Genomic DNA, 58,075 nt, shown 5'->3' with positions numbered 1-58,075 from the left:
AGGATTGTCAGCTAGTTCCTTAAAGGGACAGATTTCTGCGCTGTCTATTCTTTTGCACAAGCGTCTGGCGGATTTTCCAGACGTTCAGGCATTTTGTCAGGCTTTAGTTAGAATCAAGCCTGTGTTTAAACCTGTTGCTCCACCTTGGAACTTAAATTTGGTTCTTAAAGTTCTTCAGGGGGTTCCGTTTGAACCTCTTCATTCCATAGATATCAAACTTTTATCTTGGAAAGTTCTTTTTTTGGTAGCTATTTCCTCGGCTCGTAAAGTTTCCGAGTTATCTGCCTTACAATGTGATTCTCCTTATCTGATCTTCCATGCAGATAAGGTAGTTCTGCGTACCAAACCTGGGTTTTTACCTAAGGTGGTATCTACTAAGAATATCAATCAGGAGATTGTTGTTCCATCATTGTGTCCTAATCCTTCAAAGAAGGAACGTCTATTACACAATCTTGACGTGGTTCGTGCTTTAAAGTATTATTTACAAGCTACTAAGGATTTTCGTCAAACATCTGCTTTGTTTGTTGTCTACTCTGGACAGAGGAGAGGCCAAAGGGCTTCGGTAACCTCTCTTTCGTTTTGGCTAAGAAGTATAATCCGCTTAGCTTATGAGACTGCTGGCCAGCAGCCTCCTGAAAGGATTACAGCTCATTCTACTAGAGCTGTGGCTTCCACATGGGCCTTTAAAAATGAGGCTTCTGTTGAACAGATTTGCAAGGCGGCGACTTGGTCTTCGCTTCATACTTTTTCAAAATTCTATAAATTTGATACTTTCGCTTCTTCGTAGGCTATTTTTGGGAGAAAAATTTTACAGGCAGTGGTACCTTCCGTTTAAGTACCTGCCTTGTCCCTCCCTTCATCCGTGTACTTTAGCTTTGGTATTGGTATCCCACAAGTAATGGATGATCCGTGGACTGAATACACCTTACAAGATAAAACATAATTTATGCTTACCTGATAAATTTATTTCTCTTGTGGTGTATCCAGTCCATGGCCCGCCCTGTCATTTTAAGGCAGGTATTTTTTAAATTCTAAACTTCAGTCACCACTGCACCCTATGGTTTCTCCTTTCTCTGCTTGTCTTCGGTCGAATGACTGGATATGGCAGTTAGGGGAGGAGCTATATAGCAGCTCTGCTGTGGGTGATCCTCTTGCAACTTCCTGTTGGGAAGGAGAATATCCCACAAGTAATGGATGATCCGTGGACTGGATACACCACAAGAGAAATAAATTTATCAGATAAGCATAAATTATGTTTTTGAAAACCTAGGTTAGAGAATTTGCTTTTTGACCTTTATAGAGACTGTTTGTTTTACACAAAATTAAAATTTGTTTACATTGATATGAAACCCAACATTTTTCTTTCCTGATTCAGATAGCGCATGCGATTTTTAATAACTTTATTTACTTCTCTTATCAATTTTTCTTTCTTTTCTTTGTATCTTGTTGAAAATCAGGGAAGTATGTGTGAGAGCTGGCCCATTTTTGGAGCACTATATGGCAGCAGTTTTGCAAAAATGTAATCAATTGCAAGAGCACTAGATGGCAGCACTATTTCCTGCCATGTAGTTTTCCACATGCCTTCCTAGGTATCTGTTCAACACAGAATATCATGGGAATCAAGTAAATTGGAAACTTTTTTTTATTTTTATTTCAATGGTATACTCTGTTTGAATCACCAAAGAATATCACAAAAGAAAATCTTTGGGTTTTATATCAGTTTAATATCCATCAGTAAATTTACTTGTTGTTATTATAGAGGGGAATATTTTGCAAAATGATACTTGCTTTTGCAATGTGCTATAAAAGAAACATTTTACAAAGTGCAACAGTTAAAACAAATATGCTGTCCATTTTATCACTTTTTAACATGTAGGACATTGGTGGATGCTTTAAGAAAATGCTTTCTTGCAAATCGATTCATCCTACGTTAGTGTTTTTTAATTGTTTGTCTATAAATAGAATTTCTTTCTAGTTACACGGTGAGTCCACAGATCATCATCAGTTACTGTTGGGAATATCACTCCTGGCCAGCAGGAGGAGGCAAAGAGCACCACAGCAAAGCTGTTAAGTATCACTTCCCTTCCCACAACCCACAGTCATTCTCTCTCTCTTTGCCTTCAGTACAAGGAAGAGGTGAAGTTTTTGGTGTCTGAAGAAGATTGGATTTTTTTTTTTTATTATCTTGAAAGTCAGAGTAGGTTTGCTCTGATCTTTCCTTTCAAGTTTGGGTATAGCCGTACTCCACGTCAGAGTCTTCAGTAGGGCAGTGGTGGCTTTAAAAGGAACTTTTAAGGGGGGCCTTGCTGCGTTTTCCTAACATTGTTGCTCCCCATGGCATAGAAAGCCTGAGTAGGTTTACTCCGTCTTTTTCTCGACAGATCTCTGTGAGGAGTGGCATCCTCTCATATCAGCTAGACTGCAGGTAAGTTCCTTTTCGTCTTCAGGGTGGGAGACTGGCACTAAAAGGGTTAATTCTTCTCTGCAACATTGTGGGACAAACATATCCCTTATGGTGACTGGAGACTAGGGGTTAATATGGAATCCCCTGATTTTATGGGCTCATGTGTATGTTTAGATCAATGAATCTCTCTGTATTCAATCATGGATATGAGATGTCCCAGATAGGCTGTGGGCATAGTATCTCAGGGTTACTACATGATAGTCATTATTTCTTGTCTTCATAAATGGAAATAGTCCACACCTGCATTCATTACTTTTGGGAATTCAGAACCTGGCCACCAGGAGGAGGCAAAGACACGCCAGCCAAAGGCTTAAATACCTCCCCCACTTCCCTCATCCCCCAGTCATTCTTTGCCATTCGTCCCAGGAGGTTGGCAGAGAAGTGTCAGAAGTTTTCGATAGTCTCTTATGGAGGGTAGTACTCTTCGGCATGGGACTGGAGTTTTAAGTAGTCCCGTCAGCCTCTCAGTGAGAGCAGAGAGAGTCCGGAGATGCAGGCAGAGTCTTTCTGCGAAACCATCCCGACTCAGTTTAACAGCTCCATTAGCAATTAGCATTGACGAGTTTTGCTGCCTGCTTTTCTTCTCTCAAGTCCATGTCGGGAGCGATGCTACTACCCTGCCACACTTGAAGGGCCGTGTTCCTGTATCATGGCGTAGATTCCGGTAAGATCATTTCATTTTATTTTCATCATGGATGTATTGTAATTACAACTGTTTATTCGAGAGGGGCTACAACCTTTCGGGGATAACTTTAACATAGGGTCTCAGTGAGGCTCCTCTGGGAGCGGTTTTTGGACAGGGGGGGATTTATAATAATGTTTGTTATGTGATTCTGTCTGCTACTGTGTAGTGTTGCTTCGGCTCATGGCTATTTTGGAACATAAAGGCTTATGTCTAGTGACGCAGCCTGTACGGTCGGACGCTCTTTTGCATGGACTGCACGGTTTACCTTGTTACTGGGTGTGGCCACATTTTGGCTTTCCATTTCCGCATTCCTGACCGTGTGACGACGTAGAAATCCTTGTCTGCTGCTGTCTTGTTCCCTAGAGGTGTTGAGTGCCCCAGCCATTGGGGGTGTAAGGTGCCGTTTAGATTTTTCTTATTGGTCCATTATTCTGATTTTTTTTGTAGACGGGTGTCTCTGAACAGACTCTACTTCTTGAGAAGAATATCAATTGGCCCGGGTGATACATGCCCATCAGTTATGTTCCGAATGCGGTTTTAGAGTGCTCTGTTCCTTGGGATCGGGGAATCGGGTGCCCACTGAGCCATCTGCCTCTGGGGATTCTATTTCCCATGAGGCGAGTTCCCTACCATCAACTCTTACTACGCATGCAGGTAACCCAAACGCTACTAATCCTTCTACGGAGTGTATCCTGTTCCCACCGGAGGTACCAACACGATTCCGCATGGCCATATCTTTGGCGCTGGTGCATCCGCATTTACCGGGAGTGTGCTTACGATATTGTCCATGTTTCGTTATCCAGGACTCGTCAGGCATGAGATCGCCTGGTCCTGTTCAGCCCTCTGGGGTAGCAACTGTCCCTGAGACCTCAGGGGGACAACCTTTGGGGCCGTTGTTTTCTTTTGTCCCGGCGGAGGTATGTTGCGGCTTTCGTTATAGATTCCGCGCCTTCGTGTTCTACTGAGGCACGTTTTTGATGTTGCTTGAGGATCCCACTCTTAATGGGTCTAGGGATTCTCAGTCTTAATCTTCAACTGGCTTGCATGCATAGACATAAGGGGATGAAGTAATTTTCTTATAGTCTTTGTTATTTGTGTATCCTTTTCCAGTTCTGAGCTTGGAAGTCTCGGACCCCTGTTGGCCTGGTCCTGCGGGTCTGTCCGTTCTTCCTGGGTGCTAAAATACGGGTTGCCTTATCTTTTACTTTTAATCTGGTGGGGATGCTTTTTATTTGGTCTAAAGCTCATGTTGTTGTAAAGTTTCCTTCGGGAACCTTCTTCTCTGGAATAGATGCTCGCGATTTTGTGGTCGCACTGTTCACTTTTACAAAGGTTTGTTTAAGAGTGAAGACATACTAGTCCTATGTTCTGTCCTTTTGTCTTTGAGGCCTAGTTCAGACACGTAGCGCCTTTTTATTTCCGACTGGTCCGGTGAGGTCGCCTAGTGATCACAATATGATTTGTGTTGTTTACATTCTGAGAGGACTTGATGGTCCGTTGTTGCTTAGGTGCATGGGGGATTGGTTCAGTCCTCATTTATTTTTCAATCTAGTGGGCCGGGACTCCGTTGAAATCCGCGGTGATATGCTCAGTAGTTTCCGATTTTTCGGGAACTAGAGTGTTCCTTCCCATGGGGGTTGGAGGTTTTAAGGATTTAGGTCCTTCATACCGCCGTTCTTACAGTTTTGCCTTTTCTGGCGGCTTTGCCCGCTTAATTAGGAAGTGAAGGCCGTGAGGCTCTGTCTTCCTTTGGGAGTTAGTCGTCTCCATGTCAGGGGCATTAGGAGGTGTTGTCTCTTTTTCCAAGCTTTTTGCTTCGGGGATGTTTTTCTGCCTGGGTCCAGGAGACTTTGCATTCTTCTCCCTTAGGTGTGGTCCTCTGGAACATTAATCTGAAAGGATTATGGAGACTAGCCTTTCTTTTCTACTCTCTCCTTCGGGTGACTCTGTTATCGTTCTCATTTCCCTTAGTGTTGCCCTTGGGCTCTTGAGAATTTGGGGGGTGTTGACCTCCAGCTAAGGGTGTTCTCTTCCCTTTGGGCTGGGAATTACGAGCGAGTCCTGTACCTGTTCTTCGGGTTCCCCGGTTTTCATCCCCTGTGAGGTCTGATTGCTTCAGACTGGGTATCTTGTGTTCCCTGGGGGGTGGGGGGGGTGTTTGTTCTAGAACGATTCTGGGTCCCGGGTTCTTGTCTTGGATCCTTCTGGATTTCTGGAGACTTATGATCCTGTGGAATGGTTCAGGACGACCCAGTTTTTTCAGGGACCCTATGTTGCGACATAGGGGCTAGCTCATTGGGCTTGCAAGCAGGAAGGCCAGAGTTTACATCCACCTTCGGGTACTGGCTATAAACTTTAAGGCCTGACTTGTTCTTCGGACGGAGTGTACTCCTCTTTGTCGGAAGTTTTTTCTCTGTTGGGTCAACAGTGGTGTCTGGATGATTTTTTTCATTCGGTCCGTGTTTTGATCATACTATGGCTTCATGTCTTGTGGACATTTACGCTGTTCTTATCTGTGCCCTTCCCTAGTTTGTCTTCCTTATGAGCTTGGGTTTCCTCTCTCCGGAGGTTCATTGTCCTGCCCTATGTGTAGGAGGTTGGATCAGGTGGCTTATTTCTGTAAGGGGCAGCATCTGCTTACAAGACATGGCCACAGTTATGAATAAAACCATCACAGAGGCTTTTTCTTAACTGCCTGGTTTACAAGGAAAGCGTGACAGCTCTGGGTTAAGTAAAGCTGAGCAGTCTGATGTTTTAGTAGCCGTATCTGATATACCCTCACAATGTTCTGAAGTAGGGGTAAGGGATTTGTTATCTCAGGGAGAAATTTCTGATTAAGGACAGATTCCCTCACACAGATTCTGACATGACGGCCTTTAAATTTAAGCTTGAACACCTCCGCTTATTGCTCAGGGAGGTATTAGCAACTCTATAGATGATTGTGACCCCATAGTGGTTCCAGGGAAATTGTGTAAAATGGACAAATACTTAGAGGTTCCTGTTTACACTGATGTTTTTCCAGTCCCTAAGAGGATTGTGAATATTGTTACTAAGGAGTGGGATAAACCAGGTATTCCGTTTGCTCCCCCTCCTGTTTTTAAGAAAATGTTTCCCATATCTGACACCATGCGGGACTCGTGGCAGACGGTTCATAAGGTGGAGGGAGCTATTTCTACTCTATCTAAACGTACAACTATACCTATCAAAGACAGTTGTGCTTTCAAAGATCCTATGGATAACATTAGAGGGTCTCCTGAAGAATTTTTTTATTCAGCAAGGTTTTCTTCTCCAACCTATTGCGTGCATAGTTCCTGTAACTACTGCAGCTGCTTTCTGGTTCGAAGCTCTAGAAGAGGCTCTTCAGATGGAGACTCCATTAGAGGATATTATGGATAGAATTAAGGCTCTTAAGTTGGCTAATTCTTTCATTACAGATGCTGCTTTCCAACTGGCTAAGTTAGCGGCAAAGAATTCAGGTTTTGCCATTTTAACACGCAGGGCATTATGGCTTAAGTCCTGGTCTGCTGATGTATCATCAAAATCTAAACTTTTGAACATCCCTTTCAAAGGAAAGACCCTATTCGGGCCTGAACTGAAAGAGATTATTTCAGACATTACTGGAGGGAAAGGCCATGCTCTCCCTCAGGATAAGACAAATAAATTGAGGACCAAACAAAATAATTTTCGTTCCTTTCGGAATTTCAAGGGTGGTCCCGCTTCAGCTTCCCCTGCTGCAAAGCAAGAGGGGAATTTTGCCCAATCCAAGTCAGTTTGGAGACCTAACCAGGCTTGGAACAAGGGCAAACAGGCCAAGAAGCCTGCAGCTGCCTCTAAGACAGCATGAAGGGGTAGCCCCCGATCCGGGACCGATTCTAGTAGGGGGCAGACTCTCTTCGCTCAGGCTTGGGCAAGAGATGTCCACGATTCCTGGGCTTTAGAAATTGTGTCCCAGGGATATCTTCTGGACTTCAAAGACTCTCCCCCAATGGGGAGGTTTCACACTTCTCAATTGTCTGCAAACCAGAGACGCTGTGTAGAAGACCTACATACCATGGGAGTGATCCGCCCAGTTCCAAAAGCGGAACAAGGGCTAGGGTTTTACTCAAACCTGTTTGTGGTTCCCAAATAAGAGGGAACTTGAAGACCAATCTTGGATCTCAAAATTCTAAACAAGTTCCTCAGAGTACCATCATTTAAGATGGAGACTATTCGGACTATTCTACCTCTGATCCAGGAGGGTCAATATATGACTACCGTGGACTTAAAGGATGCGTAGCTACACATCCCTATTCACAGAGATCATCATCAATTCCTCGCCTTTCTGGACAGGCATTACCAGTTTGTGGCCCTTACCTTCGGGTTGGCTACGGCTCCCAGAATTTTCACAAAGGAGATAGGGTCCCTTTTGGCGGTTCTAAGGCCGCGGGGCATATCAGTGGCGCCTTATCTAGATGACATCTTAATTCAGGCGTCGACTTTCCAACTAGCCAAGTCTCACACGGACATCGTGTTGGCTTTTCTGAGATCTCACGGGTGGAAGGTGAACATAAACAAGAGTTCTCTCTTCCCTCTCACAAGAGTTTCCTTCCTAGGGACTCTGATAGACTCGGTAGAAATGAAAATATTTCTGACGGAGGTCAGAAAATCAAAACTCTTAACCACTTGTCGAGCTCTTCATTCCATTCCTCGGCCATCAGTGGCTCAGTGCATGGAGGTAATCGGACTCATGGTAGCGGCAATGGACATAGTCCCTTTTGCCCGCCTTTTCCTCAGACCACTGCAACTATGCATGCTCAAACAGTGGAATGGGGATTATGCAGATTTATCTCCTCAACTGCATCTGGACCAGGAGACCAGAGATTCTCTTCTCTGGTGGTTGTCTCAGGACCACCTGTCTCAGGGAATGTGTTTCCGCAGGCCAGAGTGGCTCATAGTAACGACAGATGCCAGTCTGTTAGGCTGGGGTGCATTCTGGAACGCCCTGAAAGCACCGTGCTTATGGTCCTCAGGAGGAAACTCTCCTCCCGATAAACATTTTAGAACTGAGAGTGATATTCAATGCGCTTCAGGCGTGGCCCCAGCTTGCTGTGGCCAAATTCATCAGATTTCAGTCGGACAACATCACGACTGTAGCTTATATCAATCATCAAGGAGGAACACAGAGTTCTCTAGCGATGATGGAGGTAACCAAAATAATCTGATGGGCGGAGGATCACTCTTGCCATCTCTCAGCAATCCATATCCCAGGAGTAGAGAACTGGGAGGCGGATTTCCTAAGTCGTCAGAGTTTTCATCAGGGGGAGTGGGAGCTCCATCCAGAGGTATTTGCCCAGCTGACTCGGCTATGGGGCACACCAGAATTGGATCTGATGGCGTCCCGTCAGAATGCCAAACTTCCTCGTTACGGGTCCAGGTCCCGGGATCCCCAGGCGGTACTGATAGATGCTCTAGCAGTGCCCTGGTCCTTCAATCTGGCCTATGTATTTCCACCGTTTCCTCTCCTCCCACATCTGGTTGCCAGAATCAAGCAGGAGAGAGCTTTGGTGATTCTAATAGCACCTGCGTGGCCACGCAGGGCTTGGTATGCAGACCTAGTGGACATGTCATCGGTTTCACCGTGGACTCTGCCAATGAGGCAGGACCTTTTAATCCAAGGTCCATTCACGCATCCAAATCTAATTTCTCTGCGTCTGACTGCTTGGAGTTTGAACGCCTGATTCTATCAAAGCGTGGTTTCTCTGAGTCGGTCACTGATACCCTGATTCAAGCTAGAAAGCCTGTCACCAGGAAGATTTATTATAAGATTTGGCGCAAATATTTCTTTCATGTAATTAGCAAGAGTCCATGAGCTAGTGACGTATGGGATATACATTCCTACCAGGAGGGACAAAGTTTCCCAAACCTCAAAATGCCTATAAATACACCCCTCACCACACCCACAAATCAGTTTTACAAACTTTGCCTCCTATGGAGGTGGTGAAGTAAGTTTGTGCTAGATTCTACGTTGATATGCGCTCCGCAGCAGGTTGGAGCCCGGTTTTCCTCTCAGCGTGCAGTGAATGTCAGAGGGATGTGAGGAGAGTATTGCCTGTTTGAATTCAATGATCTCCTTCTACGGGGTCTATTTCATGGGTTCTCTGTTATCGGTCGTAGAGATTCATCTCTTACCTCCCTTTTCAGATCGACGATATACTTATATTTATACCATTACCTCTGCTGATTTTCGTTTCAGTACTGGTTTGGCTTTCTACAACATGTAGATGAGTGTCCTGGGGTAAGTAAGTCTTATTTTCTGTGACACTCTAAAGCTATGGTTGGGCACTTTTTTATAAAGTTCTAAATATATGTATTCAAACATTTATTTGCCTTGACTCAGGATGTTCAACATTTCCTTATTTCAGACAGTCAGTTTCATATTTGGGATAATGCATTTGAGTATATCATTTTTATCTTACCTAAAAATTGACTTTTTCCCTGTGGGCTGTTAGGCTCGCGGGGGCTGAAAATGCTTCATTTTATTACGTCATTCTTGGCGCGGACTTTCTTGGCGCGAAATTTTTTTTCTATTTCCGGTGTCATACGTGTCGCCGGAAGTTGCGTCATTTTTGACGTTTTTCGCGCCAAAAGTGTCGGCGTTCCGGATGTGGCGTCATTTTTGGCGCTAATAGCATTTAGGCGCCAAATAATGTGGGCGTCAATTTTGTCTCCACTTTATTTAAGTCTCATCATTTGTTGCTTCTGGTTGCTAGAAGCTTGTTCACTGGCATTTTTTCCCATTCCTGAAACTGTCATTTAAGGAATTTGATCAATTTTGCTTTATATGTTGTTTTTTCTATTACATATTGCAAGATGTCCCACGTTGCAACTGAGTCAGAAGATACTATTGGAAAATCGCTGCCTGGTGCTGGAACTACCAAAGCTAAGTGTATCTGCTGTAAACTTTTGGTAGCTGTTCCTCCAGCTGTTGTTTGTATTAAATGTCATGACAAACTTGTTAATGCAGAAAATATTTCCTTTAGTAAAGTACCATTACCTGTTGCAGTTCCATCAACATCTAATGTTCAGAGTGTTCCTGATAACATAAGAGATTTTGTTTCTGAATCCATTAAGAAGGCTATGTCTGTTATTCCTCCTTCTGGTAAACATAAAAAGTCTTTTAAAACTTCTCTTTATACAGATGAATTTTTAAATGAACATCATCATTCTGATTCTAATGATTCTTCTGATACAGAGGATTCTGTCTCAGAGGTTGATGCTGATAAATCGTCATATTTATTTAAAATGGAATTTATCCGTTCTTTACTTAAAGAAGTCCTAATTGCATTAGAAATTGAGGATTCTGGTCCTCTTGATACTAAATCTAAACGTTTAGACAAGGTCTTTAGATCTCCTGTGGTTATTCCAGAAGTTTTTCCTGTTCCTGGTGCTATTTCTGAAGTAATTTCCAGAGAATGGAATAATTTGGGTAATTCATTTACTCCTTCTAAACGTTTTAAGCAATTATATCCTGTACCGTCTGACAGATTAGAGTTTTGGGACAAAATCCCTAAAGTTGATGGGGCTATTTCTACCCTTGCTAAACGTACTACTATTCCTACGGCAGATGGTACTTCGTTTAAGGATCCTTTAGATAGGAAAATTGAATCCTTTCTAAGAAAAGCTTATCTGTGTTCAGGTAATCTTCTTAGACCTGCTATATCATTGGCTGATGTTGCTGCAGCTTCAACTTTTTGGTTGGAAACTTTAGCGCAACAAGTAACAGATCATGATTCTCATAATATTATTATTCTTCTTCAACATGCTAATAATTTTATCTGTGATGCCATTTTTGATATTATCAGAGTTGATGTCAGGTTTATGTCTCTAGCTATTTTAGCTAGAAGAGCTTTATGGCTTAAAACTTGGAATGCTGATATGTCTTCTAAATCGACTCTACTTTCCCTTTCTTTCCAGGGTAATAAATTTTTGGTTCTCAGTTGGATTCTATTATCTCAACTGTTACTGGTGGGAAAGGAACTTTTTTACCACAGGATAGAAAATCTAAAGGTAAAAACAGGGCTAATAATCGTTTTCGTTCCTTTCGTTTCAACAAAGAACAAAAGCCTGATCCTTCATCCTCAGGAGCAGTGTCAGTTTGGAAACCATCTCCAGTCTGGAATAAATCCAAGCCTTCTAGAAAAGCAAAGCCAGCTTCTAAGTCCACATGAAGATGCGGCCCTCATTCCAGCTCAGCTGGTAGGGGGCAAATTACGTTTTTTCAAAGAAATTTGGATCAATCCTGTTCACAATCTTTGGATTCAGAACATTGTTTCAGAAGGGTACAGAATTGGTTTCAAGATAAGACCTCCTGCAAAGAGATTTTTTCTTTCCCGTGTCCCAGTAAACCCAGTGAAAGCTCAAGCATTTCTGAAATGTGTTCCAGATCTAGAGTTGGCTGGAGTAATTATGCCAGTTCCAGTTTTGGAACAGGGGCTGGGGTTTTATTCGAATCTCTTCATTGTACTGAAGAAGGAGAATTCCTTCAGACCAGTTCTGGATCTAAAAATATTGAATCGTTATGTAAGGATACCAACATTCAAAATGGTAACTGTAAGGACTATCTTGCCTTTTGTTCAGCAAGGGCATTATATGTCTACAATAGATTTACAGGATGCATATCTGCATATTCCGATTCATCCAGCTCACTATCAGTTCCTGAGATTCTCTTTCCTGGACAAGCATTACCAGTTTGTGGCTCTGCCGTTTGGCCTAGCTACAGCTCCAAGAATTTTTACAAAGGTTCTCGGTGCCCTTCTGTCTGTAATCAGAGAACAGGGTATTGTGGTATTTCCTTATTTGGACGATATCTTGGTACTTGCTCAGTCTTCACATTTAGCAGAATCTCATACGAATCGACTTGTGTTGTTTCTTCAAGATCATGGTTGGAGGATCAATTCACTAAAAAGTTCATTGATTCCTCGGACAAGGGTAACCTTTTTAGGTTTCCAGATAGATTCAGTGTCCATGACTCTATCTTTGACAGACAAGAGACGTCTAAAATTGATTTCAGCTTGTCGAAACCTTCAGTCACAATCATTCCCTTCGGTAGCCTTATGCATGGAAATTCTAGGTCTTATGACTGCTGCATCGGACGCGATCCCCTTTGCTCGTTTTCACATGCGACCTCTTCAGCTCTGTATGCTGAACCAATGGTGCAGGGATTACACAAAGATATCTCAATTAATATCTTTAAAACCGATTGTCCGACATTCTCTGACGTGGTGGACAGATCACCATCGTTTAATTCAGGGGGCTTCTTTTGTTCTTCCGACCTGGACTATAATCTCAACAGATGCAAGTCTTACAGCTTGGGGAGCTGTGTGGGGGTCTCTGACGGCACAAGGGGTTTGGGAATCTCAGGAGGTGAGATTACCGATCAATATTTTGGAACTCCGTGCAATTTTCAGAGCTCTTCAGTCTTGGCCTCTTCTGAAGAGAGAGTCGTTCATTTGTTTTCAGACAGACAATGTCACAACTGTGGCATACATCAATCATCAAGGAGGGACTCGCAGTCCTCTGGCTATGAAAGAAGTATCTCGAATTCTGGTTTGGGCGGAATCCAGCTCCTGTCTAATCTCTGCTGTTCATATCCCAGGTATAGACAATTGGGAAGCGGATTATCTCAGTCGCCAAACGTTGCATCCGGGCGAATGGTCTCTTCACCCAGAGGTATTTCTTCAGATTGTTCAAATGTGGGAACTCCCAGAAATAGATCTGATGGCTTCTCATCTAAACAAGAAACTTCCCAGGTATCTGTCCAGATCCCGGGATCCTCAGGCGGAGGCAGTGGATGCATTATCACTTCCTTGGAAGTATCATCCTGCCTATATCTTTCCGCCTCTAGTTCTTCTTCCAAGAGTAATCTCCAAGATTCCGAAGGAATGCTCGTTTGTTCTGCTGGTAGCTCCAGCATGGCCTCACAGGTTTTGGTATGCGGATCTTGTCCGGATGGCCTCTTGCCAGCCGTGGACTCTTCCGTTAAGACCAGACCTTCTGTCGCAAGGTCCTTTCTTCCATCAGGATCTCAAATCCTTAAATTTAAAGGTATGGAGATTGAACGCTTGATTCTTGGTCAAAGAGTTTTCTCTGACTCTGTGATTAATACTATGTTACAGGCTCGTAAATCTGTATCTAGAGAGATATATTATAGAGTCTGGAAGACTTATATTTCTTGGTGTCTTTCTCATCATTTTTCCTGGCATTTTTTTAGAATTCCGAGAATTTTACAGTTTCTTCAGGATGGTTTAGATAAAGGTTTGTCCGCAAGTTCCTTGAAAGGACAAATCTCTGCTCTTTCTGTTTTTTCACAGAAAGATTGCTAATCTTCCTGATATTCATTGTTTTGTACAAGATTTGGTTCGTATAAAACCTGTCATTAAGTCTATTTCTCCTCCTTGGAGTTTGAATTTGGTTCTGAGGGCTCTTCAAGCTCCTCCTTTTGAACCCATGCATTCATTGGACATTAAATTACTTTCTTGGAAAGTTTTGTTCCTTTTGGCCATCTCTTCTGCCAGTAGAGTCTCTGAATTATCTGCTCTTTCTTGTGAGTCTCCTTTTCTGATTTTTCATCAGGATAAGGCGGTGTTGCAAACTTCTTTTGAATTTTTACCTAAGGTTGTGAATTCCAACAACATTAGTAGAGAAATTGTGGTTCCTTCATTATGTCCTAATCCTAAGAATTCTAAGGAGAAATCGTTGCATTCTTTGGATGTTGTTAGAGCTTTGAAATATTATGTTGAGGCTACTAAGTCTTTCCGAAAGACTTCTAGTCTATTTGTCATCTTTTCCGGTTCTAGAAAAGGTCTGAAAGCTTCTGCCATTTCTTTGGCATCTTGGTTGAAATCCTTAATTCACCATGCTTATGTCGAGTCGGGTAAAACTCCACCTCAAAGGATTACAGCTCATTCTACTAGGTCAGTTTCTACTTCCTGGGCGTTTAGGAATGAGGCTTCGGTTGATCAGATTTGCAAAGCAGCAACTTGGTCCTCTTTGCATACTTTTACTAAATTCTACCATTTTGATGTGTTTTCTTCTTCTGAAGCAGTTTTTGGTAGAAAAGTACTTCAGGCAGCGGTTTCAGTTTGAATCTTCTGCTTATGTTTTCATTAAACTTTATTTTGGGTGTGGATTATTTTCAGCAGGAATTGGCTGTCTTTATTTTATCCCTCCCTCTCTAGTGACTCTTGCGTGGAAAGATCCACATCTTGGGTAGTCATTATCCCATACGTCACTAGCTCATGGACTCTTGCTAATTACATGAAAGAAAACATAATTTATGTAAGAACTTACCTGATAAATTAATTTCTTTCATATTAGCAAGAGTCCATGAGGCCCACCCTTTTTGGTGGTTATGATTTTTTTGTATAAAGCACAACTATTCCAATTCCTTATTTTATATGCTTTCGCACTTTTTTTTATCACCCCACTTCTTGGCTATTCGTTAAACTGATTTGTGGGTGTGGTGAGGGGTGTATTTATAGGCATTTTGAGGTTTGGGACACTTTGCCCCTCCTGGTAGGAATGTATATCCCATACGTCACTAGCTCATGGACTCTTGCTAATATGAAAGAAATGAATTTATCAGGTAAGTTCTTACATAAATTATGTTTTTTATTGTTGTCTGAGACCGTGTTGTTTTTTTGTCCCATGGATAGTAGTAAATCTGAAATTGAGTTCCCTTATTCTAGCTACAGGGGTAGTTTTCTTATGGAGCTTATTAGTTTCCCTTCGTTTGAAAATATTTTTGTCAGCGGTCAGACTCTAATATTTGGCCCTCCAGAGGTTCAATGTATGGAGGTAATGGTCTGATGGTTGCTTCATTGGACATCATTCCTTTGATGGATTCAATCTGTGAGTCTGCTGACCGGGGATCTTTTGGCCCTGTCTTGGTATGCCTGTTTCTTCCGTTTGTTCTCCTTCCATGAATCATCTCTTGTATCACTCAGAAGAGAGCTTCGGTAATGGTAATAGTCTCTGCTGGGTTTCACAGGACCTGGTATGCAGACCTAGTGGAAATGCCATCTCCTTTACCTTGGAGACTTCCTCTGAGGAAGGACCTTCTACTTCAGGGTCCCTTCATCTAAATCTTGTTTCTCTGAAGCTGACTGCTTGGAGATTGAATGCTTAATTTGATCTAAACATGGGTTTTCAGAGTCGGTCATAGAGACCTTGATCCAGGCTCGTAAGCCTGTGACGTGTAAGATTTGGCGTAAATATTTGTATTGGTTTGACTCCAAGGGAATCTCTTTGAGTAGAGTCAGGATCCCTAAGATTTTGTCCTTTCTCCAGGATGGTGTAGAGTACGCTGAGGGGTCAGATTTCTGCATTGTCTATTTTGTTGCATAAACGTTTGGCGGAGTTGCCAGACGTGCAATTGTTTTGTCAGGCCTTGGTCAGGATCCGGCCTGTGGTTAAACTGGTTATTCCTACCTGGAGTCTTAATCTTGTTAAGGTTTTACAGCAGGCTCCGTTTGAGCCTATGCTTTCGTTATATATTAACCTTTTGAGTGCTAATGACGGCTCTGAGCCGTCACAGAGTTTCTCACTCTGTTGCTGATGACAGCTCAGAGCCGTCATGAGCACTCTCCCACCTTGAGGGAGATCTGGGGCCTCCTTACTGCTGCTACCCCTGCGATCGGGCCTGTAGAGTGACAGGTATCGTCGGGGCTTCACGTGATGCGCAATGACGTCACGCGCAATTATGTGATGACTTCACCGCGCAACTTTATTTATACTTAACAATGTTAAGTATAGGAGGAGGGGGCATGCTGCTTAGAAGCCTGTATCTCAGGCATCTAAGCAGCTACAAACCCCCAAGTCCCACTGCTGGAAAGGTAATCGCCTAACCTTTCCAACAGTGTAAGTCTTGGGGATCTGTATAAAAAAAATAAAAAAAGTAAAAAATTTTTTTTTTTAAAAATTTCAAAAATAAAAAAATCTAAAGAAAATATTAGCACCCAGGTGGGAAATGGCTTAGCAGCCAAAGGGTTGTTATCTCTGAAAGTTTTGTTTCTTGTTGCCATTTCCTCTGCTCTGAGAGTTTCGGAGCTCTCTGCGCTACAGTGTGATTTCCCTCATCTTATCTTTCATTCTGATAAGGTGGTTTTGCGTACTAAGTTGTGTTTCCTACCTAAAGTTGTTTCTTTCAAGAATATTAATCAGGAAATAGTTATTCCTTCTTTGTGTCCTAACCCTTCTCATAGGGAACGTTAGTTGCATTACCTCGATGTTGTTTGTGCGCTGAAATTCTTTCTGCAGGTGACTAAGGACTTTCGTCAGTCCTCTGCCTTATTTGTTTGTTTTTCTGGGAAACGCAAGGGTCAGAAAACTACGGCTACTTTGCTTCTTTTGAATGAAGAGTGTTATCCGTTTGGCCTATGAGACTGCTGGACAGCAAACCTCTGAGCAAATTACAGCTCATTCCACGAGGGCTGTCTCATCTTTCTGGGCTTTCAAGAATGAAGCTTCTGTGAAACAGATTTGCAAGACTGCAATTTGGTCATCTTTGCATACCTTTTCTGAATTCTATAAGTTTGATACTTTTGGCTCAGCTGAGGCTTCTTTTGGGAGAAAGGTTCTTCAAGCAGTGTGGTGCCTTCTGTTGAGGTTACCTGTCTTGTCCCTCCCTTATCATCGGTGTCCTCTAGCTTGGGTATTGATTCCTAACAGTAATTGATGATGATCCGTGGACTCACCGTATCATTAGAAAGAAAACTAAATTTATGCTTACCTGATAAATGTATTTCTTTCTTGACACGGTGAGTCCACGGCCCACCCTGTTTTTCAGACAGTTTTTTTTTTGGCATATAAACTTCAGACACCTCTTCACCTTGTGTTATTTACTTTCTCTTCTTTTCCTCCGGTCAAATAACTGGGGGTTGTGGGAAGGGAAGTGGTACTTAAAGGGACATAAAACCTATTTTTTTTCTTTCATGATTCAGATAGAGCATACAATTTTAAACAACTTTCCAATTTACTTCAAATTTTCTTGGTTTTCTTGTTATCCTTTGTTGAAAAGCTGGGATGTATGCTCATGAGTGTGCACGTGTCCACAACACTATATGGCAGCAGTTTTGCAACAATGTTATACATTAGCAGGAGCAGTAGATGGCAGCACTATTTCCTCTCATGTAGTGCTTCAGGCATGTGCACGCTACCTACCTAGGTATCCTTTCAACAAAGAATAACATGAGAACGAAACAAATTTGATAATAGAAGTAAATTGGAAACTTTTTAAAAACTCTGTTTTATATCTGAATAATAAAAGAAACATTTTGGGTTTACTGTCCCTTTAACAGCTTTGCTGTGGTGCTCTTTGCCTCCTCCTGCTGGCCAGGAGTGATATTCCCAACAGTAATTGATGGTGATCCGTGGACTCACCATGTCAAGAAATAAATACATTTATCAGGTAAGCATAAATTTTGTTTTTGTCAATTTTTAGGGACAATAAGTACATTCCACCAGGGCAACGAAATAGAGATTGTGTGTCATGGAGTAGCAATAGTGGGAGACAGAATTCCCCAAGGATGGGTCAGACTGGATCAGGACCCACCTCTTCAAGAACAGGATCCCATTCTTCTGAATTTAGCACCAATTCTAGCACTGACCAAAGGGTTGTTAATGGAGGCAAGTATTATAAAATAACTGAGCAATTATCTTTTTTGTAAAGTTCTAAATGTAAAATTAGTGATCTAGATAGGTGTAGTGGTCACAGCACATTTATTTTAACAGTCACTGTATTTGTGGCAGCAAGAACACACCTTAATATTACAGTTTGGTATGACTTACACCCAATGGTAATGTTTATGAATTATGGTAGTGGTAATGTCCCTTGCCTCTTTTATTAGCCTGTACTTCTTAATATGTATTACGCTTATATGTTCATTCTATTTAAGAGGCTTTGCCCTTACCAAAAACTCAGTAAGAGAGACCATTTCCCCTCTTGTTACTTTTATTTTCTTTTTGTTGTTTTTCCCCGCTCTTCATCCAATTATTTTCTTTAATTTTTTTTCCTTTTTATGTACACTTTCCTTCATCTCATTTGTTCTGTCAGGTGTTCCCTGGCCATCGCCTTGTCCATCTCCTTCCTCCCGCCCACCTTCTCGCTACCAGTCAGGCCCCAACTCTCTTCCACCTCGGGCAGCCACCCCTACAAGGCCTCCCTCCAGGCCCCCTTCGAGGCCATCCAGGCCCCCGTCTCACCCCTCTGCTCATGGTTCTCCAGCTCCTGTCTCTACTATGCCTAAACGCATGTCTTCAGAAGGTACAATGCCTCTGTGTGTTTTTGTAAATTCTCTGCATTATAAAATCCTTTGTATACATTAGCCCTTAGTAATAATCATTTAACTCTTGTTTTGCAACTGTCTAATGCTTCTTTGATTTCAATTAGCTTAATGCTGCTTAAAGTGATGCAGTATTTACCCCCATTCAATTCTACAAACATTATAAATGAATAATTTGCCTATTTAATTGTTTTAATAAATCTGCTTAAGTGTTTTTGATTTTGATCCTTGTGACTGTCCAGTTATGTTGAAATGCTAATTGATATCTATCACTCTCTCTCGCTCTCTCTCTCTCGCTCTCTCTCTCTATATCTCTCTCTCTCTCTAGCTATCTATCTAGCTATCTATTCTATTTTTATTTTATTTTACTGGTTAGGCCGTAATAGTCTAGTAGACAAGATGTCAAAATAGAGTATTGCATTTTGTAATGATACATTTTTATTTGGACTAACATGATAGTTCCTCGGGTCTTTGGTTGCTATTTACAACACCTCCCTCCCCCTCTCTTAAGTGTTAAACTATGTCATATTGATTAGTATTGCTTCAGACCTGAGGAAGAAAGGAAAACTCTTGAAAGCTTGTCTTTAACTATCATGTTAGTCCAATAAAGTTTCTTTGCATACTGCAATTTTGACTTCTTGGACTAATACGGCTAAACCAATATATATAGATAAAAGGACATTTATTGTAGATTTTAAATCTTAAAACAGACATTATTATGTTAAGATATTTTATTCTACAACTTTTATGATACAAAATAAACAGTACATTCGGTTGAAAAAGACTGCATTTAATATTTAGTTGTCAACCAATCAGAGGTTTTAACTTAGACCCAATTGCAGCTTTGGGTTTCTGAACTCGTACTGGTTATTTTCGAACCCTCTGTTGGTCTATATAAAGGTACACAATGTATTTACCTGGCATTTAAGATGTCAAGAAAGAATTTGTCTGTTGCCGACCATTATAACGTTGCACCTTTCTTTAAAAGGGAATTGTCCGCTTAAGCAAGTAGACGCTACTTTACGCAAATATGTTCCTGCTGCCTTAACGATTGTATTATTTTGTTTACATATTAATGTACTGTTTGATTTTTCTAAATAAACAATTTAAAAGAAAAAAAAAAGTGAATTGTCCACATTCTACTGTGTCTATGTAACCTAGTGTCATAAAGAAACAGGATCTGTCGCTCATCTTAAATGCAGAGGACACCCGCCATGTTCTTTGGAAAGAGACAAAGTGCTTAAGAGACTTTGCCACGCAAATAGGAGTCTGACATTGCCTTAGCTGGCAAGACAGTGTTCAGAGAGTCCTTCTGTGGACTTTTCTGTATCAACAGTTTATCACTGACTACTTTCCTTTGGACTCAGAGGCTGTAAAGCAAGGAGGAAGCCTCAACTGTTAAAATGCCTGTGAAACGCTTGCCTATCATGGGCTAAGCAACATAGACATTGTTCGATAGTTGACTGGGAATTTTTTTTGTTAATTAGTGATGAGTTGACTTTTTCCATTGCTGCAACTAATGGTGCCTCATAACTCAGGAGGTATCCTGGTTAAGAATCCAATCCACAGTGCACCAAAAGAACCTTCAAGTACTCAACATTTGTAATGATTTGGGTCTTGTATTGCTGCATTTGGTGTTGGGAGACTTTGCATTGTTGACAGAATAATGAATGCATAAAATGCTTCTTAGTGCTGCTGACTTATTCCCAGGTGGTGACTTTGTGTTCCAGGAAGACAACACCTCTTGCCATCGAGCAACGCAAAACTGATATAGAAATAGAGGTGTTAGACATCTGGACTGATTTGCCCAATCACCTGATTTGAACCCTATTGAGAACTTTTTGAGGACACTGAGAGCTAGATTACGAGTGGAGCACTATTTATCGCTCCTGCTTGCGCGCTAACTGTGCTCAAATTTGGCTTTTTTTAGGCATTGTATACTGCGCATATTACAAGTTGAAAGTAAAAAGTTTTCATTCCTTACTGTTGGGAAATACTGAACCAGGCCACCAGGAGGAGTCAGACACCCCAGCCAAAGGCTTAAATACCTCTCCCACGCCCCAGTAATTCTTTGCCTTTCGTCACATGTGTATGGAGGTAATTGTTCTCATGGTATACAGCATGGACATCATTCCCTTTGCCATGTTCCTTCTCAGACCGCTGCAACTGTGCATGCTGAAGCAGTGGAACAGCGATCTTTTGGATCTGTCTCAACAGATCTCTCTGGACAACAGGTCGAGAGAATCGCTCTCTTGGTGGCTCTGTCCAGATCATCTTTCCCGAGGAACATCCTTCTTAAGACCATCTTGGGAGATTGTGACTACAGATGCCAGTCTATCAGGATGGGAAGCTGGGGTGCCAAGAAGGCACACAAGGCCTGTGGCCTCAGGAGGAATGCTCCCTACCGATCAACATTCTGGAACTTCAAGCAATCGTCAATGCTCTAAAGGCTTGGCCCCTTCTGTGTTCGTCCCGGTTTATCAGATTTCAATCAGACAATATAACCTCGGTGGCTTACATCAACCATCAGGGGGGAACGAGAAGCTCCCTAGCAATGAGGGAGGTATCTTGAATTCTGGAGTGGGTGGAGGCCCACAGCTGTTCGCTGTCAGCGATCCATATTCCAGGTGTGGGAAACTGGGAAGCGGATTTTCTCAGCAGACAAACCTTTCATCCGGGGGAATGGTCTCTCTATCCCAAAGTGTTTGCGGAGATATGCAACAAGTGGGGGACGCCGAAGATGGATCTTATGGCGTCTCATCTCAATACCCAGCTACCCAGATATGGGTCGAGGTCCAGGGATCCTCAGGCGGAGCTAATAGATGCATTAGCAGTGCCTTGGAAGTTCAGTCTAATTTACCTTTTCCCGCCATTACCACTTCTTCCTCGTGTAGTGTCCCGCATCAAGCAGGAGCAGGCATCAGTGATACTGATTGCTCCATTGTGGCCGCAAAGGATGTGGTTTGCGGATCTGGTGAGGATGTCATCTTCTCCTCCGTGGAGGTTACCTTGTTGCAGAGAACTGCTGGAACACACAACCACCAGTCATTCTCTTTGGCTTGGTGCATGGAGGTGGTGAAGTTTTGGTGTCTGAAGAATTTTGGATTTTTCACTTCAAGCAAGATTTTCTCTATTACAGAAAGCCAGAGTAGGTTTACTCTGTTCTTTCCCTTTGTTCAAGGATTGGGTCTAGTCCACGTTAGTCTCTTCAGTAGGGCAGTGGTGGCTTTAAAGCAGTTAGGAACTTGTGAAGTGAGCTTTACTGTGTTTTTCCTAAGATGTTGCTGCCCTATTATAGAAAGCCAGAGTAGGTTTACATACTTTGTATGGTTAAATAAAAGTTTTTTTTTGCATCAAGAACATCTCTACGTTTTGTTCTTTATGTTATGTATTATAGCACATATTGTTGTCTATATGCAATTCTGTACTGCTTGCCTAGCTACAATTTTCTCATGTTGAGATAGGCCACTGAACCCAATGTCTCTTAGGCTGATGCTGTTCAGGCTATGCCACAGCTTTCTCCTTAAGTGTTCCATGCCTCAATGGCGTCGCATGCAGTGCCCTGCGATACTTCTCAATCTCCTGGAGGAGTTTATTTGCCAGCAGAAATTGCTGCACAGGTATCTGCAGTGGCATCTGCGGCATTATCTGCTTTTTTCCTATACTCAAGGGAATACGCAAGAGGTGAATTAGAGATTCAGATATTAAGGTTTCTGCTCCGTTTAATGCTACTCAGATAGTCTTCCTCATAAAGATATGTCGGTAGCCTCTGAGGGTGAAAGCTCAGCATCAGATGAAGGAATTATACCGTCCGAAACTGAAGTGGTAACCTTCAGGTTTTAGCTTGTACACCACCTTGTATTGTTAAAGAAGGTTTTGGCTACTGTGGACGACTCAGATACTCTTGTCGCTGTCAACCTAGGAAATCTAGTAAACTTAATCTATACTAGGATTTCTATATGGAAGTTTTGTTTTTTCCTGTTCCAGACCGTGCAAGGAGATTTTTTCTCAGGAATGAGAGTAGTCGGGGATTCCCAATTTCCCCTGTCCCCTGTCTTTAAATGTTTCCTGTCGCTGTCTCCATTTAATATCATGTTGCACGGTGGCTAAAGTAGAAGGGGCCATTTCTACTATGGCTATGACAACTAAGATCCCTATAGAGGATAGCTGCTCTTTTACGGATCTATGGACAAGCTGGAGGCTTATTTGGCGACGCCTGATCTGATTCTATTTTGAATTGAAATCCAAGAGGGTCAGTTCATGACGAACATTGACCTGAAGTATGCGTATCTTCATGTTCCTATCCACAGGAATCATCACAAGTTCCTGAGATTTGCCTTTCTAGACATACACTTTTAGTTTGTGGCTCTTCCGTTTTGGCTTTGCCACAGCTCCCAGAATTTTCTGAAAGGTTCTTGGGGCTCTCTTGGCAGTGATCAGGTCTCGGGGAATTGCAATGGTGCCCTACCTGGACGACATATTGGTTCAGGTACCATCTTTTCAACTAGCAAACTCTCATACAGAGATCTTGTTGTCTATTCTACATTCCCATGGTTGGAAAGTGAATCTGGAAAAGAGTTCCCTTGTTCCAGCTACAAGGGTGGTTTTCTTAGGGACCATAATAGATTCCTTATGGACTCGGGAGGAGTTTGCTCTCCCTATAAACATCTTGGAGTTGAGAGCGATTTACAATGCTCTGATGGCTTGGACTCAATTGTCCTTAGCCCGGTTTATCAGGTTCCAGTCGGACAATATCACCTCAGTGGCTTACATCAATCACCAGGGAGGAACTCAGAGTGCCTTAACCATGAAGGAGGTGGCACGGATTATTCAGTGGGTGGAAGCTCACAATTGTTGTCTGTCTGCCATGCACATTCCAGGAGTGGACAACTGGAAGGCAGATTTCCTGAGCAGACAGACTTTTCATCACGGGGAGTGGGCTCTCTATCTGGAGGTGTTCTCAGGTTAACGCTTAAATGTGGGGTGCCAAAGTTGGATCTGATGGCGTCTCAGCAGAACGCCAAGCTTTCAATGTAGGTTTAAAGTCAAGAGATCCGCAGGCCGCTCTGATAGATGCTCTGGCGGTTCTTTGGGATTTTGGTCTAGCATACCTGTTTCCTCCGTTTGCGCTCCTTCCACGAGTCACAGGAGAGAGTGTCAGTAATTTGAATACCTCATGCATGGCCTCACAGGATCTGGTGTGCAGACCTAGTGAAGATGTCATCTCTTCCACCTTGGAGGTTACCTCTGAGAAAGGACCGTCTAACTCGGGGTCCATTCCTCCATCCAAATGTTGTTTTTCTGAAGCTGACTGCTTGGAGACTGAACGCTTAGTTCTGGGTAAGCATGGGTTTTCTGAGTCTGTCATTGATAATATGATTTAGGCTCGCAAGCCTGTTACTCATAAAATTTACCATATGGTATGGCGTAAATACCTTGGTGTGAATTAAAGGGCTTCTCTTGGAGTAGGGTTAGGATTCCTAGAATTTTTCTCCAGGAAGGTCTGGAGAAAGGGTTGTCAGTCAGATAATGCAGAAATCTGACCTTTCAGAGAACTATTTTATGTTCAATCTTGTTCTTAAAGTTTTGCAGCAGGCTCTGTTTGAGCCAATGCATTCCATAAATATTAAACGGTTATCTTGGAAAGTTTTGTTTCTTATGGCTATCTCTTCTGCTCGGAGAGTTTCTGAACTCTCGGCTTTGCAGTGCAATTCGACTTACCTTATCATTTATGTGGATAAGGTGGATCTTCATACTAAATAAGGTTTTCTCCATAAAGTGGTTTCGGATAGAAATATTAATCAGGAAATTATTGTTCCTTCTCTATGTCCTAACATGTGCAACAGACGTTCTCATAGGAAACGTCTGTTGCACAACTTGGATGTGGTGCGTGCTCTAAAGTTCTACCTACAGGCCACTAAGGTTTTTCGCCAGTCTTCTGCCCTTTTTGTTTGTTTGTCAGGAATTACATAAGGGTCAGAAGGCCGCTTCTACTTCTCTTTCCCTCTGGTTTAGAGGTATGATTCATTTTGATTATGAGACTGCTGGACAGCAGCCTCCTGGGAGAATTACAGCTCATTCCACTAGGACTGTCTCCTCTTCTTGGGCTTTCAAAAATGAGTTTTCTGTGGAACAGATTTGCAAAGCGGCAACATGGTCCGCTCTGCATACTTTTTCCAAATTCTACAAATTTTATTCTTTTGCCTCGGCTGAGGCCTCTTTTGGGAGAAAGGTTCTTCAAGCGGTCTTGCCTTCTGTTTAGGTTTACCTGTCTTGTTCTCCCTGTTCATTCCGTGTCCTCTAGCTTGGGTATTGGTTCCCACTAGTAATTGGAATGATGTCGTGGGCTCTACATATCTTAGGAAAGAAAACTAAATTTATGCATACCTGATACATTTCTTTATTTACGGATATGGAGGGAGAGTCCACGACCCCACCCTTATTTTAGTTATTTTTTTACCAAATCTCAGGCATCTCTACACCTTTGTGTTATTTCTTTTTCCATTTCCTTTCAGTCATATGACTGGGGATTATGGGTAGGGGAGTGACACTTAACAGCTTTGCTGAGGTGCTCTTTGCCTCCTCCTGCTGGCCAGGAGTGATATTCCCACTAGTAATTGGAATGACTTTGTGGACTCTCCATATCCGGAAATAAAGAAATGTATCAGGTAAGCATACATTTTGTTTTTAGAGACTCATTCTTCTTCAGTCTTCGCAAACCCAGTCCTTCAGTTACAGCAACTGTTCAAGCTCATCAGGAAACCTCTGATTTTTCAGAGCGATTTAAGGCGCCTTTAACTGTAGCAGTTTCTGTGGCTCTGGAGTTGTTACCGCCTCCAAGAAAGCACAAGAGAAAAAGCACCTTAAAGGGACACTGAACCCAAATTTTTTCTTTCGTGATTCAGATAGAGCATGACATTTTAAGCAACTTTCCAATTTACTCCTATTACATTTTCTTTATTCTCTTGGTATCTTTATTTGAAATGCGAGAATGTAAGTTTAGATGCTGGCCCATTTTTGGTGAACAACCTGGGTTGTTCTTGCTTATTGGTGGATAAATTGATCCACCAATAGAAAAGTGCTGTCCAGAGTCTGAACCAAAAAAAGCTTAGTTGCCTTCTTTTTCAAATAAAGATAGCAAGAAAACGAAGAAAAATTGATAATAGGAGTAAATTAGAAAGTTGCTTAAAATTGCATGCTCTATCTGAATGAAAAAAATTAGGTTCAGTGCCCCTTTAAACATTCCCGGTTCCTTCCTCAATTACTGAAATCTTTAATAAGGAATGGGAGACACCAAGTGTTCCGTTTGCTCCAGCAGCATGTTTTAAGAATTTTAAGAAACTTTTTCCTATTGCGGAGTCCAACATTGAGTTACAAGGTACCATACTAAAGGTTGATGGTGCAGTATCTACTTTAGCTTAGAGGACGACTATTCCGCTAGAGGGTAGTACTGTACTTCATTTAAAGATCCTATGGACAGGAAACTGAAGGGTTACCTCAGGAAAGCATTCTTACAGGGTGGTTTATTTCAGTCGTCTGTAAGTAATGCTGTGGTGCTTTAAGCAGCTGTTTTTTGGTGTGATTCTTTATCAGATTTGATTTCTAAATAATCCTTTATTTAAGAGATACAAGATAAATTCAAGCTTTGAAAACTGCCAATTATTTTATATGTGATGCAATCATACAGATTGTTCACATTTATGGTAAGAATACTGCATTAACAGTTCTTTGTAGAAGAGCCCTTTGACTTAAATCGTGGTCGGCGGATATGGTTTTCAAGTCTAGATTGTGTTTGGCCTTTAAGGCAAAGAACTTATTCAGTCTAGGATTTTATTCAAATCTGTTCATTGTTCAAAAGAAAGAGAATTCTTTCAGACCAGTTCTGGATCTAAAAATTTGGAATCATTATGTAAGAATACCAACATTCAAAATGGTGACTATAATGACTATTCTGCCTTTTGTTCAGCAAGGGCATTATATGTCCACAATAGATTTACAGGATGCATATCTTCATATTCCGATTCATCCAGATCACTATCAGTTCCTGAGATTCTCTTTTCTAGACAAGCATTACCAATTTGTTGCTCTTCCTTTTGGCCTAGCAACAGCTCCTCGGATCTTTTCAAAGGTTCTCGGTGCCCTACTCTCTGTAATCAGAGAGCGGGGTATTGCGGTGCTTTCTTATTTGGACGATATCTTGGTACTTGCTCAGTCTTTACATTCTGCAGAATCTCACACGAATCAACTAGTGTTGTTTCTTCAAAGACATGGTTGGAGGATCAATTCACCAAAAAGTTCCTTGATTCCTCAGACAACCTTTTTAGGATTCCAAATAGATTCAGTGTCCATGACTTTGTCTCTAGCAGACAAGAGATGTCTGAAATTGGTTTCAGCTTGTCGGAACCTTCAGTCTAAGTCATTCCCTTCAGTAGCTATGTGTATGGAGGTTTTAGGTCTCATGACTGCAGCATCGGACGCGATCCCCTTTGCTCGTTTTCACATGAAACCTCTTCAGCTTTGTATGCTGAGCCAATGGTGCAGGGATTATACAAAGATATCACAATTAATATCCTTAAATCCCAATATTCGACGATCTCTGAATTGGTGGTTAGATCACCATTGTTTGGTTCAGGGGGCCTCTTTTGTTCGTCCAACCTGGACTGTGATTACAACAGATGCAAGTCTTTCAGGTTGGGGAGCTATCTGGGGATCTCTGACAGCGCAGGGGATTTGGAAATCTCAAGAGGCAAGATTACCAATCAATATTTTAGAACTCTGTGCGATTCTCAGAGCTCTTCAGTTTTGGCCTCTTCTGAAGAGAGAACCGTTTATTTGTTTTCAGACAGACAATGTCACAACCGTGGCGTATGTCAATCATCAAGGTGGGACTCACAGTCCTCAAGCTATGAAAGAAGTATCTCGGATACTTGCATGGGCGGAATCCAGCTCCTGTCTAATCTCTGCGGTCCATATCCCAGGTATAGACAATTGGGAAGCGGATTATCTCAGTTGCCAGACTTTACATCCGGGAGAATGGTCTCTTCACCCAGATGTGTTTCTTCAGATTGTTCAGATGTGGGGGCTTCCAGAAATAGATCTGATGGCTTCTCATCTAATCAAGAAACTTCCCAGGTATCTGTCCAGGTCCAGGGATCCCCAGGCAGAAGCAGTGGATGAGTTGTCACTTCCTTAGAATTATCAACCTGCTTATATCTTTCCGCCTCAAGTTCTTCTTCCAAGAGTAATTTCCAAAATCATAATGGAACGTTCATTTGTACTGCTGGTGGCTCCAGCATGGCCACACAGGTTTTGGTATGCGGATCTTGTTCGGATGTCCAGTTGCCAACCTTGGCCACTTCCGTTAAGGCCAGACCTTCTATCTCAAGGTCCATTTTTCCATCAGGATCTCAAATCATTAAATTTGAAGGTATGGAGATTGAGCGCCTAGTGCTTAGTCATAGAGGTTTCTCTGACTCAGTGATTAATACTATGTTGCAGGCTCGCAAATCTGTGTCTAGAAAGATTTATTACCGAGTTTGGAAGACTTGCATTTCATGGTGTTCTTCTCATAAATTCTCTTGGCATTCTTTTAGAATTCCTAGACTTTTACAGTTTTTTCAGGATGGTTTGGATAAGGGTTTGTCTGCAAATTCCTTGAAAGGACAATAAGCAATATGCATATCTATAGGGACAATCAGATGTTTACGGTGTACATAGATAAGGTCCCCTAAAATTAGGAAACCTTTCAAGGTGAACAGAAGTTATTATCGTAACTTAAATGCAAAGACTAGTACATTAAAATACCCAAAAATATTATAGAAATATTATAATGGCCTCAAAGTCAGCCGATATTTACCATTTATTAAACCTCTTTTGGTAACCCAAAGGGTTGGATGCAATGCAAGGGTAGAAGCGAGGGCAAGAACAGAAGGAAGAGTGTGGGGGGGCACGTGAGGGCCTTTAGCTGAATTTCCGTTTCGGATAGGGTTGTAAGCTAAATTGTACTGTAGGAGGTACCTAGGGACCTCGTTATGCCTACATACTTGTATGCGATCCTCTTGGTAGACAAACCAGGGCTCCCAAATCTGCCAATATAGATCCTCCTTGTCTAGGCTATAGTAAAAACTTTGTTCCATCTTGGCATATACCTGAATTATAGGGGTTACAGCTGTAATGTCTGGAGGTTGAGCCTGCTTCCACGCTCTAGCTATCGCCAATTTCATGGCTGCGAGAACAAAGACTATCATTTAGACAGGGGAGTCTGAACTCTTCGTGGGAATATACGTAGGAGGGCAATCTCAGGGGGGTTAGTAGGGCAGCCAAGCCAAGAGCGGAGCAGAGGTCAGATATTTGGTTCCATTTGGGCTGTAACTTGGGGCATTCCCACCATACATGAATATCTGAGCCCCTTTGTCCACATTCTCTCCAACAAAGGTGGGATGCTGATGGGAACATCTGTGAAAGTCTGGAAGGGGTATAGTACCATCTCAAGAACAGCTTCATGTATGATTCTAGAGTGTCTGCACAATGTACAGTCTTTTTAGTTAAAGTCATAGCTATGTGTAAGTCCTAGTCCGCAGTTGGTCTGGATAAGTCCCCCTCCCAGGCCCTAAGTTGCCAAGGTCTACCCTGGTTCGTGGACGTCTGTATTAGATTATAGTGGAATGATATGAGTTTGGGAGTCATAGCTCGAAGCTGCCAAAAAATTTTCCAGGTGGTCAGGGCTCTGTTGGAAACTTTAGAAAATCCCCAGGATAGTAAGAAGGAATATAGTCTAGAGTACTCAAATGTGGCTCACAGTGGAGGGTCCTGAACGATAGAACCTAAATTACTCGGAATAAGCAGTGCCCAAGGGATATAAATGGGATATCAGTCTCAAGTCCCACTCACCCCACTGCAGTATATGCGTATCAGTTAGGGCTGCAAGTAGTTCCGGAATAGAATGTATAGGAGATGGATGTGGGGTGATTTCTGAGGGTCTGCCATATTTTTAAATTGTCTCTGATAATTGCATTCTTAATCCCTAGAGTATCTAACCGATAATCGGGGATCCAGGGTAGGTCAGTCCTAGCCCTGTAGGGAGGTCAGATGCTTCTATAGCCTTCCACCCCATGCGGTTCCCCCTTGTCCGCCCACACCGAAATGTGGGAAAGTCTTGCAGCTTCGTAGTAGCCTTGAATGCTAGGCATAGCTACGCCTCCTTGCTCATAGCGTTTATGGAGTATTTACGGGGCTTAGACTTGCCTCATATATAACTCTGACCAAGGGATTGAAGCCTGTCAATTAGGCCGCTAGGAGCATTAAGGGGGATACAACGAAAATAGAGAATTTTGGGTAAAATCGTCATTTTACAGGATGCTATGCGGCCTAGCAGTTTTTTGTAGAAAAGTTTTTCAGGCAGCTGTTTCAGTTTGATTCTTCTGCTTATAATTTCATTTTTTTTCATTATAAAGATTAAAACTTTTGATTTGGGTTGTGGATTCTTTTGTTCAGCGGAATTGGCTATCTTTATTTTTATCCCTCCCTCTCTAGTGAAGTTCCGTGGACCCGGTACATCGCAAAAGAAAGAAATTTATCAGGTAAGCATAAATTCTGTTCCCAAATTGTTCAGATGTGGGGGCTTGCAGAAATAGATCTGATGGCATCTCATCTAAACAAAAGACTTCCCAGGTACCTGTCCAGGTCCAGGGATCCTCAGGCAGAAGCAGTGGATGCATTGACACTTCCTTGGTGCTATCAACCTGCTTATATTTTCCCGCCTCTAGTTCTTCTTCCAAGAGTGATCTCCAAGATCATCATGGAGCAATCGTTTGTGCTGCTGGTAGCTCCAGTATGGCCTAACAGGTTTTGGTATGCAGATCTTGCTCGGATGTCCAGTTGCCAACCTTGGCCACTTCCACTAAGGTCAGACCTTCTATCTCAAGGTCCGTTTTTCCATCAGGATCTCAAATCATTAAATTTGAAGGTATGGAGATTGAACTCTTAGTGCTATCCTTAAATCCCAATATTCGACGATCTCTGAATTGGTGGTTAGATCACCATTGTTTGGTTCAGGGGGCCTCTTTTGTTCGTCCAACCTGGACTGTGATTACAACAGATGCAAGTCTTTCAGGTTGGGGAGCTATCTGGGGATCTCTGACAGCGCAGGGGGTTTGGAAATCTCAAGAGGCAAGATTACCAATCAATATTTTAGAACTCTGTGCGATTCTCAGAGCTCTTCAGTTTTGGCCTCTTCTGAAGAGAGAACCGTTTATTTGTTTTCAGACAGACAATGTCACAACCGTGGCGTATGTCAATCATCAAGGTGGGACTCACAGTCCTCAAGCTATGAAAGAAGTATCTCGGATACTTGCATGGGCGGAATCCAGCTCCTGTCTAATCTCTGCGGTCCATATCCCAGGTATAGACAATTGGGAAGCGGATTATCTCAGTTGCCAGACTTTACATCCGGGAGAATGGTCTCTTCACCCAGATGTGTTTCTTCAGATTGTTCAGATGTGGGGGCTTCCAGAAATAGATCTGATGGCTTCTCATCTAATCAAGAAACTTCCCAGGTATCTGTCCAGGTCCAGGGATCCCCAGGCAGAAGCAGTGGATGAGTTGTCACTTCCTTAGAATTATCAACCTGCTTATATCTTTCCGCCTCAAGTTCTTCTTCCAAGAGTAATTTCCAAAATCATAATGGAACGTTCATTTGTACTGCTGGTGGCTCCAGCATGGCCACACAGGTTTTGGTATGCAGATCTTGCTCGGATGTCCAGTTGCCAACCTTGGCCACTTCCACTAAGGTCAGACCTTCTATCTCAAGGTCCGTTTTTCCATCAGGATCTCAAATCATTAAATTTGAAGGTATGGAGATTGAACTCTTAGTGCTTAGTCCTAGAGGTTTCTCTGACTCAGTGATTAATACTATGTTGCAGGCTCGTAAATCTGTTTCTAGAAAGATTTATTATCGAGTTTGGAAGACTTACATTTCTTTCATGTAATTGGCAAGAATCCATGAGCTAGTGACATATGGGATATACATTTCTACCAGGAGGGGCAAAGTTTCCCAAACCTCAAAATGCCTATAAATACACCACCCACCACACCCACAATTCAGTTTTTCAAACTTTGTCTCCTATGGAGGTGGTGAAGTAAGTTTGTGCTAGATTTCTACGTTGATATGCGCTTCTCAGCATGCTGAAGCCCAGTTCCTCTCAGAGTGCAGTGAATGACAGAGGGATGTGAAGGGAGTATTACCTATTGAATGCAATGGTCATCCTAACGGGGATCTATTTCAAAAGTTCTCTGTTATCGGTCGTAGAGATTCATCTCCTACCTCCCTTTTCAGATCGACGATATACTCTTATAATACCATTACCTCTGCTGATTCTCGTTTCAGTACTGGTTTGGCTATCTACTTTATGTAGATGAGTGTCTTTTGGTAAGTATGTTTTCCTTTATTTAAGAGACTCTTAGCTATGGTTTGGCACTTTAAATGTAAAGTTCTAAATATAATGTTTGTACTTATATTTGCCATGATTCAGGTTTATCAGTATATTTCCTTTTTTACAGACTGTCAGTTTCATTTTGGGAAATGCACATATAAATTTTTATTTCTTACCTGAAATGTTTCAAAATATTGACTTTTTTTCCAAATTGCGGGCTTTTAGTCTCGCGGTTGCGCAAAATGCTATAATTTATTGCGTCATTTTTGGCACGAGAATTACGTTTGTTGACTTATCTTCCGGCGTGTTACTTGGTGCCGAAAATTTTCACGTAGTTGCGTCATCTATGACACTCATGTTTGCTTGCAGACATTTTTGGCGCCAAAAAATTATTTTGTCAGTTGTGGGCGTCATACTTGGCGCCAGACTTTTGACATTATTTAAGTCTTCATATATTTTTGCTTCTGGTTTCCAGAGGCTTATTCTGTTTGCATTTTTTACCATTCCTGAAACTGTCATATAAGGAAATTGATAATTTTGCTTTATATGTTCTTTTTTCTATTACATATTGCAAGATGTCCCAATCTGACCCTGTATCATAATCTACTTCTGGAATGCTGCTGCCTGATGTCGGTTCTGCCAAAGCTAAGTGCATTTGTTATAAACTTGTGGTAACTGTTCCTCCGGCTGTAGTTTGTGTTAGTTGTCATGATAATCTTTCAAACACAGACAATATTTCCATTAGTAATAATCCATTACCTGTTGTTGTTCCTTCAACATCTAATGTTCAGGATATTCCTGTTAATGTGAGAGAATTTGTCTCTAATTCTATTCAGAAGGCCCTATCTGTTATACCACCTTCTAATAAACGTAAAAGGTCTTTTAAAACTTTTTAAATGACCGACAGCATTCTGATTTATCTATCTCTGATGAGGATCTATCTGGTTCAGAAGATTCTGCCTCAGATATTGACACTGACAAAACTTTAGACAAAACATATTTATTTAAAATGGAGTATATTTGTTCTTTATTAAGAGGTGTTGATTGCATTAGATATGGAGGAGACTAGTCCTCTTGATATTAAAACCAGTAAACGTTTAAATTCGGTTTTTAAACCTCATGTAGTTATTCCAGAGGTTTTTCCAGTTCCTGATGCTATTTCAGATGTAATTTCTAGGGAATGGAATAGTCCTCTTTTACTCCTTCTTCAAGGTTTAAGAGACTGTACCCTTTGCCGACTGATTGATTGGAGTTTTGGGAAAAGATCCCCAAAGTTGATGGGGCTATCTCTACTCTTGCTAAGCGTACTACTATTCCTACGGCAGATAGTACTTTTTTTAAAGATCCTTTAGATAGGAAGCTTGAATCTTATCTAAGGAAGGCTTATTTATGTTCAGGTCATCTTCTTAGGCCTGCTATTTCTTTGGCTGATGTTGCTGCATTTTCAACTTTTTGTTTGGAAACTTTAGCGCAACAAGTACCAGATCCTAATGTATATAATAGCATTGTTAAGCTAATTCAACATGCTAATAATTGAATTTGTGATGCCATTTTTTGATATCATTAGAATTGATTTCAGGTATATGTCTTTAGCTATTTTAGCTAGAAGAGATTTATGGCTTAAATCTTGGAATGCGGATATGACTTCTAAGTCAACATTGCTATCTCTATCTTTCCAAGGTAATAAATTATTTGGTTATCAGTTGGATTCTATAATTTCAACAGTCACTGGGGGGAAGGGAGCATTTTTGCCTCAGGATAAAAAATCTAAGGGCAAATTTAGGGTTGCTAACCATTTTCGTTCCTTTCGTCAGAATAAGGAACAGAAACCTGATCCTTCCCCTAAAGCAGGGGTCAGCAACCTTCGGCTCCCAGATGTTTTGTAACTACATTTCCCATGATGCTCAGATAGCCTAAAGAGTGTCTCAGCATCGTGGGAAATGTAGTTCCAAAACATCTGGGAGCCGAAGGTTGCTGACCCCTGCCCTAAAGGAACGGTTTCCAATTGGAAGCCTTCTCTAGTCTGGAATAAATCCAAGCCTTTTAGAAAATCTAAACCAGACCCCAAATCCACATGAAGTTGCAGCCCTCATTCCAGCGCAGCTGGTAGGGGGCAGACTTCGATTTTTCAAGGATGTTTGGGTCAATTCAATCCAAAATCATTGGATTCAAAACATTGTTTCTCAAGGGTACAGAATAGGTTTCAAGGTAAGACCGCCTTTGAGAAGTTTCTTTCTCTCACGCATTCCAGTGAACCCAGTAAAGGCTCAGGCTTTCCTGAAGTGTGTTTCAGACCTGGAGTTATCCGGGGTAATTGTGCCAGTTCCATATCTGGAACGGGGTCTGGGGTTTTATTCAAATCTGTTCATTGTTCCAAAGAAAGAGAATTCTTTCAGACCAGTTCTGGATCTAAAAACTTTGAATCGTTATGTAAGAATACCAACATTCAAAATGGTTACCATAAGGACTATTCTGCCTTTTGTTCAGCAAGGGCATTATATGTCCACAATAGACTTACAGGATGCATATCTTCATATTCCAATTCATCCAGATCATTATCAGTTCCTGAGATTCTCTTTTCTAGACAAGCATTACCAATTTGTTGCTCTTCCTTTTGGCCTAGCAACAGCTCCAAGGGTTTTTTCAAAGGTTCTCGGTGCCCTACTCTCTGTAATCAGAGAGTGGGGTATTGCAGTGTTTCCTTATTTGGACAATATCTTGGTACTTGCTCAGTCTTTACATTCTGCAGAATCTCACACAAATCAACTAGTGTTGTTTCTTCAAAGACCTGGTTGGAGGATCAATTTACCAAAAAGTTCCTTGATTCCTCAGACAAGGGTAACCTTTTTAGGATTCCAAATAGATTCAGTGTCCATGACTTTGTCTCTAACAGACAAAAGACGTCTGAAATTGGTTTCAGTTTGTCGAAACCTTCAGTCTCAGTTATTCCCTTCAGTAGCTATGTGCATGGAGGTTTTAGGTCTCATGACTGTAGAATCGACGCGATCCCCTTTGCTCGTTTTCACATGAGACCTCTTCAGCTTTGTATGCTGAACCAATGGTGTAGGGATTATACAAAGATATCACAATTAATATCCTTAAATCCCAATATTCGACTATCTCTGACTTGGTGGTTAGATCACCACCGTTTGGTCCAGGGGGCCTCTTTTGTTCGTCCAACCTGGACTGTTATTTCAACAGATGCAAGTCTTTCATGTTGGGGAGCTGTCTGGGGATATCTGACAGCGCAGGGGGTTTGGAAATCTAGAGGCGAGATTACCAATCAATATTTTGGAACTCCGTGCGATTCTCAGAGTTTTTCAGTTTTGGCCTCTTCTGAAGAGAAAACAGTTTGTTTTCAGACAGACAATGTCACAACCGTGGCATATGTCAATCATCAAGGTGGGACTCACAGTCCTCAAGCTATGAAAGAAGTATCTCGGATACTTGCATGGGCGGAATCCAGCTCTTGTCTAATCTCTGCGGTCCATATCCCAGGTATAGACAATTGCGAAGCGGATTATCTCAGTTGCCAGACTTTACATCCGGGAGAATGGTCTCTTCACCCAGATGTGTTTCTTCAGATTGTTCAGATGTGGGGGCTTCCAGAAATAGATCTGATGGCTTCTCATCTAAACAGGAAACTTCCCAAGTATCTGTCCAGGTCCAGGGATCCTCAGGCGGAAGCAGTGGATGCGTTGTCACTTCCTTGGAATTATCAACCTGCTTATATCTTTCCGCCTCTAGTTCTTTCAAGAGTGATTTCCAAAATCATAATGGAGCGTTCATTTGTACTGCTGGTGGCTCCAGCATGGCCACACAGGTTTTGGTATGCGGATCTTGTTCGGATGTCCAGTTGCCAACCTTGGCCACTTACCTTCTATCTCAAGGTCCATTTTTCCATCAGGATCTCAAATCATTAAATTTGAAGGTTTGGAGGTTGAACGTTTAGTGCTTAGTCATAGAGGTTTCTATGTCTCACTGATTAATACTATGTTGCAGGCTCGCAAATCTGTGTCTAGAAAGATTTATTACAGAGTTTGGAAGACTTACATTTCATGGTGTCCTTCTCATAAATTCTCTTGGCATTCTTTTAGAATTCCTAGGATTTACAGTTTCTTCAGGATGGTTTGGAGAAGGGTTTGTCTGCAAGTTCCTTGAATGGATAAATCTCTGCTCTTTCTGTTTTGTTTCATAGAAAAATTGCTAATCTTCCTGACATTCATTGTTTCGTACAGGCTTTGGTTCGTATCAAGCCTATCATTAAGCCAATTTCTCCACCTTGGAGTCTTAATTTGGTTTTGAGGGCTTTACAGGCTCCTCCGTTTGAGCCTATGTATTCTCTGGACATTAAATTGCTTTCTTGGAAAGTATTGTTTCTTTCTCTTGTAAGGTGTATCCAGTCCACGGGTTCATCCATTACTTGTGGGATATTCTCCTTCCCAACAGGAAGTTGCAAGAGGACACCCAGAGCAGAGCTGTCTATATAGCCCCTCCCCCCACCCCCAGTCATTCTCTTGCAACTCTCGACAAGATAGGAAGTATCAAGAGATATGTGGTGACTTAGTGTAGTGTTACCTTCAATCAAGAGTTTATTTTTAAACGGTACCGGCGTTGTACTGTTTTACTCTCAGGCAGATATTAGAGGAAGAATTCTGCATGGAGGTTGATGATCTTAGCGGTTTGTAACTAAGGTCCATTGCTGTTCTCACACATAACTGAAGAGTATGGGAAAACTTCAGTTGGGGGAACGGTCTGCAGATTACCTGCTTTGAGGTATGTTCAGTATTTTTATTTCTAGAGAGATGAATAAGTTCTAGAAAATGCTGACAGAGCCTTGTGTATTTGAGGTAAGCTAGATGCAGTGATTTAACAACGACTGGGATCATGCTTACAAAACAGGGTAATACTCATGTTTATACTCATATTACTTAGTGACAAAACGTTTTCATGTTTCATAAATAGGACGTTTTTTCTCTGAGGGAGATAAGTCTTTGTTTGGGGCCTAGTTTTCCAGATGGCTAGTCAGATACTCCTAGGAGTATTTTCTTAAGGCCCCTCTGACATCAAGTACATGGGAGGGGCCTATTTTCGCTCTCTTGATGCGTTGTTTCCTTCAGACTGTGACATCCAGCTTCCCTAGAGGAGTCCTCTGGCATCTGAGGACCATTATAAAGGGTTTATTTCTTCTCTAAATCATATTTGAGGGCAGGTAGGAGCCTCAGCAGAGCTGTGGCAAGGTGCTTAACTGTCTTTTACCGGTGGTTGACGTTTTTTAAATCCGGTTTGGGGGCTAAGTGGGTGCAATGTTGCTTTAGTCCCTTACACACACTGTAAAAATTTCGAAGACTTTACTATATTTTTACACTGTATTGCAGTTTAAGTGCTAGTTTTTTTCTCTTAAAGGCACAGTAACGTTTTTGTTTAATTGCTGTTTCACCTTTATTAAAGTGTTTTCCAAGCTTGCTTGTCTCATTACTAGTCTGTTAAACATGTCTGACATAGAGGAAACTCATTGTTCAATATGTTTGGAAGCCATTGTGGAACCCCTTCTTAGAATGTGTACCAAATGTACTGAAATTTCTATAAACTATAAAGACCATATTATGGCGCTTAAAGATTTATCTCCAGAGGATTCTCTGACTGAAAAAAGGGAGATTATGCCATCTAGCTCTCCCCATGTGTCAGAACCTATAACTCCCGCTCAAGTGACGCCAAGTACATCTAGCGCGTTTAATTCTTTTACCTTACAGGACATGCCGGCAGTTATGAATGCTACTCTCTCAGAGGTATTGTCCAAACTGCCAGGGTTACAAGGAAAGCGTGACAGCTCTGGGGCTAGAACTAATGCAGAGCTTTCTGACGCTTTAATACCTGTGTACAATATACCCTCACAATACTCAGAAGCCGAGGCAGGTGAGCTATCTGTGGGTGACAGATTCAGATTCAGGGAAGGCGTTGCTTCAGTCTGATTTTGAAATGACAGCGCTTAAATTTAAGCTCGAACACCTCCGCCTATTGCTTATGGAGGTTTTAGCGACTCTGGACGATTGTGAACCCATTGTAGTTCCAGAGAAATTGTGTAAGATGGACAAATACTTTGCAGTGCCTGTTTACACTGATGTTTTTCCAGTCCCTAAGAGGTTTTCGGAAATTATTACAAAGGAATGGGATAGACCAGGTGTGCCGTTCTCTCCCCCTCCTGCTTTTAAAAAGATTTTTCCCATAGATGCCGCCATACTGGACTCGTGGCAGACGGTCCCTAAGGTGGAGGGAGCAGTCTCTACCCTAACTAAGCGTACAACTATCCCCGTTGAGGACAGTTGTGCTATCCTAGATCCTATGGATAAAAAATTGGAGGGTCTCCTTAAGAAAATTTTTATACATCAAGGTTTTATTCTCCAGCCTCTTGCATGCATTGCTCCAGTTACTGCTGCAGCGGCTTTTTGTTTTGAGTCTCTTGAGGAGGCTCTACAGCTGGAGTTATTTTAGATAGGATTAAAGCTCTTAAGTTAGCTAATTCCTTTATTTCTGACGCTGTTTTTCATTTAACCAAGCTAACGGCTAAGAATTCAGGTTTTGCCATTCTGGCGCGTAGGGCGCTATGGCTTAAGTCCTGGTCAGCAGACGTTACTTCAAAGTCTAAGCTTCTTAACATCCCCTTCAAGGGACAGACCCTATTCGGGCCTGGTCTGAAGGAGATCATTTCTGATATTACTGGAGGAAAAGGTCACACCCTTCCTCAGGATAGGTCCAATAAGTTAAGGACCAAACAGAATAATTTTCATTCCTTTCGAAACTTCAAGAGTGGCGCAGCTTCAGCTTCCTCTAATACGAAACAAGAGGGAAATTTCGGCCAGTCAAAACCAGTCTGGAGACCTAACCAGGTTTGGAACAAGGGGAAGCAGGCCAAAAAACCTGCTGCTGCCTCTAAGACAGCATGAAGGAGTAGCCCCCTATCCGGGACCGGATCTAGTAGGGGGCAGACTTTCTCTCTTCGCTCAGGCTTGGGCAAGAGACGTCCAGGATCCCTGGGCACTAGAGATTGTTTCCCAGGGATATCTTCTGAAATTCAAAGGTTCATCTCCAAAGGGTAGATTTCACCTCAAACAACTATCTGCAAACCAGATAAAGAGAGAGGCATTCTTACGTTGCGTTCAAGACCTGCTGGTTATGGGAGTGATCCACCCAGTTCCAAGGGAGGAACAGGGGCAGGGTTTCTATTAAAACCTTTTTATAGTTCCCAAAAAAGAGGGAACGTTCAGACCAATCTTGGATCTCAAGATCCTAAACAAATTTCTCAGGGTCCCATCTTTCAAGATGGAGACAATCCGAACCATCCTCCCTATGATCCAGGAGGGTCAATATATGACTACCGTGGACTTAAAAGATGCTTATCTCCACATTCCGATTCACAGAGATCATCCGTTCCTCAGGTTTGCCTTCCTAGACAGGCATTACCAGTTTGTAGCTCTTCCCTTCGGATTAGCCACGGCGCCAAGAATCTTTAAGAAGGTTCTAGGGTCTCTACTGGTGGTTCTAAGGCCACGGGGCATAGCGGTGGCTCCTTACCTAGACGACATCCTGATCCAAGCGTCGACTTTTCAAATTGCCAAGTCCCATACGGACGTTGTTCTGGCCTTTCTGAGGTCTCACGGGTGGAAGGTGAACAGAGAAAAGAGTTCACTCTCTCCTCTCACAAGAGTTTCCTTCCTAGGAACTCTGATAGATTCGGTAGAAATGAAAATTTTTCTGACAGAGGTCAGGATATCAAAACTTCTAACTTCTTGCCAGGCTCTTCATTCCACTTCTCGGCCGTCAGTAGCTCGGTGTATGGAAATGATCGGCCTAATGGTAGTGGCAATGGACATAGTTCCGTTTGCCCGCCTACATCTAATACCACTGCAACTTTGCATGCTCAATCAGTGGGATGGGGACTACACAGATTTTTCTCCTCTGTTAAATCTGGATCAAGAGACCACGGATTCTCTTCTCTGGTGGTTATCTCAGGTCCATCTGTCCAGGGGAATGAGTTTCCGCAGGCCAGAGTGGACTTTAGTGACGACAGATGCCAGCCTTCTGGGCTGGGGCACAGTCTGGAATTCCCTGAAGGCTCAGGCTTCGTGGACTCAGGAGGAGGCCCTCCTTCCGATAAACATTCTGGAGCTAAGAGCGATATTCAATATCACGACTGTAGCCTACATCAACCATCAGGGGGGAACAAGGAGTCCCCTGACAATGATGGAGGTTTCCAAGATAATTTTATGGGCAGAGGTTCACTCTTGCCATCTCTCAGCTATCCATATCCCAGGAGTAGAGAACTGGGAGGTGGACTTTCTAAGTCGGCAGACTTTTCATCCGGGGGAGTGGGAGCTCCATCCGGAGGTATTTGCCCAGCTGATTCAACTATGGGGCAAACCGGAACTGGATATGATGGCGTCTCGTCAGAACGCCAAGCTTCCTCGTTACGGGTCCAGGTCAAGGGATCCCCAGGCAACGCTGATAGATGCTCTAGCAGTGCCCTGGTCCTTCAGCCTGGCTTATGTGTTTCCTCCATTTCCTCTCCTCCCACGTCTGATTGCCAGGATCAAGCAGGAGAGAGCTTCAGTGATTTTGATAGCACCTGCGTGGCCACGCAGGACTTGGTATGCAGATCTGGTGCACATGTCATCCTTTCCACCATGGACTCTGCCGCTGAGGCAGGACCTTCTTCTCCAAGGTCCATTCAATCATCCAAATCTAATTTCTCTGCGTCGGACTGCTTGGAGATTGAACGCTTTATTTTATCAAAACGTGGTTTCTCCGAGTCGGTCATTGATACCTTAATTCAGGCTCGAAAGCCTATCACCAGGAAAATCTATCATAAGATATGGTGTAAATATCTTCATTGGTGTGAATCCAAGGGTTACTCGTGGAGTAAGGTCAGGATTTCTAGGATACTATCCTTTCTCCAAGAACGATTGGAAAAGGTATTATTGTCTAGTTCCTTAAAGGGACAGATTTCTGCTCTGTCTATTCTTTTGTACAAGCGTCTGGCTGATGTTCCAGACGTTCAGGCGTTTTGTCAGGCTTTGGTTAGAATCAGGCCTGTGTTTAAACCTGTTGCTCCGCCATGGAGTTTAAATTTAGTTCTTAAAGTTCTTCAAGGGGTTCTGTTTGAACCCTTGCATTCCATAGATATCAAGCTTTTATCTTGGAAAGTTCTGTTTTTAGTAGCTATCTCTTCGGCTTGAAGAGTTTCAGAGTTATCTGCCTTACAGTGTGATTCCCCTTATCTGATCTTCCATGCAGATAAGGTAGTTTTGCGTACCAAACCTGGGTTTCTTTCTAAGGTAGTATCTAATAGGAATATCAATCAGGAAATTGTTGTTCCGTCACTGTGTGCTAAACCTTCTTCAAAGAAGGAACGTCTGTTACACAATCTTGACGTGGTTCGTGCTTTTAAAGTTTTATTTACAAGCTACTAAGGATTTTCGTCAAACATCTGCATTGTTTGTTGTCTACTCTGGAAAGAGAAGAGGCCAAAAGGCTTCGACAACTTCTCTTTCTTTTTGGCTGAGAAGCATAATCCGTTTAGCTTATGAGACTGCTGGCCAGCAGCCTCCTGAAAGAATTACAGCTCATTCTACTAGAGCGGTAGCTTCCACATGGGCTTTTAAACATGAGGCCTCTGTTGAACAGATTTGTAAGGCGGCGACTTGGTCTTCGCTTCATACTTTTTCTAAATTCTACAAATTTGATACTTTTGCTTCCTCGGAGGCTATTTTTGGGAGAAAGGTCTTGCAGGTAGTGGTGCCTTCCGTTTAAGTTCCTGCCTTGTCCCTCCCTTCATCCGTGTCCTAAAGCTTTGGTATTGGTATCCCACAAGTAATGGATGAACCCGTGGACTGCATACACCTTACAAGAGAAAACAAAATTTATGCTTACCTGATGAATTTCTTTCTCTTGTGGTGTATCCAGTCCACGGCCTACCCTGTCACTTTAAGGCAGGTGTTTTTATTTTTTAAACTACAGTCACCAATGCACCCTATAGTTTCTCCTTTTTCTTACTTGTCTTCGGTCGAATGACTGGAAGTGGGGGTTAGGGGAGGAGCTATATAGACAGCTCTGCTGTGGGTGTCCTCTTGCAACTTCCTGTTGGGAAGGAGAATATCCCACAAGTAATGGATGAACCCATGGACTGGATACACCACAAGAGAGAGAAATTTATCAGGTAAGCATAAATTTTGAAGAGTTTCTGAATTATCTGCTCTTTCTTGTGAGTCTCCTTCTTGTGAGTCTCCTTTTCTGATTTTTCATCAGGATAAGGCGGTTTTGCGGACTGCATTTAAATTTTTAAAAACATGAGTAGAGAAATTGTTGTCCCTTCGTTATGTCCTAATCCTAAGAATTCTTTGGAAAGATCTTTGCATTCTTTGGACGTGGTTAGAGCTTTGAAATATTATGTTGAAGCTACTAAAGATTTCAGAAAGACTTCTAGTCTATTTGTTATCTTTTCTGGTTCTAGGAAAGGTCAGAAGGCTACTGCCATTTCTTTGGCGTCTTGGTTAAAGCTTTTGATTCATCATGCTTATTTGGAGTCGGGTAAATCCCCACCTCAGAGGATTACGGCTCATTCTACTAGGCCAGTTTCTACTTCCTGGGCTTTTAAGAATGAAGCTTCTGTTGATCAGATTTGCAAAGCAGCAACTTGGTCTTCTTTGCATACTTTTACTAAATTCTACCATTTTGATGTTTTCTCTTCTTCTTAAGCAGTTTTTGGTAGAAAAGTTCTTCAGGCAGCTGTTTCAGTTTGATTCTTCTGCTTATAATTTCAGTTTTTTTCATTATAAAGATTAAAACTTTTTTATTTGGGTTGTGGATTCTTTTTTCAGCGGAATTGGCTGTCTTTATTTTTATCCCTCCCTCTCTAGTGACCCTTGCGTGGAGTTCCACATCTTGGGTATTTGCTATCCCATACGTCACTAGCTCATGGACTCTTGCCAATTACATGAAAGAAAACATAATTTATGTAAGAACTTACCTGATAAATTAATTTCTTTCATATTGGCAAGAGTCCATGAGGCCCACCCTTTTTGTGGTGTTAATGATTTTTTTTGTATAAAGCACAATTATTCCAATTCCTTATTTTATATGCTTTCGCACTTTTTTCTTATCACCCCACTTCTTGGCTATTCGTTAAACTAAATTGTGGGTGTGGTGAGGGCTGTATTTATAGGCATTTTAAGGTTTGGGAAACTTTGCCCCTCCTGGTAGGAATGTATATTCCATACGTCACTAGCTCATGGACTCTTGCTAATATGAAAGAAATGAATTTATCAGGTAAGTTCTTACATAAATTATGTTTTTCATGGTGTTCTTCTCATAAATTCTCTAGGCATTTTTTTAGAATTCGTAGAATTTTACAGTTTCTTCAGGATGGTTTGGATAAGGGTTTGTCTGCAAGTTCCTTGATAGGACAAATCTCTGCTCTTTCTGTTTTATTTCACAGAAAGATTGCTAAACTTCCTGAAAGTCATTGTTTTGTGCAGGCTTTGGTTCGTATCAAGCCTGTCATTAAATCAATCTCTCCTCCTTGGAGTCTTAATTTAGTTTTGAAGGCTTTACAGGCTTCTCTGTGTGAGCCTATGCATTCTTTGGACATTAAACTACTTTCTTGGAAAGTGTTTCGTTTGGCCATCTCTTCTGCTAGAAGAGTTTCTGAATTATCCGCTCTCTCTTGTGAATCTCCTTTTCTGATTATTCATCAGGATAAGGCGGTTTTGCGGACTTCATTTAAATTCTTATCTAAGGTTGTGAATTCTAACAACATTAATAGAGAAATTGTTGTAACTTCCTTGTGTCCTAATCCCAAGAATTCTTTGGAGAGTTCCTTACATTTTTTGGATGTGGTAAGAGCTTTGAAATATTATGTTGAAGCTACTAAATATTTCAGGAAGACTTCTAGTCTATTTGTTATATTTCTCTTGTAAGGTGTATCCAGTCCACGGATCATCCATTACTTGTGGGATATTCTGCCTGAGTTTTCTATGGTCTTAGCAGGTTGTAACTAAGATCCATTGCTGTTCTCACACATGTCTGAGGAGTGAGGTAACTTCATAGGGAGAATGGCGTGCAGTTAATTCTGCTATCAGGTATGTGCAGTTATAATTTTTTCTAGGATTGGAAATGCTAGAAAATGCTGCTGATTCCTGATAAATGAAAGTTAAGCCTGAATACAGTGATTTAATAACGACTGATATCATGCTTACTCTCAGGGGTAATACCCTTATAGATATGCTATATAAAACGTTTGCTGGCATGTTTAGTCGTTTTTTATATATGCTTGGTGATAAAACTTATTGGGGCCTAATTTTTTCCACATGGCTGGCTTTATTTTTGCTTAGAAACAGTTTTCCTGAGGCCTTCCACTGTTGTAATATGAGTGGGAGGGGCCTATTTTAGCGCTTTTTTGCGCAGTTAAAATTACAGACTGAGACATCCAGTTTTCCTCAGAAGTTCCCTGAATGCTACAGGACATCTCTAAAGAGCCTAAAAACGTTTATTGGGGAAGCTAGGAGCCACTGTAGAGCTGTGGCAGTTTGCTGTGACTGTTAAAAAAACGTCTGTTTTTTTTTTTTATCCGTTTTTTTGAACTAAGGGGTTAATCATCCATTTGCAAGTGGGTGCAATGCTCTGTTAGCCTATTACATACACTGTTAAAATTTCGTTTGTGTAACTGCCTTTTTTCACTGTTTTTCAAATTTTGACCAAATTTGTTTCTCTTAAAGGCACAGTACAGTTTTTTATATTTGCTTGTTAACTTGAATTAAAGTGTTTTCCAAGCTTGCTATTCTCATTTTTAGTCTTTATAAACATGTCTGACATAGAGGAAACTCCTTGTTCATTATGTTTAAAAGCCATGGTGGAACCCCCTCTTAGAATGTGTACCAAATGTACTGATTTCTCTTTAAGCAATAAAGATCATATTTTGTCTTTAAAAAAATTTATCACCAGAGGAATCTGACGAGGGGGAAGTTATGCCGACTAACTCTCCCCACATGTCAGACCCTTTGACTCCCGCACAAGGGACTCACGCTGAAATGGCGCCAAGTACATAAAGGGCACCTATAGCGTTTACTTTACAAAGACATGGTGGCAGTCATGGATAATACACTGTCAGCGGTATTAACCAGACTACCCGAACTTAGAGTTAAGCGAGATAGCTCTGGGGTTAGACAAAATGCAGAGCATACTGATGCTTTAAGAACCATGTCTGATACTGCCTCACAATATGCTGAAGCTGAGGAGAACTTCAGTCTGTGGGTGATTTTTCTACACTTAAATTTAAGCTTGAACACCTCCGTGTATTACTTAAAGAGGTTTTAGCTGCTCTGAATGACTGTGACACAATTGCAGTGCCAGGAAAATTGTGTAGACTGGATAAATACTATGCAGTGCCGGTGTGTACTGATGTTTTTCCAATACCTAAAAGGTTTACAGAAATTATTACTAAGGAATGGGATAGACCAGATGTGCCGTTCTCTTCCCCTCCTATTTTTAGAAAAATGTTTCCTATAGACTCCACCACACAGGACTTATGGCAGACAGTCCCTAAGGTGGAGGGAGCAGTTTCTACTTTAGCAAAGCGTACTACTATCTCTGTCGAGGACAGTTGTGCTTTTTCAGATCCAATGGATAAAAAATTAGGTTACCTTAAGAAAATATCTTGTCAACAAGGTTTTATCCTACAGCCCCTTGCATGCATTGCCCCTGTCACTGCTGCTGCGGCGTTCTGGTTTGAGTCTCTGGAAGAGGCCTTACAGGTAGCGACTCCATTGGATGACATACTTGGCAAACTTAGGGCACTTAAGCTAGCCAATTCTTTTGTTTCTGATGCCATTGTTCTTTTGACTAAACTTAATGGCTAAGAATTCTGGTTTTGCTATACAGGCGCGCAGAGCGCTATGGCTTAAATCGTGGTCAGCTGACGTGACTTCCAAATCTAAGCTGCTTAACATTCCCTTCAAGGGGCAGACCTTATTCGGGCCTGGTTTGAAGGAGATTATTGCTGATATCACTGGAGGAAAAGGTCATGCCCTTCCTCAGGACACGTCCAAATCCAGGGCCAAACAGTCTAATTTTCGTGCCTTTCGAAACTTCAAGGCAAGTGCGGCATCAACCTCCTCTAATGCAAGACAAGAGGGAACTTTTGCTCAATCCAAGGCGGTCTGGAGGTCAAACCAGACCTGGAACAAAGGTAAGCAGGCTAAAAAAACCTGCTGCTGCCTCTAAGACAGCATGAAGGAACGACCCCCTATTCGGTAACGGATCTAGTGGGGGGCAGACTTCACTTTTCGCCCAGGCGTGGGCAAGAGAGGTTCAGGATCCCTGGCCGTTGGAAATTATATCCCAGGGATATCTTCTGGACTTCAAAGCTTCTCCCCCAAAAGGGAGATTTCACCTTTCACAATTATCTGCAAACCAGATAAAGAGAGAGGCATTCTTACACTGTGTACGAGACCTCCTAGTTATGGGAGTGATCCATCCAGTTCCAAAAGAGGAACAAGGACAGGGTTTTTTACTCAAGTCTGTTTGTGGTTCCCAAAAAAGAGGGAACATTCAGACCAATTTTGGATCTAAAGATCTTAAACAAATTCCTCAGGGTTCCATCATTCAAGATGGAAACTATCCGTACCATCCTGCCTATGATCCAGGAGGGTCAATATATGATTACAGTGGATCTAAAGGATGCTTATCTTCACATTCCGATACACAAAGATCATCATCGGTTTCTCAGGTTTGCCTTTCTAGACAGGCATTACCAGTTAGTAGCTCTTCCCTTTGGGTTAGCTACAGCCCCAAGAATCTTCACAAAGGTTCTAGGGTCCCTTCTGGCGGTCCTAAGGCCGCGGGGCATAGCAGTAGCCCCTTATTTAGATGACATCCTGATACAGGCGTCAAACTTCCAAATTGCCAAGTCTCATACGGACGTAGTACTGGCATTTCTGAGGTCGCATGGGTGGAAAGTGAACGAGGGAAAGAGTTCTCTATCCCCACTCACAAGAGTTTCCTTTCTAGGGACTCTGATGGATTCTGTAGAAATGAAAATTTACCTGACGGAGTCCAGGTTATCAAAGCTTCTAAATTCCTGCCGGGTTCTTAATTCCATTCCGCACCCTTCGGTGGCTCAGTGTATGGAAGTAATCGACTTAATGGTAGCGGCAATGGACATAGTACTGTTTGCACGCTTACATCTCAGACCGCTGAAACTATGCATGCTCAGTCAGTGGAACGGGGATTACACAGATTTGTCCCCTCAACTGAATCTGGACCAAGAGACCAGGGATTCTCTGCTCTGGTGGCTATCTCGGGTCCATCTGTCCAAAGGTATGACCTTTCGCAGGCCAGATTGGACAATTGTAACAACAGATGCCAGCCTTCTAGGTTGGGGTGCAGTCTGGAACTCCCTGAAGGCTCAGGGATCATGGACTCAGGAGGAGTCTCTCCTTCCAATAAATATTCTGGAACTAAGAGCGATATTCAATGCTTTTCAGGCTTGGCCTCAGTTAGCAACTCTGAGGTACATCAGATTTCAGTCGGACAACATCACGACTGTGGCTTACATCAACCATCAAGGGGGAACAAGAAGTTCCCAAGCGATGTTAGAAGTCTCAAAGATAATTCGCTGGGCGGAGATTCACTCCTGCCACCTATCAGCTATCCATATCCCAGGTGTAGAGACCTGGGAGGAGGATTTTCTAAGTCGACAGACTTTTCATCCAGGGGAGTGGGAACTCCATCCGGAGGTGTTTGCACAAGTGATTCATCGCTGGGGCAAACCAGAACTGGATCTCATAGCGTCTCGACAGAACGCCAAGCTTCCTTGTTACTGATCCAGGTCCAGGGACCCCAGGGCGACGCTGATAGATGCTCTGGCAGCGCCCTGGTCTTTCAACCTGGCTTATGTGTTTCCACCGTTTCCTCTGCTCCCTCGACTGATTGCCAAGATCAAGCAGGAGAGAGCATCAATGATTTTAATAGCGCCTGCCTGGCCACGCAGGACCTGGTATGCAGATCTAGTGGACATGTCATCCTTTCCACCATGGACACTGCCTCTGAGACAGGACCTTCTACTTCAGGGTCCTTTCCACCATCCAAATCTAATTCTCTTAGACTGACTGCACGGAGATTGAACACTTGATTTTATCAAAGCATGGCTTCTCGGAGTCAGTCATTGATACCTTAATACAGGCACGAAAGCCTGTCACCAGGAAAATTTACCATAAAATATGGCGTAAATAACTTTATTGGTGTGAATCCAAGGGTTACTCATGGAGTAAGGTCAGGATTCCTAGGATATTATCTTTTCTCCAAGAAGGCTTGGAAAAAGGTTTGTCAGCTAGTTCCTTAAAGGGACAGATTTCTGCTCTGTCTATTCTTTTACACAAGCGTCTGGCAGATGTTCCAGACGATCAGGCATTTTGTCAGGCTTTAGTCAGAATCAAGCCTGTGTTTAAACCTGTTGCTCCACCATGGAGCTTAAATTTGGTTCTTAAGGTTCTTCAAGGAGTTCCGTTTGAACCTCTTCATTCCATAGATATCAAACTTTTATCTTGGAAAGTCCTTTTTTTGGTAGCTATTTCCTCGGCTCGTAGAGTCTCCGAATTATCTGCCTTACAATGTGATTCTCCTTATCTGATTTTTCATTCTGATAAGGTAGTCCTGCGTACCAAACCTGGGTTTTTACCTAAGGTGGTATCTAACAAGAATATCAATCAAGAGATTGTTGTTCCATCCTTGTGTCTTAATCCTTCTTCAATGAAGGAACGTCTATTACACAATCTTGACGTGGTTCGTGCTTTAAAGTATTATTTACAAGCTACTAAAGATTTTCGTCAAACATCTTCTTTGTTTGTTGTCTACTCTGGACAGAGGAGAGGCCAAAAGGCTTTGGCAACTTCTCTTTCTTTTTGGCTAAGGCGTATAATACGCTTAGCTTTTGAGACTGCGGGCCAGCAGCCTCCTGAAAGGATTACAGCTCATTCTACTAGAGCTGTGGCTTCCACATGGGCCTTTAAAAATGAGGCTTCTGTTGAACAGATTTGCAAGGCGGCGACTTGGTCTTCGCTTCATACCTTTTCAAAATTCTATAAATTTGATACTTTTGCTTCTTTCGAGGCTATTTTTGGGAGAAAGGTTTTACAGGCAGTGGTACCTTCCGTTTAAGTACCTGCCTTGTTCCTCCCTTCATCCGTGTACTTTAGCTTTGGTATTGGTATCCCACAAGTAATGGATGATCCGTAGACTTGGATACACCTTACAAGAGAAAACACAATTTATGCTTACCTGATAAATTTATTTCTCTTGTGGTGTATCCAGTCCACGGCCCGCCCTGTCATTTTAAGGCAGGTATTTTTAAATTTAAACTACAGTCACCACTGCACCCTATGGTTTCTCCTTTCTCTGCTTGTTTTCGGTCGAATGACTGGATATGGTAGGAAGGGGAGGAGCTATATAACAGCTTTGCTGTGGGTCCTCTTGCAACTTCCTGTTGGGAATGAGAATATCCCACAAGTAATGGATGATCCGTGGACTGGATACACCACAAGAGAAATAAATTTATCAGGTAAGCATAAATTGTGTTTTTTTCCCCATGGCTTGCTTAAATTTGCCTAGAAACAGTTTCCTGAGGCTTTCCACTGTTTTAACATGAGTGGGAGGGGCCTAATTTAGCGCTTTATTGCGCAGTAACTTTTACAGACTGAGACATCCAGCTTCCTCCAGGAGTCCCCTGAATGCTATAGGACCTCTCTAAAGGGCTCCTTGGCTTTCCAAAGTCGTTTGTTTGGGAAGGTAGGGCCACAGCAGAGCTGTGGTAGTTTGTTGTGACTGTTAAAAAACGTCTATATCGTTTTTTTTTTATCCGTTTTTTGAACTAAGGGGTTAATCATCCATTTGCAAGTGGGTGCAATGCTCTATTAGCTTATTATACACACTGTAAACATTTCATTTGATTTACTGCTTTTTTCACTGTTTTTCAAATTCTGACAAAATTTGTTTCTCTTAAAGGCACAGTACCGTTTTTATTTTTTGCTTGTTAACTTGATTTAAAGTGTTTTCCAAGCTTGCTGGTCTCATTGCTAGTCTGTTTAAACATGTCTGACATAGAGGAAACTCCTTGTTCATTATGTTTAGAAGCCATGGTGGAACCCCCTCTTAGAATGTGTAACAAATGTACTGATTTCACTTTAAGCAATAAAGATCATATTCTGTCTTTAAAAAATTTATCACCAGAGGAATCTGACGAGGGGGAAGTTATGCCGACTAACTCGCCCCACGTGTCGGACCCTTTGACTCCCGCTCAAGGGACTCGCGCTCTAATGGCGCCAAGTACATCTAGTGCGCCCATAGCGTTTACTTTACGAGACATGGCGGCGGTCATGGATTATACACTGTCAGCGGTATTATCCAGACTACCTGGGTTTAGAGGAAAGGGAGACAGCTCTGGAGTTAGAAGAAATACAGAGCATACTGACGCTTTAAGAGCTATGTCTGATACTCCCTTACAATATGCAGAAGCTGAGGAAGGAGAGCTTCTTTCTGAGGGTGACGTTTCTGACTCAGGGAAGAGGATTCAACCAGATTCTGATATGTCTACATTTAAATTTAAGCTTGAACACCTCCGCATATTGCTCAGGGAGGTTTTAGCTGCTCTGAATGACACTGATACAATTGCAGTGCCAGAGAAATTGTGTCGATTGGATAAATACTATGCAGTGCCGGTGTGCAATGATGTTTTTCTAATACCTAAAAGGTTTACAAAAATTATTACTAAGGAATGGGATAGACCAGGTGTGCCGTTCTCTCCACCTCCTATTTTTAAGAAAATGTTTCCAATAGATGCCACCACACGGGACTTATGGCAGACAGTCCCTAAGGTGGAGGGAGCCGTTTCTACCCTAGCTAAGCGTACTACTATCCCTGTCGAGGACAGTTGTGCTTTCTCAGATCCAATGGATAAAAAGTTAGAGGGTTACCTTAAGAAAATGTTTATTCAACAAGGTTTTATTCTCCAGCCCATTGCATGCATTGCCTCAGTCACTGCTGCTGCGGCTTTCTGGGTTGAGTCTCTGGAAGAGGCTTTACAGGTAGAGACCCCATTGGATGACATACTTGACAAGCTTAGAGCACTTAAGCTAGCCAATTCTTTTGTTTCTGATGCCATTGTTCATTTGACTAAACTAACGGCTAAGAATTCTGGTTTTGCTATTCAAGTGCGCAGGGCGCTATGGCTTAAATCATGGTCAGCTGACGTTACTTCAAAGTCTAAGCTGCTTAACATTCCCTTCAAGGGGCAAACCCTATTCGGGCCTGGTTTGAAGGAGATCATTTCTGATATCACTGGAGGAAAAGGTCATGCCCTTCCTCAGGATAGGTCCAAATCAAGGGCCAAACAGACTAATTTTCGTGCCTTTCGAAACTTCAAGGTGAGTGCGGCATCAACTTCCTCTAATGCAAAACAAGAGGGAACTTTTGCTCAGTCCAAGTCGGTCTGGAAACCTAACCAGACCTGGAACAAAGGCAAGCAGGCCAAAAAGCCTGCTGCGGCCTCTAAGACAGCATGAAGGATCGGCCCCCTATCCGGTAACGGATCTAGTAGGGGACAGACTTTCACTCTTTGCCCAGGCTTGAGCAAGAGATGTCCAGGATCCCTGGGCGTTGGAAATTATATCCCAGGGATATCTTCTGGACTTCAAAACTTCCCCTCCAAAAGGGAGATTTCACCTTTCACAATTATCTGCAAACCAGATAAAAAGAGAGGCATTCTTACACTGTGTTCAAGACCTCCTAGTTATGGGAGTGATCCATCCAGTTTCAAAGGAGGAACAGGGACAGGGATTTTACTCAAATCTGTTTGTGGTTCCCAAAAAAGAGGGAACCTTCAGACCAATTTTAGATCTCAAGGTCTTAAACAAATTCCTCAGAGTCCCATCATTCAAGATGGAGACTATTCCTACCATCCTACCTATGATCCAGGAGGGTCAATATATGACTACAGTGGATTTAAAGGATGCTTATCTTCACATTCCGATACACAAAGATCATCATCGGTTTCTCAGGTTTGCCTTCCTAGACAGGCATTACCAGTTTGTAGCTCTTCCCTTTGGATTAGCTACAGCCCCAATAATCTTTACGAAGGTTCTGTGGTCACTTCTGGCGGTCCTAAGACCGCGGGGCATAGCAGTGGCCCCTTACTTAGACGACATCCTGATACAGGCGTCAAATTTCCAAATTGCCAAGTCTCATACGGACATAGTTCTGGCATTTCTGAGGTCGCATGGGGGGAAGGTGAACGAAGAAAAGAGTTCTCTATCCCCTCTCACAAGAGTCTCCTTTCTGGGAACTCTAATAGATTCTGTAGAAATGAGGTTTTATCTGACAGAGTCCAGGTTATCAAAACTAAATTCCTGCCGTGTTCTTTATTCCACTTCTCGCCCTTCGGTGGCTCAGTGTATGGAAGTAATCGGCTTAATGGTAGCGGCAATGGACATAGTGCTGTTTGCACGCCTACATCTCAGACCGCTGCAACTCTGCATGCTCAGTCAGTGGAATGGGGATTACACAGATTTGTCCCCTCTACTAAATCTGGATCAAGAGACCAGGGATTCTCTTCTCTGGTGGCTATCTCGGGTCCATCTGTCCAAAGGTATGACCTTTCGCAGGCCAGATTAGACAATTGTAACGACAGATGCCAGCCTTCTAGGCTGGGGGGCAGTCTGGAACTCCCTGAAGGCTCAGGGATCGTGGACTCAGGAGGAGACACTCCTTCCAATAAACATTCTGGAACTGAGAGCGATATTCATTGCTCTTCAGGCTTGGCCTCAGCTAGCGACAATGAGGTTCATCAGATTTCAGTCGGACAACATCACGACTGTGGCTTACATCAACCATCAAGGAGGAACAAGGAGTTCCCTAGCGAGGTTAGAAGTCTCAAAGATAATTCGCTGGGCAGAGATTCACTCTTGCCACCTATCAGCTATCCATATCCCAGGTGTAGAGAACTGGGAGGCAGACTTGTCATCCGGGGGAGTGGGAACTCCATCCGGAGGTGTTTGCACAATTGGATCTGGTGGACATGTCATCCTTTCCACCATGGACTCTGCCGGTGAGACAGGACCTTCTACTTCAAGGTCCTTTCAATCATCCAAATCTAATTTCTCTGAGACTGACTGCCTGGAGATTGAACGCTTGATTTTATCAAAGCGTGGCTTCTCCGAGTCAGTCATTGATACCTTAATTCAGGCACGAAAGCCTGTCACCAGGAAGATCTATCATAAGATATGGCGTAAATATCTTTATTGGTGTGAATCCAAGGGTTACTCACGGAGTTAGGTCAGGATTCCCAAGATATTATCTTTTCTCCAAGAAGGATTGGAAAAAGGATTGTCAGCTAGTTCCTTAAAGGGACAGATTTCTGCTCTGTCTATTCTTTTGCACAAGCGTCTGGCGGAAGTTCCAGACGTTCAGGCATTTTGTCAGGCTTTAGTTAGAATCAAGCCTGTGTTTAAACCTGTTGCTCCGCCATGGAGCTTAAATTTGGTTCTTAAGGTTCTTCAAGGGGTTCCGTTTGAACCTCTTCATTCCATAGATTTCAAACTTTTATCTTGGAAAGTTCTTTTTTTGGTAGCTATTTCCTCGGCTCGTAGAGTCTCCGAGTTATCTGCCTTACAATGTGATTCTCCTTATCTGATCTTCCATGCAGATAAGGTAGTTCTGCGTACCAAACCTGGGTTTTTACCTAAGGTGGTATCTAATAAGAATATCAATCAGGAGATTGTTGTTCCATCATTGTGTCCTAATCCTTCTTCAAAGAAGGAACGTCTATTACACAATCTTGACGTGGTTCGTGCTTTAAAGTATTATTTACAAGCTACTAAAGATTTTCGTCAAACATCTGCTTTGTTTGTTGTCTACTCTGGACAGAGGAGAGGCCAAAAGGCTTCGGTAACCTCTCTTTCGTTTTGGCTAAAAAGCATAATCCGCTTATCTTATGAGTCTGCTGGCCAGCAGCCTCCTGAAAGGATTACAGCTCATTCTACTAGAGCTGTGGCTTCCACATGGGCCTTTAAAAATGAGGCTTCTGTTGAACAGATTTGCAAGGCGGCGACTTGGTCTTCGCTTCATACCTTTTCAAAATTCTATAAATTTGATACTTTTGCTTCTTCGGAGGCTATTTTTGGGAGAAAGGTTTTACAGGCAGTGGTACCTTCCGTTTAAGTACCTGCCTTGTCCCTCCCTTCATCCGTGTACTTTAGCTTTGGTATTGGTATCCCACAAGTAATGGATGATCCGTGGACTGGATACACCTTACAAGAGAAAACATAATTTATGCTTACCTGATAAATTTATTTCTCTTGTGGTGTATCCAGTCCACGGCCCGCCCTGTCATTTTAAGGCAGGTAATTTTTTAACTTTAAACTACAGTCACCACTGCACCCTATGGTTTCTCCTTTCTCTGCTTGTCTTCGGTCGAATGACTGGATATGGCAGTTAGGGGAGGAGCTATATAGCAGCTCTGCTGTGGGTGATCCTCTTGCAACTTCCTGTTGGGAAGGAGAATATCCACAAGTAATGGATGATCCATGGACTGGATACACCACAAGAGAAATAAATTTATCAGGTAAGCATAAATTATGTTTTTCTGGTCCTAGGAAAGGTCAGAAGGCTTCTGCTGTTTCTTAGGCTTCGTGGTTAAAGTTTTTGATTCATCAAGCTTATTTGGAGTCGGGTCAAGCCCTGCCTCAGAAAATTACAGCTCGTTTTATTAGATCAGTCTCTACTTCGTGAGCTTTTAAGAATGAAGCTTCAGTTGTTCAGATTTGCAAAGCAGCAAGTTGGTCTTCTTTGCATACATTTACTAAATTCTACCATTTTGATGTATTTGCTTCTTCTGAAGCAGTTTTTGGTAGAAAAGTTCTTCAGGCAGCTGTTTCAGTTTGATTCTTCTGCTTTTTATTTAAGTTTTTTCGTTTCATTTATGAGATTAAATTTATATTTTGGGTTGTGGATTAATTTTTTCAGCGGAAAATGGCTGTTTTTATTTTTATCCCTCCCTCTCTAGTGACTCTTGCGTGAAGTTCCACATCTTGGGTATTGCTATCCCATACGTCACTAGCTCATGGACTTTTGCCAATTGCATGACAGAAAACATAATTTATGTAAGAACTTATCTGATAAATTCATTTCTTTCATATTGGCAAGAGTCCATGAGGCCCACCCCTTTTTATGGTGGTTATGATTTTTTTGTATAAAGCACAATTATTTCCAAATTCCTTTGTTGATGCTTTATTACTCCTTTCTTTATCACCCCACTTCTTGGCTATTCGTTAAACTGAATTGTGTGTGTGGTGAGGGGTGTATTTATATGCATTTTGAGGTTTGGGAAATTTGCCCCTCCTGGTAGGATTGGGTGTTAAAGAATGAAGCCACGGTTGAATAGATTTAGGACAGAATAGAAGACAGGGGCAGCCCAATTAAAATGCAGGATAATTTATTAGGACATAAGTGCAAGTACACAATACATACTCGCAAACGTTTAGAAGATAAAACAGCAATATAGATTTAAAATGATCCCTCCAGTTTAGTAATAGAATTCACAGCCCAGGCATGAACATCTCAGTCGGAAAATACCAAGTCTGGGTGAGAGGTGCTGAAACTAAAATTACTCCTGGTGGTGTAGTACAAATAACTCTACGTACGTTTCGTCTGAGTTCGCTCAGACTTTTTCAAGAGTATAATAAAAATCAAAATGAACTGAAACATTTTCATTTTTATTATACTCTTGAAAAAGTCTGAGCGAACTCAGATGAAACGTACGTAGAGTTATTTGTACTATACCACCAGGAGTAATTTTAATTCCAGCACCTCTCACCCAGACTTGGTATTTTCCGACTGAGATGTTCATGCCTGGGCTGTGAATTCTATTACCAAACTGGAGGGATCATTTTAAATCTATATTGCTGTTTTATCTTCTAAACGTATGTATTGTGTACTTGCACTTATGTCCTAATAAATTATCCTGCACTTGAATTGGGCTGCGCCTGTGTTCTATTCTGTCCTAATTCCTGTTCCTGATTGGGTGTCACCTGAGAGCACACACCTTCCACTACGGGCAGCTGCAGACCCGGATCTGAACAGCAGAGGTTACGGGATCATTAGCTGGTCTGCCCACACCAGCCAGTCTGTGGATATTCACCATCAACTAAGAACAGCAAAACCGGATTCTCATTACTTACCCCTTACCATCTATGAGTTTTTCTGACCAACTACCAGGACCTAAGCGCCGATACCGGTAACTGTTTTTTCGGTTGAATAGATTTGCAAGGCTGAAACTTGTTTTTCTCTACACACTTTTACTAAGTTCTATCATTTGAATGTGTTTGCCTCAGCGGAGGCTGCTTTTGGAAGGAAGGTTCTTAGAGTGGTGGTGCCTGCCTTACCTCTTTCTTTTTTCCCACCCATTAAATTTGTGGACTTTCTCAGCTTGGGTATTGGTTCCCAAGTGTAACGATTGTGGACTCTTATTACCATTAGAAAGAAAACATAATTTATTCTTACCTGATAAATTTCTTTCTTTCTTGGTAGTGAGAGTCCACAAACCCACCCAACAGATTTAGCGCATGGTAGCAGCAGTATTTGTTTGCACCTCTTTACCCTACGGTCTTTCTTACTTTCTTTTTCCTGTGCATTAAATACTAATGAGGAGAAAGGGGAAGTAGGAGGTATTGTGTCATTGCCTCCTCCTGGTGGCCAGGTGTTGAATTCCCAAGTGTCAGGATCTTGGACTCTTACTGCCAAGAAAGAAATTAATTTATCAGGTAAGAATAAATTGTTTTCTCTTGTAAAGGTGTATCCAGTCCACGGGTTCATCCATTACTTGTGAGATATTCTCCTTCCCAACAGGAAGCTGCAAGAGGACACCCACAGTAGAGCTGTCTATATAGCTACTCCCCTAACTGCCACCCCCAGTCATTCTCTTGCAGCTCTCGACAAGAAAGGAAGTATCAAGAGAGATGTGTTGAATTAGTGTAGTTTTTTTACCTTCAATCAAAAGTTTATTTTTAATCGGTACCGGCGTTGTACTGTTTTTACTCTCAGGCAGAAATTGGAAGAAGAATTCTGCCTGGAGGTTTGATGATCTTAGCGGTTTGTAACTAAGGTCCATTGCTGTTCTCACACATAACTGAAGAGTATGGAAAGAAAACTTCAGTTGGGGGGACGGTCTGCAGATTGCCTGCTTTGAGGTATGTTCAGTATATTTTTTTCTAGAGAGATAAGGTCTAGAAAATGTTGACAGTGCCTGGTATATTTGAGGTAAGCCTGATACAGTGATTTAACAGCAACTGGGATCATTCAAAAAAGGGTAATATTCATGTTAATACTCTTATTACTTAGTGTAAAAACGTTTGCATGTTTTAGAGTATAAATGTTTTTTCTCTGAGGGTGATAAATCGTTATTTTGGGGCCTAGTTTTCCACATGACTTGTTAGATCACTCCTAAAAAAGGCCCCCTGACTTTCAGTGCATGGTGGGAGGGGCTTATTTTTGCACACTTTATGCGCAGTTAATCTTCAGACTGAGACATACAGCTTCCCTAAAGGAGTCCTCTGGCATCTAGGACCACTATAGAGGGTGTTCTCCTGCAAAAAAATTGTGTTTAAGGGCAGGTAGGGCCACAGCAGAGCTGTGGCAGTGTTTGACTGTTTTTTAACGGTTTTTCCATTTTTCTAATCCGTTTTGGGGCCTAAGGGGTTAATCATCCATTTGCAAGTGGGTGCAATGCTGCTTTAGTCACTTATATACACTGTAAAAATTTTGTAGAGTTTACTACTTTTTATCACTGTTTTGCAGTTTATGAGGTAGTTTTTTTTCTCTTAAAGGCACAGTACCGTTTTTATTTAATTGCTTTTTAACATTTATTAAAGTGTTTTCCAAGCTTGCTGGTCTCATTACTAGTCTGTTAAACATGTCTGACATAGAGGAAACTCCTTGTTCATTATGTTTAGAAGCCATTGTGGAATCCCGTCTTAGAATGTGTGCCAAATGCACTGACCTTTCTATAAGTTATAAAGACCATATTTATGGGTTTTAAGGATTTATCACCAGAGGTTTCTCAGACTGACAAAAGGGAGGT

General features: G+C 42.1%; 1 protein-coding gene across 1 annotated transcript; it reads left to right on the top strand.

Moving 5' to 3' along the window:
* Positions 1-17,628: 17,628 nt before the first annotated feature.
* LOC128644268 (ataxin-2-like) lies at positions 17,629-18,450 on the top strand (the record flags this gene model as incomplete). Its single annotated transcript, XM_053696943.1, has 2 exons — positions 17,629-17,813; positions 18,241-18,450. Coding segments are annotated over 2 exons (395 nt in total), but the record flags the coding sequence as incomplete, so codon positions are not given.
* Between the last annotated feature and the right edge of the window lie 39,625 nt (positions 18,451-58,075).

The sequence above is a fragment of the Bombina bombina genome, unplaced genomic scaffold (genome assembly GCF_027579735.1).
Source record: "Bombina bombina isolate aBomBom1 unplaced genomic scaffold, aBomBom1.pri scaffold_1508, whole genome shotgun sequence".
Taxonomy (NCBI): domain Eukaryota; kingdom Metazoa; phylum Chordata; class Amphibia; order Anura; family Bombinatoridae; genus Bombina; species Bombina bombina.
Note: the sequence above shows the minus strand (reverse complement) of the source record. Positions and strands in the feature narration are given on the sequence as shown.